This window comes from Panthera leo, chromosome B1 (assembly GCF_018350215.1).
Source record: "Panthera leo isolate Ple1 chromosome B1, P.leo_Ple1_pat1.1, whole genome shotgun sequence".
NCBI lineage: Eukaryota > Metazoa > Chordata > Mammalia > Carnivora > Felidae > Panthera > Panthera leo.
The window spans coordinates 93,775,629-93,847,717 of record NC_056682.1 but is presented as its reverse complement, the minus strand read 5'-3'; the positions used below and the strand labels follow the sequence as shown (position 1 = coordinate 93,847,717).

At 33.6% G+C, this 72,089-nt stretch overlaps 1 non-coding gene and 1 pseudogene across 1 annotated transcript; both read left to right on the top strand.

The window, feature by feature from the left end:
- Nucleotides 1-28,087: 28,087 nt before the first annotated feature.
- On the top strand, nucleotides 28,088-28,194 carry LOC122218786. The gene has a single exon (XR_006202115.1). It is a non-coding gene; the product is annotated as a U6 spliceosomal RNA (small nuclear RNA).
- Nucleotides 28,195-37,490: 9,296 nt separating this feature from the next.
- On the top strand, nucleotides 37,491-64,328 carry LOC122218434 (annotated as a pseudogene).
- Nucleotides 64,329-72,089: the final 7,761 nt, after the last annotated feature.

Below are 72,089 nucleotides of genomic sequence, written 5' to 3'. Positions count from 1 at the left end.
GGTGTCAGAATAGGCTCAGCCATGGACCTCAGAAAAAGCCAAACTTTGATTGGATTAGTTTGTGGAGCAATTGTTGCCCCAGACATTGCTGAAACAACTGAGCAATCTGCCCACCAATCAGTGGAGTTTAACAGCCAAATGTGATTCGTGGAAGAGAGAGAGAGATCCCTATCAATAACATACCACTGATATTCTGGAGGACACCAGAAGTATATCTAAGGCTGCACTAGCTTTCGGAGAACCATCAAAAGCTTAATATTGTGAGTATGGGACAAACAGATTTAATTAAACCAGTCCACCCAGTCACTAAAAATTATACAAGAAAAAAACAATAACAAGCCCTTGTGGGGAGTGCAGCAGACAGCAGTCCCTTCAGTTGTTACAATATACATTACAAAATGTTTATTTTCTAACAAAAAATTTAAGGCTTGCAAAAGAAACCAGTAAATATGACACACATATCAGAAAAAAAGAGCAGACAATACAGATTGCCTGTGTAAGTGACCAGATGTCATATTTAACAGAAAAATATTTTAAAATAGCCACTATAACCTCTAAACAATGAAAAGTGCAAGATCAGAGGACTTCACAAGAGAATTCTACCAAACATTTAATAAAGAATTAACACCAAATTCCTATGAAAATCTTCCCCCCACAAAAAAGGAATAGAACATGTCCTCAGTCGTTCAGTTAGATCTGTATTATCCTGATTGAAAGCCAAAGAGACCACAAGAACATCAATAACAGACAAAAATGCCAAACTTCAGAAAAATATTAGCAAACCAAATCCAACAGCATATTAAAAGGATTATTCAACATGACCAATAAGGATTTATCACAGGAATGTATGATTGATTCTACACAGGGAAATCAATCAATGTAATACATCACATTAATATAATATTATGTGTGTGTGTATGTGTGTATCCTAACTAATACAGAAAAACACATATATTGTATATCATAATTGATACAGAAAAAACATTTGACAAAATCCAACATTCTTTCATAATAAAAACACTCAGAAAACCAGGAATTGAAGGAACTTCCTCAGTATGATAAAAAGTACTTAATGGAAAACCCACAGCTAACATACTCAATAGTAAAAGAATGAAAATATTCCCCTAAAATAAGAAATAAGACATACATGGTGCTTTTACCACTGCTATTCAATATTGTACTGGAATTACAAGCCAGAGCAGTAAGGCAAGAAAAAGACATAAAAGTATCCAAACTGGTAAGAAAGAATTAAAACTACCTCTTAAGGAGCTGGAAAAAGAAGAGGGAACTAAAGTGCATAAAGAAGAAAAATAAAGATTAGAGTGGAAAATAAGGAAATAAAGAGCAAAATAATAGAGAAAAATCTCTGAAGCCAAAAAAATTGATTCCTTGGGAAAAAAATTGACAAGCTTTTAGCTCTATTGAAAGAGAAAAAGAGACTAGATTCAAATTACTAGAAATAGAAATAGGGATCGTTATTACTGACCTTAGAAGTAAAAATGGTCATACAAGAATATGAACAATTATATCCCCTCAAATTAGATGATTTAGATGAAATAGATACTGGAAATTACCAAAACTCAACTTAAGAAGAAACAGACACATTGAATAGAGTTAGAACACATGAAATAATTGAAACAGTAATCAAAAGTACCCTTAGTAAAAAGCTCAGGCCCAGAATCCTCACCAATAAATTCGAAAAGCACTCAAAGAAAATTGAATAGGGGAGCCTGCGTGGCTCAGTCAGTTAAGTGTCTGAGTCTTGATCTCAGCTCAGGATCATGATCTCAGGGTACCTGGGATTGAGCCCTTTGCTGGGCTCTGCGATGACAGTGAGAGCCTGCTTGGGATCTCCCTCTCTCTCTCTCTCTCTCTCTCTCTCTCAAAATAAACAACAAAGATGATTAAATACTAATTATTCACAACTCTTTTAAAAAAGTAGAAGAGGAAGGAACATTTCTAACTCATTTTTTGAGCCTGTTGTTACTCTCTCACCAAAACCAGAGACGTCACAAGAAAACTACAAACCAGTATATCTTATAAACATGACTTCAAAAATCTTCAACAAAATGCTGACAACCAAATCCAGCAATGTATAGGAAGGGGATAACTAAACAACATAAGATTTCTTCTTGAAGTGATGGGAATGTTCTGAAATTGGGATTCTGCTCACTGATGTCTGGAAACATACTAAAAATCACTTAATTATACGTTTTAAATAGGTGAATTATATTATTTTATTGGAATTGTAACACAGTAAAGCTATTTCACGAAACAGCTTACAGAGGAGGTGTTTTTTTTTTTTTTTTTTTTTTTTTTTTTTTTCTGTACATGATTTACTAGCCAGTCCAGCATGCTTTAAGCTCCCAACAACTATTTAGGCTTGTGCAAGTAAAACTGACAAAGTGTTCATGAGTCTGAAATTATATTTTAAACAATCGCAATACTTTTTTTCAACCACCATGACCCTCATGCCTCATTCTCTTCCTAATAGAAAATTTAAATGTTAGGAGGGACAGATGTGTGTGTCCTTTTGTGTGTTTGTACGTGTGTTTTCCCTAAACCTTGCTATTCCATTTTTTATTCTCACCTCTTCTTTCAGTCATACCAACAGAGAAGACATCCATTTCTGCTCCTTCAAGTTCTGAAGTTCCTTTTACTTTCCTTTATCCATCTGTGCCTTGTAAAAGTTATCTACAGTCTGTACAAGTGGTGTCAAATAAAAATATAATGGAACCAATATGTAAAATTGTATATTTAATAGATACATTAATAATTGGGTAAATTTTATTTTAATGATATATTTTATTGAATCCAGTAAACACCCAAATGAACATTTCAGAATATAATCAACAGAAAAAATTGCCAATTATGTACTTAATACTTTTCATATTAGATATTTCAAATTTCGTATTTTACACTTACAGCAGATACTAATTTGGACTAGGCATATTTCAAGTTTGTGAAAGCCAAATGCAACTAGTGCTTGCCAAATGGACAAAAGTTGAGAACAAGTCAGCTATCTGATATAATAACAAAGTAAGAAACAAATTGTCACTATTTGTTTGAGGAGAAACTACCTGTTTGGAATGGAAATGTTCATGTTAATTGTTTTTAGCCTGAAATTGTGTCATACCTTGATCTTCCTATGTGTATTCCTTCTGTAGCAAACACTCATGTACTCCTGAGAAAGTTGACACTTTGAGCAGATAAAGGAGAATGTCATGTATTTGAAAATACAAAAATAATTTTCAGATTAATAATTTCCACAATATCAATGTTAGTAATGAAATCACAGCTGTGGGTACTGCACTGTTTTAGCGTGACATTGTTTATGTATCTAGGAATTAAGTGGTAGAAATTTAGCAAATAAAATGAGCAGTAAGAAATAATTTTAGATTATACCATGCTAGGTCTCTGCGACCTTTGGCATTTTCTAATACTGGTAATCATTGAATATATTTTAACAATTTTCTGAAATTTGGAAATATTGTGTATGCATTTGTGTGTGTGTGTGTGTGTGTGTGTGTGTGTGTGTGTGTATAAAATCCAAGGCACAAACATGGACATTCATAGATTGTATGTACAGTTGGCCTGTCTTCTTCCTTATTAATCAATTAGTTTATATGCTTTATGTGAATTACTGAAGACAAAAGCAATATCATTTTCAAAGTCAAAGTCATTTAATTATTCTTAATAGGTCTAATTAAGTCAAAATTTTTTACCATCTGCCAAGATATTCATTATACAACCAAATCAAAGTACTCAAGATAGATAGATGTATGGTGTCTCTCAAATTAATTTTGAATAAAGACAGTCATCACATTATTACTGACATGCCACCCAAAGTCAGTGCTATATATTAACTAGCTTAGAGTGAAACATTAAACATTAAAGCAAATATTTTATATCAAACAGGAGAGAAAAGAAACCAAAAATCAAAGTTATTAGAACTTATTTGAAATCATCAAGATTGGGACTAGAGAACTACAGCAGAGTGCTAGGACACAGAATTTTCAAAACAAAAAAAGTTAAAATTGTGAGAGGAGGAGGAGATACAATAAATACAAGCTCATATGTGTATTTCTCTTTTCTTTTAATTTCCATATTTTATTTCACATACGAAAGGTAAAAGCAGACATCCAGGAGCTGGCCTAGCGCTCTGAGCTAGGCCTAAGGGCCTTCTTTTAAATGTTAACAATTTCATAGAACATCAACATCAATTAGGGACACCCTGTGACTGTGAGGAAGTAAGGCAAAGAGTTTGTCTATGCAATAGAAGCAATAAATTGCTGAAAGAAGCAATAAATATACTGTGCAAATTACAAAGGCACCAAATGTGCCACTACTCTGGCTGCTTTGACTGACTGCCGCTTCTTTACCAATTATGTGTTCAGTCTTACGCTAGTCTTCTCTCCTATTTAAGACTTAATTAAGGTAGCAAATGATAGAATTACTCCCGCTTTCTAACAGCTTTCGAATAAGAACAAAGCCCGGTTTTCTTGAACTCTCCTCCAAATCATCTAACAGATCCAAATCAAATTAGATTCCATTCCATACCTTCTTACTAGACACCCCACAGTTCCACAGTGTGATTTGTCTAGCTGCAAATAGTGATATAGTTGATTCTTGGAAAACACAGGTTTGAACGGTGTAGGTCCACTTATATGTGAATATTCTTCTAATAAACACTGCACAGTATGTAAATGTATTTCCTCTTCCTTATAATTTTCTTTTTTTAAATTGTTTCTTTTACAGAAAGAGAGCTTGGGAGCAGGGGAGAGGGGCAGAGGGATGAGAGAAAGAAAGAATCTTAAAGAGGTTCTGCGCAATGCAGGGCTCCATCCCATGACCCTGAAATCATGACCTGAGCGAAAACCTAGAGTCGGATGCTCAACTGAGCCACTCAGGCGCCCCCTTTATGATTTTCTTAATAACATTTTCTTTCTCTAGCTTACTTTATTGTAAGAATATAGAGTATAAAATACATAACAACAAAATTTATGTTGATTGACTGTTAATGTTACCTGTGAAGCTTCCAGTCAACAAAAGGCTTTTAGTAGTTAAGTTTTTGGGGAGTCAAAAGTTATACCTGGATTTTCAACTGCTCAGTAGTTGTTGCCCTTAACCCCTTTGTTGTTCAAAGGTCAACTGTACATCCAACTCATTCAACTACGAGTGGGGTCATAGTGATATTTTCCTGGAGTACATTGACAATTGCAAAAATGACAATACTACAGTTTATTTGCTTATTCTCTTCTTGATAGTTATTCAGATTAATTCTGACATTGATAATTAATATCAAAGTTATAATAAACATTATTGAACCTATCACCTTGAATATATGTGAGTTACTCTAAATATATACTTATAAATAATATTGGTAGGTTGCACATAGAAAATCCTAAACACAGTATGGTATTGCCAGATTTAGGTTCCATAGAATCAGCTACAGCACATAAAAACATGCTAGATTCAGCATATTTTCATCAATACTAGGTATATCCACTCTTTGTTTTATTTTTACTAGCAATCTCTTTTCATCTTTTATTTTCTAATATCCTCTCCAGGTCCTAATAGTAACAAAAGTGAAGGAGAGGGAGGAAAATCATAGAACAATCATTGTCAAAATCCTTGTCACATATTAAGCACCTAGTGTATGTTATATCTATTCTGAAGACTTTCCCTTTTTGCTTCATTTAATCCTCTCTGCAAGTACGTCTCCATTTTCCAGGTGAAGAAAACTAAGGTACAAAGAGATTACATAATTTGTCATGGTTACATAGGTAGTTATTACTGAACCTAGATCTGGCTCACTCCAAAGCTTCTTAACCACCATGACATTCTGTCTCTCAATAAATCTCAGTGAACTGCTTTTTAGTGTTCATGTAATATTCCCTGCTTCCTACCAAATGCAAACTGTGGAGAAATGAGCAGACACTTAAATTGTGTGACTTATCTTTAGTTGATTGAGTTAGTTCTTATGGTGAAAGAAATGAAGCAAAAAAAATCTTTAGATAATATGTGGAAATGAGGATTCTGGGTTTCAACCATGGCGATTTAGAATTTTCAAGTCCTGCTGCAAGAGGAAAAAGCTGGACACACAGAAATCTGGACACTTATTTTCTCTTTAGTGCCCCTGGTACCGATACAGATGATCTTTGGACTACACACTGAGAAAAACTGATTAGCCTCTTCCCATTATGTAGTCATGGGTCTGAATGCATTCTCTGTAGGACCCAAGTTGGATTCATTTTGCCATAAAAGACTATGTATATGTGTGTGCAAGGTGAAGAGGTGAAAAGAAAAGGAAAACCATAGAAAGATAGGTCATCAGGAGAAAGGAATATTTTACTGGAATGGACTGAATAATTAACCATGTATTTTTCCTTTAACTCAAAGACTGTATTCAACCTGCAGCATAGGTAAGCATAACTTCTTGATTCTAAGAATCTCAAAGACACCACCCAGCAATGGTCATTTCTGGTGCAGAGAGTGCAGTTCAACTTTAGCCAGTCCTCTCAAAATACTGTTTTTGATCACTGGGGAGATGATAGAATGGAACCACGAAAAGCCAGTACCACTCTAGTCAAAAAACGGCACAAAATGCCTTTCAAAGGGGACATCAAAAGTACTTACATGCAGTGGGGCACACAGGAAGCCTTCATGCTTTTCTCCTTCTGATACCATAGAAAAACTGCCTGGCTTTCCTTCTTCCATTCTTCATTAAGAACCACAATTACCTTTTTTTTTTTTTTTTTTTTTTTCAGATGTGGAACTAATAACATTCTGTGTTAAAGTCCCCATTTAGAGTGTAAGCTCAGGCAGACAAATATTTTGTTGTTATTTTTTTATACCAATATATTCTTGTTTGTTAGAATGGCCCCTGATGGATAGATGTTCAGTAAATCTTGGCAGATGTCGAGTGATGTAATAAATGTATGAATGAAAAAAAAAAAAAAAACCCCACCAACAACAAAGTTTTCTTTATAATCATTATTCTTTTATAAAGCCATTTTTTTCCCAATGGATTTTGTTGAAACTTACAGACTTCTAGTTTCTGTTCGGGTATGTAAAGAGTTTGGAAGTTGTCACTCTGTCCTAACTACAGATAAACTGAATGAACTAAAATTCAAAAAGAATATTATTTAGATGATCTATCAGAGAATTGTGGTCATAAGAATAACTACTATTCTCAAATTTGGAAAGACAGGTAGATATACAGAATTGCCAAGGGTAAACTTGCTGTATACTATGGACTTTGGGTGACAGTGAGGTGTGGATGTTGGTTCATAGATATTAACCACTTTAATGCAGGAAGGTGATGGAGGGAGAGACTGTGTGTGTGTGTGTGCGCGCGCATGCACATGCGTGTCTGCGTGTGTGTGTGTGTGTGGGGATTATATGGGAAATCTCTGCATGTTATGCCAAGTTTTGCTATGAACCTTAATCTCTCTACAAAATAAAGTCTGTATATGAAAAAAAAAAGAACCTTAGCTAAAACAAAACAAAACAAAACAAAACAAAAGAACACCTCTACACTGCCATAAGTTTATTAAATGTGCTTTTCCTTCTAAAATATTTAAAGATACACGTTTGGGATTTTATTTAATTTTTCAATGTATTTTAATGTATGGCATTAATCTAAATTTGTATTATTTTTTCTCATGCATAAGCATTTGTAACATCAGTACATAATGCCATTGCCAATATTTTCCCTTCAATGTAGGATCAAATATGCAATGTGATTGAAAAAAAACAAAAACAAAAAACTGTGCTTAGGTTAATTCAAAGCAACTATTTCAAAAGAAAGTAATTAAGTTATGGAACAAAACTTTGCATCATCATTAAATGGGAGTGCTTTTTTCTTTCTTAGTGGTATTTGAATGTTGCACTGTACAGTCAATGGTTTCTTGGATTTTATTAATCTTAAATATGGATAATATGTAAATATAAATATAATATTTATTGTCATAGTAATTTCTAAAATGTTCTCTGGAAGTTTTGTAATAATTACTTATTAAACCCAAAGAAATGAAAATATACCCATACAGTTAAAGATGCCCAAGTGTGGAGAGTATCATCCTCAAAGAAACATAAGGAACCTTCTTGGATGACATATTGTGTTGATGATTACAGGGGTATTCATGTACCAATATGCATTAGGCAAAACAGTTAAAATGAGTGAAATTTACTGCGTATCTTGATTATGCCTTAATAAAATTGATTTAAGTACTCTATTTCTTAGTAATGATTTTTTTCTCTATTTGGTCTTTTTCTGGTTTGGAGTTGTTCATTTTACTTCATATATCTGTTAATTATTACTATGCATATTTCTGAGCAATGTAGTAATTATATTCATTTTAATTATTTTTACAATTTTTAAGTTATTTACTTTATTGTTATATGCAGAATCTCTGTTGGCCCTTTAAATCTTTGCCATAAAATACATTTAACTGATATAAATACTGAGACACAGGTTTTATTTATGTTTTAGAATTTAGATATAATAACTTTTTCCCACCTTTTATCCTTATTCTTTCAATATTTATCTTTTAGAGGTGTCATTGAATGTAACCGATAGTTGGATATTTTTATTATCTGCTTACCTCACTATACATTTCTGATGATTAAAATGTGTGTGGAATATATCCCATTCACTCAAGCTTTTGTGTTCACTTTGCCATGTTTTTATTTTTTCTTCTTTTTCTTTGTTTTGGTTTGAGAAGTTTTTCAGAGCTATAGATTTTATTTTCTGTGATTACCTTTAAAATGTTAATAATCAGACTTCTAAAAAGCATATAGTGATTAACTATCTACATCCATTTGTATCCATATAAGTACCTTAGCACACTTAACTGTCCAATTCACTTATCCATATCTTGATATTGTCATTTAATATTTATATTTTACCTTTCAAAATTATAATTGTTTTTTATTTTTATTTTTACCAGATTATTAACAATTTTGATATTTTTTTTGAGGAAGGGGAGGGGCAGAGGGAGAGAGAATCCCAATCAGGCTCCAGACTCAATCTCACAACAATGAGATCGTGACCTGAACTGAAATCAAGAGTCTCAAGTATAACCGACTGATCCACCCAGGCACCCAGATATTTCTGATGTTTTAAAAATTGTGTTATTTTTGTTTCTTTTTTCCCTATACCTTCTCTTCAGTTATCTTTTTGCTGAATTATATTGTTAATATAACTTTTCATAAGAGTATGTGGGTGATAAATTTTCTTAGTCTTTGTATGCCTAAAATTTTTTTTAACTCAATCTTGGTGAGTAATTCATCTATATAAAAAATATAGACTGCCAGTGAATTTCCCTTACACATTTAAAGCATGACTTCATTGATTCCTATCATCTTTGTTGCTGAGAAGACTTATCACACTCAAATGTTATTTGTTTAAGGGGCATGCAATAAGCTATTTTTGATACTTAAAAATTTTCTTTACATCTTTGATATTTCATAGTTTTATCACACTTTGTATTAATGTAGATTTATGTTAACTCTTCTTTACATTTGGGGTGTACCTTTGATTTGAGACACATGTCTCCCTTCAATTCTGGGGAATTCTCAAACACCAACTCTTGCTATGTTGCTTCTTTGTCCATTTCTAGGTCTTCTTGTTTACTTAAATCTTATTAGATATTTTTAGAGCCTCTTCATTTATCTGTGTTGCTTTTTTTTTTTTGGCTGTTTTTTTAGTTTAGAAGTATTGTTCCAGGCTATATATTAGAATTAAGAAACTCCTTTGGTGATCATTATAGAATCTCTATTTCTTTCTTCAATTAAATGAGCATGCTTTTAATACAAAGATTTGTAACAGATTTATTTTTGAAATTTACATGTTTTCCTTAAACTGCCTCTTTAAAACATACTTAGGTTTTTACTTTTGTAAATGAAAATTCCTTTTGACCATTTAAGTGTAAAAAAACAATTTTGTTAGATATGACTGAAAATTATGTTTTGCTGCAGTAATCTTGTATTTAGATTATTCATTGTTTTGATGCCTGAGATTTCTTTACATGATTTAGAATTTTGGTTTGTGGGTTCATTTTGAATTGTGCATGTGTGTGTGCATATCTGTGTGGTGATAGCTTTTTCTTTTCCCGGTTCGTCTGTACTTAATTATTTTGCAATTCCTTTACTTGGTTTTTCAATCTTATTTCAGCACAAGAGGTATATGTTCCTTTCTCACTGAGAATTACAATGTAATACAGAAAATTTACTCAGTTCTTTATTTACAATTTTCTGTATAATTCCACCTCTTCATATTTAAAGATTTGTTTTTTTAATTTTTTAAAAAAATTTAATTATTAGTTATTTTAAGAGAGAGACAGAGAGAGACAGAGAGAGGAGCATGAGCAGGAAGGAGCAAAGAGAGACACAGAATCCAAAGCAAGCTCCAGGGTCTGAGCTGTCAGCAAGAGCCTGATGAGGGGCTTGAACTCACAAACCGTGAGGTCATGACCTGAGCCAAAGTTGGATGCTTAACTAACTGAGCCACCCAGGCACCCTTAAAGAGTTGTTTTAAATCCAAAGCCCAGCCCCAAGGTGAACATCTCTCTTGTGGCATGTTGTGTGTGTTTGTGTGTGTGTGTGTGTGTGTGTGTGTGTGTGCACATACGTATGTGTTTTAAACATTTTTTTCTATAATAGAATTGGGATTTGAGATATAGTATAGTCGCTGCCTATAAATGGTGAAGGTACATTTATTTAATCAATCATCATGTGGACTAATGTTAGTACTCTTTTCTTTGAAGATGTTGACTTCCCAGTTTCTTCCAGGATTATTTCTTCTCCATCCTTTATTAGCCACCTCAGATTTTTTAGAGGTCACCTTTTCACACTTTTACAATACTTAGTGCATACCTGTGTTAGGGTATTTATTCCAGTTTGGTAATAGAAAAACTATGTTGTCAGTGTAAAACTGTATTTATTTTCCATTGTCCTCTCCTGAGCAAAGTCCAAGAAACTCTGGAAGTGGGCTCAGGACTGGAAGAGAGGCAGGACTGTCTTGGGTATGTTGGTGGGGAGCATAGAGAACCAAACACAAGAAACTGTATGTTGGGTGAAGTGACCTAGAGAAGCCAAAAGATACTAGTCACCATAAATGAAAAAAATTTGAGTGGGTGGGAAGGAGTTGAGCAGCAAGTATAGAAAAGCAAGAAGCAAATATGAATTAGAGGGTATGTACTAAGACCAAGAAAGCTGAACAGAGTATAGAGAGAGTTGAATTGTTTACACATGTATCAGTATGTAGATAAGATCCCTTTGATAGACTTCTTTGTGCTTATGGATGTCAAAAAGCTTGTTAAAACTGAGCAAGTCCATGGCCTGTGAGAGTGGTGTGATAAAGATGAATTTTACATGCTTGTATGGAATGTTTGTATGCGACTCTTCTCAGTCCTGTGTTCAATGACATCACATTGACAACTTTATTTTTTATTTATTATTTTTAATGTTTTAAATGTATTTTTGAGAGAGAGAGACAGAGAGAGAGAGAACAGGGGAGGGGCAGAGATTGAGGGAGACACAGAATTTGAAGCAAGCTCCGGGCTCTGAACTGTCGGCACAGGTCCGGACATGGGGCTGGAACTCACCAACCGTGAAATCATGATCTGAGCCAAAGTCAGACTGTTAGCTGACTGGGCCACCCAGGCACCCCACATTGACAAGTTTAAATTGGCCATATTGGAAGTTTTGCAACATGGAAATTGACAAAGTAGACTACTTCAAATATACATTTCTTAAAAATTTGGCTCATATGTAGTTCACTTGTTTTAAATGCCATGACAATGAAATGAGAATTTAAAAGGTTAAACACTTTTAACAATTTAGCTAGCTAAGCATCAGTTACCTCCTTTAAAGGATAAATGTGTTTTCCAGTTTTTCACATACATAATCTCTTCCATTTATTTGCATTAACAACCGAGCACCTTCAAACACACTCATTATGACCCTTGTCTTCATCTCTAAGAATTAAAAAAGTCTCTCTGTAGATGTTATTATTCTTGGTTTGAGTGCACTGTATTACATCTGCTATTTTATCCTAGCTGTAGATTTAGCAAGGGTTCCCTAAATATCAACCATAACATTAATAACAATTTCATTATTGTAATAAATATAATGGAAGAATTTTTTGAACTTTATAACTGACCAGTCTGATGATTTATCCTCATCCGATGTTGTATGTCATTCCAAATAGAAAGTATTTTTACTATTCCTCATTGCTGTTAGAATAAAACACAAGTTTTATTACTGAAAAGGTTAAATTCGTTTTTAGAACAGTGTGATCAAACTATATTATGATTAAAAAGTCTACTTAATTAGATTGATCCAAAATGGACTTAAGATTAAATATGTTGTTAGGTTATTTCACATCATGAATAAATGCATAAATAAATTCATGTTATTTTATAATGTAAAGGATTATAATTTAAACTGATAATCATTTTACTAACCACTGATGCATTTTATTTATTTAAGGTTTATATTTTCTGAGCTTTTTCATTTGTTCCATACTTCTATTGACAGCTCTATCTGAGAATGGAAAGTAAAGTAAAGTACATATCTTCAACACAAAGTTTAAGGAATAAACAAATAACATGGGTAGATTGTTGATACTCTTTTTTAAAATATCAGGATAAATATGAATATTTAAGGAAAACTTACTCATTTTTCAGAGAAAAGTCAAGTGGGTTTGCTATAGATTCTATAGCTTAATCAATTATTATAGTAAGGTAAATATATTTAAAATTGATGCAATGTGACTAGTCTGTTTGAAACATGCCACAAATGAAATATTAAATTAATCTTATTTTATTAAAGAAATTTAGGGTATATTAATATATTTAAGTAGAACAACAATAAGGTAAAAGAGAAAGAAATGGCCCACGTGGGAGAAATGTAGTAAATGTTGGTTTTCTTTCTTGGTCTTTAAATAAACTTGAAGGCAAATGAGGTGCTAGGAATGATCTCTGCTTAAAAAAAACACAAAAAAACAAAAAAGAACGTTGTATATGTGGACATGGAGTGAGACTTGCTAATAGACGTTACAAAATGGAATGGATTTCCTCAAGTAGTAACAATTTCTCAAAACTAGTGATGTTTAGGCACAGGCTAATACAGTGACATTACAGTTATCAATTTAATTGACTTTTTCCTTTTTTTCTTATATGCCAATATGCAAAATGTATCATTATTTCCTATGTGTATGTATTGAAAATATTAATGAATTAAACATTATAGTGGATATCAAAATCAAGCCTACAGGTCAAGCAATCAACAGATAAATATATTTTCAAAGCTACTCTAGGCAAAGTACTAAATAATATTTCTCAGTATAATTTAGATCATGTACCTTTTAGTCATAAAGAAGGAGCATCATAGTGTTTCTTAAGATAAAAAAGTTATTTTAATCACAGTTAACATGTAATATGTAACATCTATTTTATGTAAATAATAAAACCTAAGGGGTATATGCACCCTGATGTTTACAGCAGCACTATCAACAAGAGCCAAACTATGGCAAGAGCCCAAATGTCCATTGACTTTATCCATGATGAATGGATAAAGATGTGGTGTGTATATATACCCAATGGAATACTACCTAGCCATCAAAAAGAATGGAATCTTGCCATTTACAATGACATGGATGGAGCAAGAGTGTATTATGCTAAGTGAAATAAGTCAGAGAAAAAAAATACCATATGATTTCACTCATATATGGAATTTAAGAAACAAAACAGATGGACATATGGGGTAGGGATGGAGAGAGAGAGGGAAATAAGCCATAAGAGACTCTTGAGGGCTGAGGGAGGGAGATGGGCAGGGGGTGAGTTAAATGAGTAATGGGTATTAAGGACGGCACTGGTTGTGATGAACGCTGGGTGTTATATGTGAGTGATGAATCACTAAATTCTACTACTGAAATCAATATTACACTATATGTTAACTAACTAGAATTTAAATAAAAATTGAAAAAAATAAATAAAATAATATAAAACCTAAAACACTTATGAAGTAATCATAAGTTGACAATTTTGAAAATGTAGGGAAAATCACTGTCATTCCAACACATGTTGGTGTAAACTGAAGTATGCTCAACTTGAATTAATTGTGGATTGCATGTCAAATTTACCTATGAGATTAACTGAACATTTTCTCTAGAGAAAAATGTCTTTAATATCTGGAGATTAAATGGTGTAATAGTGGTAGTAACATAGTCCTGAAAGAAAAATGTGCTGCTTCATTAGTACTTGCCCAAACACTCAAGTTCTCTATCTTTATCATCTTGTCCCAATAATGAAATTCTTCAAATAACAGCCTGTTTTTTTTTTCAAAATAATGTTTTATAACAAGAATATTAGTTTCTAAGTTTCCCCCAATTAAATTAATGAAAAAATAGAAGGTTAGAAATTTGCAAACTTTTCATAAATTGTGTTGAAAAAATTTTCTCATCCAAATAGCGGATCTGCATTGCCTGAAACTAGCAATTAGAAACGGACACCCTGTGAAAAACAAAATGTTTTATAATAAAGAGAATTCTATTGGATTCCATGTCCTCCTGCCAGCATTACCTAAGTAAGATATTACGGGTATAAATATGGGAAGTATCTGAAAGTCACAAATCTGTTACTTCATCTTCAAGTTCATTGTTGTAGTGAGACATAATAAAAGGAAGGGGGGAGGGAGAACACAGCATCAGGAATCTATCACAGAGCCCCATAATTTCTTTAACAATGCCTCCATAGCCCACAACGCAGAAAGAAGAATTGTAAAGGAGAATAGGATTAATTTGCTTTGAAATGTATTAAAGCAGGATAGAGGGTGGCATATTAAAATAGTTATGCAAATGGTGAACCATAAATCACAGTTCTATTTACTCTATGACAGTATACATATCACACATTATTCTTCAAGACATAATATAACAAATACTACAATATAAGCAGCATTGCACTGAAACATCCATCATCACTAATTCCTCTCTATTGGAATACCTCTGCATTTGCTGATGGTTGAAAATGGAGATCTGAAAGAAAACCCACTGTATTCTACCTACAAGTAACTCACTTAAAGTATAAATGTAAATACAAAGACTCTTGTAGGTTAAAAGGAAAGTGATTGAAAGCTGTAGGTCATGCTAACACTAATCAAAGGAAAGCCAGAACAAGGTCTTTTAGTTCCAGAAGTGTATCCTGTCCCTGTTACTCCATCTAAACCTGAAACATAAATGACAATGTGCTTTGTTAATGAGGCTGCTGGGAAATAGACATTCTCTTATAAAGTTAGTGGGAGTGCAAACTATGAGATCTGTAGGGAGGATGTGTTAGTTTCATTATACTTACAATATTAATATTAAAATTACAAATGGTTCACTCTCTGACTCAATTGAGAAATATTCTACATGTATGCTTTTTGCATTAAAGTCATTAATTGCAGCATTGTTTATAACAGCAAAAGCAATAATTAAATAAAATAATCTCAATGTGTTTGGGGAAAATAATGTTAAAATACATTGCTACTATAGCAAATAATATTATGATGTGCTACTCTAGTCAATAAAGAAGCTCTCTGTTTACTTATATGAACATAGACTCTAAGATATATTAAGTGAGAAATCAGAAGATGAGGTTTATGTATACAGTATACTACTTTGTGCATAAAAAGTGGAGGGTAAGCATACATTCACAAGTGGAAGAATTTTCTTTAAGACACTCTGGTATGACAGATAAGAAACAAATACAATTATCTGTGGGAATTGCAGATTGCCGGAGCACAGGGAGAGAAGTGTGCATTTCACTGTAGGATTCAATTATGCAAATTCATCATCCATAAAAAAAGGCTAAATGTAAAAATAATAAAGACAGAATATAAAAAATTAAAACAACACTTCCATTCTGATATAAAGAGATCCAGTCTCACTGGGAACCTATTTTCTTACTTTTGTCTGATTATTCAAAATCAGTTATTTTGTGTTTTCATTCATTCTCTTGCTATTTTATTTTTTGGAAAAAGTTAATTATTCCATGTAATGTAAGAAAAAATAAAATGAACGCTTTATTCATTTTGAGCCATATTATGAGTAAGACAAGAATCCCATATCATAAAATTTCCAGAAAATAATGCAGGGAAGAGCTGGTTGAAAATTCTTGGAACAAATTGAAAGGTCAAAAATGCATAGGCTTATCCTTGAGAACAGCTGGAATGCCAAGATTTTCACACCTAGAGGGTTTTTGTTTTTTTGTTTCTTTTTTTTTTTGTTTTTCCTCATGGTTTTGTTGCTGGGAAAAATGAAATAGTTAATGTGCAAAGACAGCTTTCATCAGATATGTGATGAACTGTGAATACCTTCTGGGCATGAGTAAAATGAATTTAGTTTTAAACTTTATGGCTTTGAAATAGTTATTTTAATCATATGTGAAGTTCTTTTAAATAGATTGATTTTTCCATTACTTATTTTAACATGGAATTGTCAATAAGCTTTTCACATAATACAGTTTCTACAGTTTTGAGACATGTGTAGATATATTAAGTCATATAAACTCAGTAATAATCACTCATGGACAATTTAGTGGCTACAGTACAATTTAAATGCACCCTGTCTGATTTTAAAAAAAAATTAATATAAAAAACTTGAGTGGAAAATTTTCCTTCCTAAAACCTAAGAGTTCATTTATCAATGGTCTCTGGACTTTAACTGAGAAAAGTAACCATGACTGGTGAGTAAACATTTTTACACTTTACTTACTTTCATTAGTATAATTTTAACACATGGAAATAGGTATTTTTAACCTCACTTAACACACATTAAAAGTGATTAAATAAAAGAGAAATAACTCAATTATAGCTGTGTCCAACTCAAAGTTTATTGACGGAAGTTTAAGCTCTGTGAAACCCTACCTTTTCACTGTCACACAGCTTTCCTCATTACATTCACATTACACATTGTTGCCATTGTAAGTACTCAGTGATACTACTGATTCCATGCTTTTTCTAGAGTTTGGATCGGTTTGCCCATAAGTGAGAATAGATGCACTCCATTTTCTTGCAAATGATTTTCTTTTGTCTTGGATCTAGAATCACATTTAAGAAAGATATTTGACTTGGAAATCATTTTATCACAAAATAAGAGTGACACCTTCCCAGCTATATTGTCTTATTGGCCAAACATTGTCCTTTTACTGGGTACTTGGTTATATGCAGTATGTTGTATGCACATAGCATAACTTGGTTTTATGTGAATGAGAATATCTTTGTAAGAAGCTAGAGCAAAGTTGGATAAGTGAGAGACAAAATTGCACGCAATTTTAATCATATCATTTAAACAGGTTTATAGAATCGTTAAAAGTATCGAGAAGAAAAAAATACAGTTACTTCTGATTATACCTACTGATTTGTGCGTTCAAGGGCAGAATTCTTTCTTATCAACTTTTACTACCATCACCAAGCTGGAATGAAAAGATAAACTTTTTTTTCTAATTTTTAATGTTTATTTATTTTTGAGATAGACAGAGAGTAGGGAGGAGAAGAGAGAGAGGGAGACACAGAATCCGAAGCAGGCTCCAGGCTCTGAGTTGTAGGCACAGAGCCCAACTTGGGGCTGCAACTCATCAACTATGAGATCATGACCTGAGCCAAAGTCGGCACTTAACTGACTGAGTCACCCAGGTGCCCCGAAAAGATAAACTTTAAAGGCTAATTTGGTATGAGAGAGACATTTAACATTTCATTGACAAAACCAAACAAAAACCTGTGGTATCGGTAATTTTGTGCATCATGTAAGGTATCCAGTATCAGAACAGACCAGGCATTATTGTTTTTCATCCAAAGGAAAACAAGTATGTGGCATCTCACCCACTGCTGTAATAGAGCAAAATTTTAATTAGGTAAAATATTATGACAACTTGTTCAAGAAGTACAATTCATATTAAAGACATTTATAGATGTGAGATAACCTAAATAGAATGAGAAGTCGTTCCTCCTTAATAAGTAAGTAATAGTTAAAATTTCTTCAAAGCAAATGGGAGCAAAGAAATCCTCCAGAGCATGTCACTGATAAAAAACTAAGTCGTTAAAAGCCAAGTTTGAAATATTTTTATGCAGACATAGAAGAATATTCTGGTAATATTAGCTGAAAGATATTACCAACCATTCCAGGGCAGAAGGACACATGAAAGAATAAGATGGTATGAGCAGAAAATGATCAGAAGAGAAAAATTCTCTTGATTTAAAGAAAAAAAAAAAAAAAAAAGAGGAGATAGCCCTGGGACAAGAGCAGAGACAATTGCCTCCCATTATTACTACAAGGATTTTCATCATATCCAAAATTATATTTTGGTGTGCATAATTATGCTGGTTAGAAAATATAATTCTCATTTTAAATTGTTAACATAATTATTGTCAAATAACCTTCTTTGTAGTTGTTACAAAGTATTGACTTAGATTATTCTTTCAGATTGGGACTGTTTTTCTTGGTCAACTGCTGTCAGGATTCCTAGACATAAAGGGCCTCAATTTTGTAAGAAACATCGTATACAGAGTATTGCTTCTATTTGGAAGTGTGCATTATTTTCCCTTAAATCTTATTAAATCTACATAGATATATTTGCATTTATAATTATCCACCTCACAGATACCTGGGTGGCTCAGTCGGTTAAGCAACCAGCTCTTGATTTCAGCTCAAGTCATGATCTCACAGTTCGTGAGATGGAGCTCCAAGGTGGGCTGCATGCTGACAGTGTGGAGCCTGCTTGGGATTCTTTCTCCCTCTCTCTCATCCCCAGCCCCAACTCTCTCAAAATAAACAAATATACATAAAAAAAATTTTTAGATATAATTATCCATCCCAGTTTTACAACATAATATTTCAGGTCATATGTTTCATTCTGTGAAATCGTAGATGTGTCAAAGTGTTCTATTTTTTTCCTCTATCCTTTTTTCCCTTAAGCTTATATTATTCTATTGTATTTAAGAAAAATATTAATAAATACATTTTTCATTCTGACCATAATTTGGCAATTAGAGGATTCCTTTGCCTGTTACTATCTAGTGCTAATGAATAACCTTGCCTCTGCTTATTAAGGGCCTTATTATAAGGACAAAGTTGGTGGCTAGTTACCTTTAATCTTACCAAAGGGTAAAGTGAGATAAAAGTTCTTAACTTTTATCAGGTAATATTTTCACATGATAAATACTGATGATAAAAGTGATTGAATGGACTGGGTTCCAAAGGTATAGAGACACTTTTGTTCACAGAGGTCTAATAATAAATAGATCACCTGTTTTTGAAAAAAATAATTAAAATGATATATGATGATGAGATTTAGGAATCTCCTTACACATTCCATAGATGTAAATGGCAATGGCCATCTAATTATAGACATGGCACTTAGGAGAATATAATGGCAATTTTAAAAAAGGGTGGCAGGGTATGTATCTTTACCCTTTTTGCTCTTATGGAATAAAATACTTCAAAAAATAATTCATTGCTCCTTTAAAAATTGAATCTTGGAAAAATAATTCCTGGACATACAGGTTATTCAATTTGGTTTCCAGTATGCTATGTAAGTACATCAGTCCCCAATTTTTTTTTTTCAGAACTACAGTTTTTAACAATTTCTTAAATCCATAACTTTAGTTGGGGGGTTCATTAGGGGTGATCAAATCTTAGAGAAAAACAAATGTAGTCATTTTGCCTGTAATGTGTTATCGTCATTATATCTTACATTATTTTCAAATACTCTTTATTCACAAGTTTCATTTTAAATTGTGATTATGGTCAGAAAAGTGAGAATGTAAGAACATAACATCTATAGTCTGTATTATTCTCCAATACTGACATCCCTAGTTATTTTTTCTGTTTACAAGTCAAAACACTATTTTCTTTCTGTGAGGATAGAAGTTTCAACTGTTGTGTAAATATCACGCTGTCTGTAGTTTGTTTGTTTTTTTCATTTTATCCCGTTAGTGTTTGAATGGGTGACTCATTTCTTTGTACAGTACTTAGAAAAAGACTGAAAATCATGAAAAATGCTTGAATAAGAAAATAATAACATGATGTTGTCCATGTTTAAAATGGATTAACCTTCTGTTATGGATGGTACAAAGAAGCATTTAAACAGAAAAAAGATATTAAGAATGATTTTATTTAATAACATTTATTTAAGCACTAATAATTGGTGTGCTCACTTAACACATATCATATATTTGTTAAATAGAGTGATGGATTATACAAAAATGCACAGTGTTTATTATTTTAGAAACAATAAAGTGAATCATTTAATATCTATTTAACTATTTAACCAGGATTTTACCACTATAAAGACAAATTTTCGCAGCCCTGATTGAGTCTATTTTTGTGTTAAGCTTTCTTCTTTTTTTCTATATAAAGATAAGGTTTTCTTTCATGTAGCAAGGAAATAATTTTATGATCATTAATAAAATTACTTATGCCAATAGCTATCTTCTTGCCAAATACATGCTTTTACACTAAAAGGGTGAATTTATATTAAAAGGGTGAATAGCAGCCCAAGCAAAAGTATTATTAGTATAGCGAATGATCTCTCCTTATCGTTATGATGATCTGGAGAATAAGGAAGGTTTGAGGAGTTGGAGTCTGAAGGCAGACTATCTACTATCAAACATGGCTGTACCATGTCCTTACCTTGGCCCTTAGCAAACAGCTTCAGTTCAATCAGCCTCTTTCTTCAACTATAAAATGGGGAGATTATCATAATGAAATTCCATAGGATGGTGGTAAAAATTTAGCGAGAAAATCAACACTTAAGGCTGTGCCTAATATATAGTGTCATACACGTGTTGGCTACTTTCAAGTGTATATGTGACCTGATAAATTTTGTTAGCCAGAGAAAAGGTGGCAGTCATTTTGCAGTATGTGAGTGGATCAAATCAATACCTTAAGCTCTTATGTAGCTATATGTCAGTTGTAACTCAGTAAAGCTGGGGAAAACACACAAGAAGTAAGTGTTGTCTAATATTAAAATTCAGGTGAGAGACCTTTTAGTTGTAATGGTGTCATTTACTTATATTTTCAGTATTAATTATTCATTCCTTTAGTCCCCTCCAGCTGCATTTCATTGTGTTTAAGGAAGTAGTAATCACTTCAATTATAGATAATTTCATTATAAAGAAGGTGGCCAAAGTGATAGAGCAGAAAAAATAAATGAGATTAAGGAGATAAAATTTAAGTATAAAGCAAAAGATAGTTTCTTCATCATATGATATAATTTGCAGTTTTTGACCTTCCATAATTGTAGCGTGGGGATAGATATATTATTTTAAAATTTTTTGGCATTTTCTCTGTCATTTTTGTTGAAGAATAAGAGAAGAGATTTTTCTGTTTCATTATTTCTTGTTTAATTTTTCAGAGTGGTTTACTAACTAAATAAATATAACAATATGCTTCAAAGTATATTCCATGGAATATCAATCTAAGAGAAATGTCCTGAAAAATAGATCCTGTGATCAAACAGCACATTACTCGATAAAGGATTTGAGAGGTTATGAGATAAAAACATTAGTTGTTTTACTAATCATATCCCTGTTTTGTAAATCATAAATCTGCTCGGCACAACACTTTTTAAAGATGTATAGACCAATGTGCTGTGGAACACTTTAAGGTTTCTATGTAATCTTAAAATGAAAATGTCTGATCTCACCCTAATAAACAAAAGAGCTAAGTAGAAACTCATTTGTTTCAGGTTCACAGGTTATGAGGTAAACATTTGATTTATTATTAATAAATTTCATTACTCTTGTATTTTACAACATTAAGTTCCAAAAATCTATTTGCTTTTCATATTATCTGTCTCCTAAAAAACTCAGTTGAATTTGTATTTACAGTAACAGCTGTTCAAAGCATCAACCAAGATTCTCCTTCTAATTAGTCAAGAGGGGTGTGGAAACAAGAAATTAATTAAAGGAAAATGATCAAGTAAAGTAAAAACTCATACTGAAAATAAAATTTGGTAAATATCTGCTCTCTTACTGATTTCTATAGAAGATGTTCCTTAACTGAGAGTGAAATTACCTAGAGATGTTTGGATATTGTTTACCAGGCTAGCTGTGATTTCCAGAAAACTGAGGCTTTAGCTCATGAGGCACCCAGGAAAATTTTAAACAAATTTGAACATGAGCCTGTATGAAATGAATAGTTTTAAGGGTAAAGATTTTTAACTTACTATGCTAATGAAACTTATTCCTTGCCTTGATGACTAAATATTATCTCTAGAAACCTAAACCATTGTAATAATGCTGTAGTGATGATACTATTTTAGCCCACTGTCGTATTTTGAGTGTTTCCCTTTAACTGAAATTTCCAGACTGTTTTATGTCTATTGTCTTCATGTTTAAAGTTCTACCCTTTTGTATTATACTTTCTCTACCATTTATTTACTCACTGAATCTCAGGCCTAAATGGACTATTCTATACCGAGACTTGTCCCTGTATTGTCTAGGACTAGAAGTCTTTAAACGTTTGCTAAGAATCTCTCATAATTTAGATGCTAATTAAAAATTCTCTACGATAGTTAATTAAAATTAAGATCTCAGATTATATATTGTATCTTCTCACAGATGGAAGTGGTATCACTATGTTTTTGGTAATATTTTTCTAGGAAGCAAAGGGGCTTAATTCCACCTCATTGCTAGTGAGTCCTGAGATCTGTGTAGGACCCTTGGCTCCAGCTGAGTCACAACTTCATACCTCAAGAAGAATAAGACAGAAGCACTGCTTAGCTTCTTCATTCAAAGCTTTGGCTCCATCCCTATGACCTCACAGTACTGGGAGACCATATCCCATGAGGATAATCCCATCTAGTGTCACATCTAGATTCTCCTTTCACCTTTCGGTTCTTCCTTCTGACTTCAGGCTCTCTGTCATGCCTACTAGAATCTCAAATCAGTCACAAGTAAACATTTGTATGTCCTCAGATTTCTGGAAACATTCCCTTTATTTCCTTTCCATATTGAGAGATTATTTCTCTCCAATGACACAACCCATTTTTACTATTTTTCTGAGAGCTGTGTTAATCTGATGAGTTTTTTTGACTTATAAACCCTTTCTCTCTCTCTTTTGATACACACACACACACACACACACACACAAACACACACACACACACACACACACACACTATATATATATATATATATATATATATATATATATATATATATGTATGTATATGCTATAGACAGACTTACTCTTCATTTCTACTTCCAAACCGTTCGTCCTCATACCTTCCTCAAAGCCACTGGTTACTTTCTTAGGTATTGCTATTTACTTTACAAACTGTTACCTCTCTTATTTACCTCTCTACCAAACTTATTCATTGAAAATATCATCAAAGAGTAATTTCTGACTTTCCACCATTTTGGTCATATGTATGTTTCAAATTTAGTGTTTCTGCAAAGGAGGGAGAGATGGGGATTTGTTGACAACTTTGAGTTATTAGTAAATATTTAGTGGAATACTCACTAAATGTTTATTAAATCCATTAGTGATTATTGTATCTTTTCTTCTCTTACTATCTAAGAATTATCCAGACTACTGTAAATAGCCAGTCTTCTTGATGTCTGGATCTCACACCATTGAGCCTACTCAAGAACATTTACTATTATAATTATTCTGTTTTTTACTGTTACTGCTTTTGCTTCTGCTGGATCATTTCAATTAGTATGCAGATATCACTTGTTTTGCTTTAAACAGATTAATTTCTAGTGTCCTTTTTTACTATCTTTTACATTTCCCTATTTGTTCATACAACACCCCCCACCAAAGAGTAATTGATACATGACATCTCCCTTATTTCCTCTTTGTTTTATTCCATTTGGTCACTCATTCTCATGACCCACAAAAATAATTCTCAGATTCACTAAGACCTCAACCTTGGCAAATGCAGTATTCATTTATCTTCCTTAAAATTGTCTGAACTCTCAATAATATTTAGCTTGGTGTATATTTCTTATATAATTGAAAGCCTTTTTTTTGGTTGTTCTAAGTTTCCATGAAAATTTAATTGCTTCCCTGTCTTTTCTTAGTCTCTTTCTTCTGCTATAGTTAGAAAGTGGAAAACTACACAGGATTCAGTGTTAAAGGTTCTAGCTAATCATTTTTTTTTACTTTAGGCAATCAGAAAAATCTCATAAATCTGCTGCCATATGTATCTTAATGGGTCTCAAGTCTAAATCTTCATCTCTGATCTAGCCCTGGGCTCCACACACACATGAAACTATCTGTTTAGCATCTTCGTTTTGAAGACTAACTGGCATCTCAAATGTAATTCAGACAAAATGTACCTCTCAGTTTCTGCTGTAATCTGCTCCTTCTCTAGTGCATAAGTAATAAAAACAGTCATTTAGTTCACTGAAAATTTTAACAACAAAATAGAAGATACTATTTATTTATCTCTTTCCCCATACTTGAAGCCAAACTATAAGCAATTTCTTTTGGTTCAACCTCAAAAATATTTTTTCCAATTTTAATCACATTTGCTGTCTTCATTTTACAACTTATTTTAAGCCACCATCATCTTTTGAACAGAGTGCATGTATATACATATACATATACATATACATATACATATACATACACATATACATGTATATGTGTGTGTGTGTGTGCGTTTATATAAAAACAGACTGTACATTTTATTTTTGACATAGCAGTTATAAGATCTTTCATTTATATAATAAACATTATCATAGGAAAGTCTTGCTTATTAACGTTTGATGGTTTCCATTTCAAGCAAAAACAAATCTAAATTTCCACCATGGCCTATAGAATGTTTTACAAGCTAACTTCTTCCCAACTCCCTGGCCTTATCCCCAGTCACTTTCCCTTATCTCACAAGGACCTGATGCAGTATCCTGACTTTTGGTTCATTTGCTTGTTTTTGTTTGTTTGTTTGTTTTGTTTGTTCTCTTAATATACGTGAGTTTTGAGCATGGTTTCTCAGGGCTTTTTATTTATTTACTGTGTATTCTAATCCTTATATAGTTCTTCTTCTTAGTATTAGTATTCACAGATAGTTCAGCTATCATGTCTTCAGAGATTCCATCCCTCCCAATCCAAATATTCTCTTTTTTTTAATTTATTTTTTTATTCCTTATTTATTTTTGAGAGAGAGAGAGAGAGAGAGAGAGGGAGAGAGAGACTGTGAGCGGGGGAGGAACAGAGAGAGATGGAGTCACAGAATCTGAGGCGGAATCCAAGCTCTGAGCTCAGCACAGAGCCCAACGCGGGGCCTGAACTAGCAAACTGCGAGATCATGACCTGAGCCGAAGTCGACGCTTAACTGACTGAGCCACCCAGGTGCCCCTAAACTATTCTCTATCTTATTGTTATCTTAGTATTTGTAATATTTACATCATAGTACATCACTATCTTTGTCATATCTTTGGATCTTTATCACGTTTATATATTTTGTGTGTTTTTTTCTCTCTTCCTTTCATTAGCATATAAGAAATCTACCACAATTTAGGTGTTCAGTAATATATATTTAATATATTCTGACATGTACCAGTAATAAATTGCTGAACAAGAAAATGGCAGTACTAACCATTAAGGAGTCTACAATCTAGCAGAAGAAAAAGACAATTAAATATGCAACTCAATTAAGGGTTTCAAATTTATCATAAAAGAAGTATTAGTTGTGATAGAGCATACGGGGCACAATGTAAATCATAGGTTCAGGAAGGTTTTATCCAATGTAATTGTGGTGAAAGGCAAAGTGTCTCACAAAACTGGCTCATATTGAGAGCATAGTATATGTTCAAAAACTCCACAAAGCAAAAGGTAGAAAATTTATCCAAGACAGTAAAACTTCATGTGGGTACAAATAGCATGATGTGGTAGAAGCTGAAGCTATTTAAGCAAGGGCATTCCAACCAAGTTTAAAATTAATTATAAGTAGAAATAACTTCAAGCATGGGTGCATCGTAATGACATTTATATTGTAGACTAATCATTCTGATTGACAATTGAAAATTTATTTTGAGTGAAGCAGGTTATGAAATAGAGACAATTAAGGGACTGGTAGTGGACACAGACAATGACTCTCATTCACATGAACTCTACTTTTGTTATTCTTTAAATTAAAAATTATATTTTATAATATATATATATATATATATATATATAATAAAATCTATGAGTTTTTATGTAGATTATGAGATTTCAGAGTTTTTTAAGGTGAATAAATGTGTATTTGTTCCACTATTTTAAATTGCCATATAATATTTCATAAAATGAATGGCTGTATTTTTCATATTATTATTGTGGTAAGAACACTTAACATGAGATCAACCCTTTTAACAAAACAAAGTGATGCTTTCATTTATAAGAAAGAACAAAAAGGTAAGAACAATTAAGAATAATACAATTTAGAAATCCACGGAATTTAAAGGTCACTCTAAATGTCTCTGAATAAATCCTAGAAATAATAATACTGGTGCTTTAATCTTCTAATTCAACATTCCTAGGTGTGTGTGTGTGTGTGTGTGTGTGTGTGTGTGTGTGTGTGTATCTGTGTATGAAATTGTTTGGACTGTTTATTGAAAGATCCATTATAATCAATTATTCCTAAGGATACATTATGTATACATATTGGGAATATTTATATTTAAGAAATCCCTTGGGAATTTATTCAAAAAAATTTTGAAGTATTCCTGCCAAAGCACATTCAAAATTAGCAAAAAGTACATCACAGCACTCTTTAAAAAGTAGAACTAGAAGATATTCTTAACCCATTCATGTAAATTCTTTAGATGATAAATTATGGGTCTAGATCTCATCGATGAATACCTTACTTTTAAGCAAGGCACCAGTATGCAAATCTATTACTAAAGAAAGAAAACGTTAGGCACCTGCCTTTATTCAAAAGTAAAAATTCTCTGTAAAAAAAAGAACAAAGGAAATGACCATAACAAAATTGAGGACGTATCACTTTCAAGGTCAATTTTGTAAATAGTCTGAAGTAGTAATTTGAGTTGTGACTTAATCACACAACACTCAAGAAGCCTCATGAATATATCACACGTTTTAGCCCTAAAATCAGATTTTAAAGCAATTAATAAAATACTGTTTTATTAACATAACAGTTGTTAATTATTCTTTTTAGCTTACCCATTTATTTCTAATTTCTACTTTAAATTGTTTTAAAAATCTTTAAGTCTTGAATATGATGTGAATTTTTTTAGTTTTATCTTCATATATCAATCTGAATTAATTTTTTCTTATAATAATTTTTTGAAATTTAATTTTATGTGTATTCACATAGGCTCATGTGGGCCTTAATTGACCTTACCTGGCCTATTCTGAATTAAATATCTAAGATTCTAAATAAAATGTTAAAATACTTTTATTATTTTTCTACTTTCCTTTGAGAAATCTTATTTGAATTAGTAGAATTAAACTCATTTGTCTTTGTCATTTTTGCAACGTGGTTATTTCAAAGCAGTACACTCCTAGAATTAAAACTAAATGTCCAGTACAAAGTACAGTATCATTGACAAACAAGTGTTTGCCACATGTTTTCTGGGAACATACTAAGTATGACTTTCATTAATGTGGTACTTAGCTTAATAGTTTTGAGAATTCTAACTCAGGTTATTTGGAGTGTCTAAAGAAAAAAATATATAATGCTATCTTTTCTCAGGTTCACTGAATTCATTTCTTTTTTAATTACAACAGATATTACTATTTCAAAATTCTTTACAAAAGATAAGACAATGTAAGTCTGAAAATTTTCTCAGTGTACAATAAGGTGTGGAGAACAAATCAGTCTTAGATTCAGAGTCTGATTAGCCCTAGTCTTGTCTTTCTTTTCTTTGATGAATTTACAGTCTATAAACACTTCTTTCTCAAGATTTCTTTGGCTATTTGGGGTCTTTTGTGGTTCTATACAAATTGTAAAATTATTTGTTCCAGTTTGGTGAAAAATAACAAAGGGATACATGAACCAATAAAAAAGCTCCCTCAGGCCAATGCTGAAACAATCTGAGTAATTAAATTAGGTAGTACTAGATTATAACTCAAAATATAAAATAAGTCCTCACTTTGGCAGCACATATACTAAAATTGGAAAGAGACAGACAAGACTAGTACAGCCCCTGTACAAGGATGACACCAAAAATTGTGAAGCAGTCCATATTAAAAATATTTATGCACAAATATAGATAATATGTATACATGAATATATATATATGTATATATATATATATATATACATATATATATATTCACATAGATACGACTGAATTCATAGTCACATGAATGATTGAATGAATAAATAAATAATTTGGGAAGAATGGATAAATCTGTGAAAAATGCTGTTGGTATTTTGACAAAAATTGCATTAAAGCTGTAGATTGCTTTGGGTAATATGGACATTTTTCTTGCTTTTTGAGGTACTCTTTTATTACTATGTACTTCCCTAAGACCACTTTTCCTTCATCCCAAAGATTTTGGACTGTGGTGTTTTCATTTTCATTTGGCTCACTGCGTTTTTTATTTCCTCTTTCCTTCCTTGATTGACCCATTCATTGCTTGGTAGCATGTTATTTAACCTCCACGTATTTGTGTTCTTTCCAGATTTTTTCTTGTGGTTGATTTCTAGTTTCATAGTATTGTGGTCAGAAAAGATTCATGGTATGACCAACTTTTTGAATTTTTTGAGACTTGTTTTGTGGTGTAATTTGCAATGTGTTCAGGGGAATGTTCCATGTGCACTTGAAAAGAATGTGCATTCTGCTGTTTTAGGATGGAATGTTCTGAATATATCCGTTAGATCCATCTGGTCTAATGTGTCATTCAAAGCCACTGTTTCCTTGTTGAGTTTTTGTTTGGATGATCTATCCATTGATGTAAGTAGGATGTTAAAGTCTCCTACTATTATTGTATTGCTATGACTTACTTCCTTTATGTTTGTTGTTAGCTGCTTCATTTGGGTGATTGCATGTTGGGTGCCTAAGTATTTCTAATTGTTAAATCTTCTTGTTGGAGTTTTCCTTTTATTATATAGTGTCTGTCACCTCTTGTTACAGTCTTTGTTTTAAAGTCTATTTTGTCTAATATAAGTATTGCTTCCCTGACTTTTTTTTACTTCTATTTGAATAAGTGCCTTTCCATGATGTCATTTTCAATCTGCATGTGTCTTTAGGTCTTATAGACAGCATATAGATAGATCTTGCTTTTTTAAACAATCCTTCACCTTGTTTCTTTTTTAAAAGTTTTATTTATTTGGTGGGAAGGGGGGAGAGAGAGAAGAGAAGGAGCAGAGAGTGAGAAGAGAGAGACTCCCAAGCAGACTCTGTGCTGTCAGTGTGGAGCCAGACACAGGACTCATTCTCATGAACTGTGAGATAATGACCTGAGCTGAAACCAAGAGTCAGACACTTAAGCAACTAGGTCACCCAGAAACCCCTACCCTGTTTTTTTCTTGATTGGAGCATTTAGTACACCTACATTCAAAGTAATTATTGAGAGGTATGCATTTATTGCCATTTTGTTACTTGTTTCATGGTTGGTTTTGTAGTTTTCCTCAGCTCCTTTCTTCTGTTACTCTCTTCTCTAATGATAAGTTGGCTTCTTTAGTTATATATTTGGATTCCTTTCTCTTTATTTTTTGCATATTTTTTGCATATTCCTTTCTCTTTATTTTTTGCATATCCATATATATTTGGATTCCTTTCTCTTTATTTTTTGCATATTTATTAATGGTTTTTGATTTGTGGTTACTTTTAGGTTTATATGTAACATGTGCATAGCACAGTCTATATTAAGTTGATGCTCACTTAAGTTTGAATACATTCTTTATTCACCACCCCCCCATGTTTTAAGTATGTGATGTTACACTTTATTTTATTTTGTGAATCCCTTGACTGATTTTTATAAATGTAGTTAATTTTTTTGCTTTTGTTCTTCCTAATTTTCTTACTCCTAGTTATGGTCTTTCCTTTCCACTCAAAGAGTACCCTTTAACGTTTCCTGTAGGACTGGTTAGGTGGTCATTAATTTATTTAACGTTTATTTGTCTGGAAAATTCTTTATTTCACATATTCTGAACTATAGCTTTGCTGTATAGAGTATTCTTGGCTGCAGAGTTTTTTTTTTCTTTCAGCACTTTGCATACAGCATGTTACTCCCTTCCGGCCTGCAAAGTTTCTGCTGAAAAATAAGCTAATAGCCTTATGGGGTTTCCTTTAAATGTAACTGTTTTGTTTTCTCTTGCTGTTTTTAAAATTCTCTCTTTATCAGTACTTTTTTCACTTTAATTAGTATGTGTCTTGGTGCAGACTTCCTTGGGCTGATTTTGTTGGGGACTCTCTGTGCCTCCTGGGTCTAGATTTCTGTTTCCTTTCCCAGATTCAGGAAGTTTTCAGCTATTATATATTGAAACACATTTTCTGCCCTCCTTTTTTTCTCTTCTCCTTCTGGGATCCTTTATAATGCAAATGTTATTGCCTTGATGGTGTCACTGAGTTCTCTTAGTCTATTTTCATATATATATATAATGTATATTATATATATAATGTATATTATATATAATGTATATTTTATATATATATATATATAATATATATTATATATAATTTTTTTCTCCTCCATCTCTCTTGTTCATATTTATTGCTTTCCAATACTCTGTCCTCTGGGTCATTGATCAGTTCTGATTACTCTAGTAGGCTATTTATTCCATCTAGTTTATTTATTTCTAATTTCAGTTATTGAGTTTTTGGTCTCCGATTTGTTTTTTTACCATCTCTTCATTTTGTCTAACTCTGTCTGTCTCTGTGTGTTAGGTAAATCAGCCATGTCTTCTGCTCTTACAAGTAGTGGCCTTGTGAAGAAGAGGTCCTGGAGTGCCCTACAGTGCAAAGTTCCCTGTTCACCAGAACCTGGCTTCAGGAGTGTCTCCTGTGTGTGTTGCATGTGCTTTACTATGGCTGAACAGTGTTTGCTTTCAGTCCAGTTGTCTTTAGCGGCTCTCTTTGCCTGCTTTGGTCATAGTTTGGTCCGTGTGTTGTCAATGGGCCAGTCTGAGGCTGCCTTGGGCTTGAATTGAGTAAGACCAAGTATTTGCCAGAGATGTGGTGGCACCAAACTTCAGGGCACTCTCCCTGTGTTGTCTCCTGAATGCTTTCATTGGTGGGTGGGGGCCCGTAGTCAGACCTAATGTCTGCCCCCACTGTTGGGACTGCACTTAGACTGGTGTTTGTGATTATCTTCTGTTCTCTCTGGGGCGGAGTGGTGCTGGCCCCTGTTGGGGCTGACAGTCTTGTGGGACTGCTCTGGCCAAGAGCATATTGGAGGGGTTGTAATGGAGGGGGCAGATCCACAGTAGAATGTGGGAAAAGGGCATACAGTGCCAGCAAGGTCCACACTGGTCTGCTGCAGCTGCCCAAGAAAGCTGCTGCCAGGCAGGGTTGGAGCAGGGGTGTCTGCAGAGGAATGGGGGAAGAGCTGGCTGTTAGCAAGTATGTAACAATTGTTGGCTGTACACTGGTTCCAACAGGTGTCTGTGTATCTAGGCTGGGTTGCAAGGGAGGGAAATGCTGCCTTTTAGTTCTTTTGTCCTTTCAAGTCCCCCAAAGACCCCCGCCCCTTCAGCACATGCTCTGAGATTAGTAAATAAATCTCCTTCCCATATACCCTCAGTGTTTTTCAAATTTCTGCATCTTGCTGTATCTCCATGAGTCTGTTTGCTGTGTTGTCTCTTTAAGTGTGGAAACTCAGTTTCCTATCACTCTTAGGCACTCCCAGAGCTGAGTCCACTAGTTTTTAAAGTGACAGGTGTCAGGCCCCACTGATTGTTAGACGCCTGTGGTTTTCAAAGCCAAATATTATGGGAATTATCTTCCCTGTGTGGAACTCCCATGCCTGAGTTGCCTGGTATAGGGTCTGGCTTTCTCCTCTCCTCTGGTGGATAGCCCCACAGTTCATTTGGCTCTAGATCACATCTCTGCCTTTCCTGGCCTCTTAGATGTGGACTTCTCTGTATTTAGCTGTGGAGAGTCTGTTCTGCAAGGCTTCAGTCGATTTCTAGGTTATTTACACTGATGTAGGTGTTATATAATTGTATCCATCCATGGGATGAAGAGAGTTTCATCTTCCTCAAAAGAAAGACTATTTAAGAGAGAGAGAGAGAGAGAGAGAGAGAGAGAGAGAGAGAGAAATCACAAATTAAGAAGGTCAAAGTGAAAATAAAATATATATTTTTTTAATTTTTTGTATTCTAATACATTTTTCCAATCTGTATGACTAGGATGTATAAAGTGTTTATATCTGTTGTATCTAGTATATTAATTAATTAAGATGTGTTTATCATTTTATACTAAACATATATGTATATTATATATGTATTGCTATTTGTCAACTATGCTATTATTAGGATCATTTAGGTTCAAAGAAAACAATAAATGCTTAGGTTAAATTGAATAGTATGTTGGGTTAAATGTCCTTATACATTTTAAAAGAATTATGAGCTACATTAAGAAAATTGTAAAATCATGAAGAGTCTGTTTCAAGCATTCTTTTATGGAAAAATAGGTAGCATATTAAGTAGAATTCACCAGTGATGCTTATGTGCATATGTTTGTATTAACTAGGAGAAATATTTACTCAAGTCCTTTGCTTTTTTGCTATTCCCAAATGTGTAGATTTGCCTTTTCAATTTATTGATTGTTTCCTTTGCTGTGCAGAAATTCTCTATTTGATATAGTTGTTGACAGTGATGTCCATGTCTTATCCAAGAAATCACTGCAAGACCAAAAGGCAACTTTAAAGTCTCCAGTTTTTTGATTAAGTAGTTGTATTCTTTTTGCTCACACCAACTTCCATCAGCCGTATCTTCAACCTTTTAAAGATATTTTCAATTATTTCTAATGAGTTAGATAACCCTTGTGAATAATTTGATAATGCTGCATTTCTGACTTATTCAATTATGCTCTAGATGACCTTAATAAAATATATAATACACAAGATACTCAGACTGCATTTAATTTTTTGAAAGGTTATTTCTTATCTCCAATATTGTCTTTTAGGTTCTAAATATTCTGTGATCTGATAATAAGAACAATTATATTAATAGTTCCAGGTAAAGTTGGTAGGAAATGGGAACAGATAAACAAAAAACCTGAGGGGTACTATGTTAGAGAGAGAGAGGGGTTTGAGGTAAGAGTAAAAATATATACATCAAGAAAGTGTGTGTATTTATATCTATATAAAAATTTAGATATGTATATATACAATGCATCCAGACTAGGAAACAGATTATACCCTGGTTTTTGTTGATCTGAACATTTATTGAAATGATACCTGTTTGAAATCAGTAAGTCGATTTGCAGTACACTAAGAGAGAGCTAGTTAGCTTCCCTCATTTTAATAGGAAATAAAGAAAACAGTATGAAATTGTCTGCAATCTGTAGAAGATGTAACTTATATTGCCAAATCAGAGGTACCAAATTTAAAAGAATTCACCTACATGATTTATGTTTGATAGTTTAAACATATTTACTGAAACTCAGAATGTCTTCATCACTGTGTTGGTCTGGGTGAAATCACCTATCACTTATTTATGTGTATTCTATATCAAATATGTTCCTAGACACTTTGCCTATTTTTTCTGTAATATGGCACCATAATCCTGAAAAGAGGCATTATTGTTATTTTATTTAAAATGTGAAGAGGGGCGCCTGGGTGGCGCAGTCGGTTAAGCCTCCGACTTCAGCCAGGTCACGATCTCGCGGTCCGTGAGTTCGAGCCCCGCGTCAGGCTCTGGGCCGATGGCTCGGAGCCTGGAGCCTGTTTCCGATTCTGTGTCTCCCTCTCTCTCTGCCCCTCCCCCGTTCATGCTCTGTCTCTCTCTGTCCCAAAAATAAATAAAAAAAAAAAATAAATAAAATAAAATGTGAAGAAATGCGGGGCGTCTGGGTGGCTCAGTTGGTTAAACGTCTGAATCTTGATTTCAGCTCAGGTCATGATCTCACTGTTTATGAGATCAGACCTCAACACTGGCTCCTCGATGACAGTGGTGGAGCCTGCTTGGGATTCTCTCTCTCTCTCTCTCTCTCTCTCTCTCTCTCTCTGCTCCTCCCCTGCTTGTGCTCTCTCTCTCAAAAAATAAATAAACATTTTTTAAAAATGTGAAGAAATAGGTTAAAATAAAAAATCTGTATTTTACACAGGTTATCACTACCTGTAATTTTAAGTATTAAATTGATATATATAATGATATTTTATTTATTGTATAAATTCTGATTATAGTGACACATTGTCAACATTTATCTCAAAGTTTTTATTAATGAGTTGTCTTTGAAATATGGTTTCTGAAACCATATTTAAAAAGTTCTTTTTTTTTAAAAAATGTGTCCTTAGTAGACTTGTGTTTAGCTGCTGGTTCTGTGCTGTGCTAGTTCTGTACTGAAGAAATGGATAAAGAGAATTGTTTTGATCATTTTTCATTTGGTGGAAATAATGGGAAAAATGGATATACTGTTTAACACTGCTATCTGAGAAAAAGATTTTTCTTTAAAGAATACTGCTAAATTATAATTTTGAATTGAAGAATTTATATTTTTACTCTTATTTGCAAGTTTTTAAAAATATGTTGTTCTTAACACATTTACAGTCTAGAAAACAACAAAGAAAGAAAGATCACCCAGCCCAATGCAAATTGTTACCTGTGATACATCAAGAGTTGTAAATCAGACTCCCTGTAAAAAGAGCTCTATTTCTTCACACTTGCAAAGACCATACACTCTACTTTGAGGTGTACATATTTCTATATGCAGTCACTAGATTATGGGCAGTGATGTCCAAGCTCTTTCCAATGGTTGCTTACTCCTTGATAGTGCTGCCTTGCCATTTTAGGCCAGTCCACCTCAGCCAAAATTGACTCCCTTCTTTTCTTTTCTCTGTATGACATCTTTGCAGGTTCTAAGTATAAACTTCCTCAGGAAATTGCTTTGGCCAAATTCTTGATATTCTTACAGAGAAATAGGTAAGTATCCTTCCAATCAGTAGATACATACTGTGCATGACATGCATCTCAGGTTTATTAGAAAGAATCACACAAAATTGCTTTACTATATTTTAGTGTCCATGAAAATTTATCAAAGTGGGATGTAATTAAATCCCAGAAATAGTAGATATATTGGCAGTTAGATTGGGAATTCTGGGCAAGTAATCTTTTCCACCTTGTATTATATGGACTGTCACTTTAAATACTGTATTGCAAATCTTTCGAACTTTTCCTTCTTTGCAAACAGAATGATTTAAAGCGTTTCAAAATAACAGGTGACCTAGCTTCTGCCTTTACCTAAACAAATATGTACTTTATAGAACAGAAAATAACAAATTTTTATTTTCCCATAAACTTTCCCAAGATGGTAGATTCGAAAGTTTGCAAGGAATTTGCACCAATTACACCAAAAAGTTTTTCACATTTAAATAAGACATCCCCGGCTGTATTTCTTGCTCATCGCATTGTTGATTGACTGCTTTAGAATGAATAAACTAACCTAGGGGATGTTGGCAATGGAAGGAATGTAGTTTGATTTGCATCATCTGAGATACAGCTAAGGATTTCTGAACATTAAGATCAGCTTGTAAACTAGGGCGAATAAGTAACTCAGAAAATAAATAGTAGTAACAATAATGTACTATGAAATTATTACTTAATATTGCCTATATCTCAGTACGGTGATTATATATTTTTATACTTAGCCATCATTTGCAAGCGTAATTTATCATATAATGGTAATCTATTTGGAAAAATTTATTTTAGAATACCTTAAGTTTATTTGGTCACAGAATCTTATAATTTCCTTAGTTTTCTTATTATTAGAGATATTATCAATATTTAAACATCACTTTTCTCAAGTAAGTAAAAATTAAACTCAATTTGATTGACTTTGATGAAGGGAGTCACAGTATTTTCCAGAAAAAAGGAAAATATAGAAGTTTACGTGTGAAAAGATTGAGATATACATGCGGAAAATAACACAATTCCTTCTCCCTTGGTCAAACTTTCCATAAAAGAGGTGAAAAAACAAGTGTTGATTAAGCATTTTTCAAATTGGGAAACAGAATAAACTCTTTAGAAACAGATTTGAGTTATGATGTGCAACTTCTGATAAAAAGTAAAAGTATTGTTGATAGTTTCATCAGTTTTTCTGTTCATTTTTATTCTAGCAAAACTTTCTCCTTTTACAGTTTTTCCTCATGAATAAACTTGTTCAAACTTTGGTTCCTTCAGTTTCTTGACATTATCATGACAAATTCCAAATAAATCTGTTTAAAAGCAAGAGTTTGCTTTTTTAAAATTCTTATTGTGGTTGAATGTGTAGTTAGAATAAAAAACAAAAGCACGGCTACACCTTTACTTCTATAAACTTTTTTTTTTTACTTCTATAAACATAAACTTCTATAAAGGTGACTTACCAATATAAAGTTATAATTATGGTTAACACCAAGGCACCCAATTCTCCAAATACTCATTTATTATTATGTAATATAATCTTTTATAGGAAGATCTGGTAGTTTAATCTACAAATTTAACCCAAAATATGTGTTCTCTGTTTGTTTTTATCACTTATATTTATTTAAAGAATTTACCACAGTGGAATAGGTTCAATTTTATAGGTTAGGCCTAGTGAATTAAAATCTTGCAGGTGAGGGATTTGAGCTCTAAGCCAGTATAATTTTCATTCATAATACATAAGTAAATTAGAATAACAATCTAGATCACTAAAACTAAGCATTTTAAATTAGTTCCTTTTAAACATGACTCCGCTTAGATAGTTGAACACAGGGAGTATCTATGAGTTGGGAGATACAATGTTAAATTAAAGGATAGTTTTAATAAATTGCCACTGAGACACTGTGGACAACCCATAAACATCACCTACAAAGTCCCTCTAAGTACTGAATTTCCAACACCTGATCCAAGTCTTATTAAATCTGCACTGAAGCAAGTATCTGGCAAGAAATAGTTTCTGTGGCTTCATTTTTCTCTTGCTCAGCCCATTTACAATGCCTGGGTTTATTCCCAGAGATTATACTTGATGCAGAGCTCACAGAAAAACCTGTCTGAAATGTATCTGCTACTGTATTTTCTTTTCCCGCTCCTTTTATCACCCATTTGGCAAGCAAAATTAAATATGCATCAAGTGCACCATACTCATAACTTTTATTAAAAAGCAGTCACATTTTTATAGAAGAAACAGTCTATAAAAAAGAAAGTTAGAATGCAATCTCCATGAGATCAGGGATTCTTGTGTATTTTTTCTCCATTGTACCCCAATTAGTCCTGTTTCATTGAGTATCTGTTGGATGAATTGATGAAGGGCTTTGCCTGCTCCATTCTTCATTTCTCTTTTCCATGACCTCACGGGAGATAACCAGGTATATAAAACAATCTTTTCTAGGTCAAATGTGACTGATGATGGGCACAATGGTTTTGGCTTCTCTTGAACAACAGTTTGGTTGCTTTGAGGTACCTGCCAGAGATTTGGATGTAAGTGAAAGTTAAAGGGTGGAATCAATCCCAGGGTGTATAATTTTCTGGTTAATGCTTTCACAAATTATCACAAATGCAGTGACATAAATGGCACATGTATTATTTTACAGTTCTAAAGGACAGAAATCTAAAAGGAATCTTAAGGAACTAAAATCAAAGTGTCCTCAGGGCTGTATTCTTTCTAGAGGTCTCTTTCTGGCTGAGAAACCAGAGAACCTCTTTCTGGCTGCTTCCGTTTCTGTTTTGTTTTTGTTTTTTTTTTTTTATTTTTTTTATGTTTATTTATTTTTGACAGAGAGAGAGACAGAGCATGAGAGGCGGAAGGGCAGAGAGAAAGGGAGACACAGAATCTGAAACAGGCTCTGGACTCTGAGCTGTCAGCACAGAGCCCTTCATGGGGTTCGGACTCACAGACTGTGAGATCGTGACCTGAGCCGAAGTCGGATGCTCAACCAACTGAGCCACCCAGGTGCCTCTGGCTGCTTCCATTTCTAGAGGCTATGACTTTCCTTGGCTCCAGGCCACATTACTCCACTCTTTGCTTCCAGAGTTTCCTCTATTATAGCCAATTTTCTCCCTGTTTCCATCTTTTTTTTTAATGTTAGTTTTTAAAATTTATATCCAAATTAGTTAGCATATAGTGCAACAATGATTTCAGGAGTAGATTCCTTAATGCCCCCTACCCATTTAGCCCATCCCCCCTCCCACAACCCCTCCAGTAACCCTCAGTTTACTCTCCATATTTATGGGTCTCTTCTGTTTTGTCCCCCTCCCTGTTTTTATGTTATTTTTGTTTCCCTTCCCTTATGTTCATCTGTTTTGTCTCTTAAAGTCCTCATATGAGTGAAGTCATATGATTTTTATCTTTCTCTGACTAATTTCACTTAGCATAATACCCTCCAGTTCCATCCACGTAGTTGCAAATGGCAAGATTTCATTCTTTTTGATTGCCGAGTAGTACTCCATTGTATATATGGACATTTGGGCTCTTTCCATGCTTTGGCTATTGTTGATAGTGTTGCTATAAACATTGGGGTGCATGTGTCCCTTCGAAACAGCACACCTGTATTCCTTGGATAAATGCCTAGTAGTGCAATTGCTGGGTTGTAGGGTAGTTCTATGTTTAGTTTTTTGAGGAACCTCCATACTCTTTTCCACACTGGCTGCACCAGCTTGCATTCCCACCAACAATGCAAAAGAGATCCTTTTTCCGCATCCTCGCCAACATCTGTTGTTGCCTGAGTTGTTAATGTTAGTCATTCTGACAGGTGTACGGTGGTATCTCATTGTGATTTTGATTTGTATTTCCCTTCTGTTTCCATTTTATAAGGACACTTATGATTATTTTAGGGCCCATCTTAAAGATCTAGTATAATCTCAAGATTCTTAATCACATTTGCAAAGTCCCTCTTGCTATGTAAGTTAACAGCCTCAGGTTATAAGAATTGAGACATGAGCATGTTGGGAAGTTCTTATTCAGACCACCACACAGGATGCATTCAGTAATCAACTGTGTCACCATTTGCCTGTGACAAACATTTATTGCTTTCATAATCTTTTTATGCTTCTTACTACTAAAAGAAATGTACTTTCCTCCTCAATTTTCCATTTCTCGCAAGTTTTCTATATCAGTAACAAAGTCTTACTAGTTTTGGTTTATTTATTGCTAGTTATTAGAGCCAGAGCCCTATTTCTTTTTTCTTTTTTCTTTTTTTTTTTTTTTTTTTGTTCAATTGCCTTTTCTTATTTTTCATTTTCATCTTCAAGTCCTATTTCATTACACACAGGAACCAACCCATCTTGACATTAAGGTATGCTAACAATTATAAACTAATATTTCTATCTTTTCCTTAGGTTGCTAAAAATACTAAGAATTTTTATTTTTCCTTTCTTTCTTTTTTTTAAATGTTTACTAATTTTTGAGAGAGCAAGAGACAGAGCGTGAGCAGGGTAGGGGCAGAGAGAGAGAGGGAGACAAAGAATCTGAAGCAGACTCCAGTCTTTGAGCTGTCAGCACAGAGCCCAATGCAGGGCTCAAACTCATGAACCACGAGATCATTACCTGTGTTGAAATTGGATGCTTAACCAACCGAGCCATGCAGGTTCCCCTGTTTCCCATTTTTCAAGGCTAAATGAAAAAAGTAATATTGAGAAATGAAGAGAAAGTTTTTATTACTTTTTGTCTTTTTAATACTGATGATCTAGTAGTCTTTACTTGTTCTATGTTGTTTTGTGGTCTGTTTACTAATAAGAAAGCATATATTGATTCACTAAGTACGTATCAGGTGTCTATTGTCACCTTGTCCAGTGAGAATTTTTCAATAATTTAAAAAAATATGAAAAAGGTATAGGAAAACTTTGGTTAAAGGAAACAGAAACTTATAATAATCATAGATGAAAAACATCATGAGAGTTTTTTTTTAATTACTTCTTTTGTAAACATCTATAGTTTAGCCTACATAATATCTGAAAATTTAGTTATGTGACTACAGTAAGTCAATTTAGGTAGGATAATACTAATTTATGACTAGAATTAAGAAAAACAACAAAGTGACTTTATACTTTCTTAAAATAATAAAATAACAGAAATTTTCATAAAACAAGTTGTGTTTTTTTCCATACTTTCATGAAGTCATTCCTTGGCCTTAGGCTTCTTTCTTCAAGTTTTTCCCTTTCTCTGTCTGTCTCTCCATCTCTCTCTCCTATGAGGGAAAGGATAGACCCTGATCAAAATGCTATGAAATTTCCTCATGATAGAACTGAAACAGGCTTTAGAGTTATTCTAGTAAAATAAACATGCCAGGATTCAATGATTCTACAACTTTCTCACAATTATACCATATTTATTAATAAGTGACTAAAAACTTGCAGATTTTTTCTCTTTTATTATGCCTTCAATGGATATAGAAAAAGTTACCCAAAAGTTACAGCCTAGTTCATTTTTTTTCCTGTAACATAGAGCCTTGGAAATTTCATAAAACATGGTGATTTTGAGTTTTTTTTTAAGTTTTATTTTTATTTATTTTGAGAAGGATAGAGAGCAGGTGAGGGAGGGGCAGAGATAGAAGGAGCCAGAATCCCAAGCAGGCTCCAAGCTATCTGCGCAGAGCCTGATGGGGGGCCCAAACTCACAAATCTCGAGATTTTGACCTGAGCCAAAATCACAAGTTGGACGACCAACTAACTGAACCACCCGGGCACCCTATTAAAAGTATATTTGTATGAGGTATATGTGCGAAGATGTGTATGAGTTTACATGTGTATGAATATTTTAAAATTAAGTTTCCTCCGTTCAAAATCAGTCCTAAAATTACAGATTCCTTTGTTCCTTTCCATTTTTTTTATTCCTTTAACAGAGTTACTTAAATATGGTTGAAGTTTATCTTCTTCAGTAAGAATCAAAATTATTTATTCTGGCATTTTCTGTTAATGTACAGTTTCTGCAATATCTTAATTTGTGTTTCTTTTGTAAGCTTTATTTGCTTTTGTAAAACATTTTGCTATGTTTATGTATTTTTGTATTTTTCAATTTAATGCTTTTGTGCATTAGCAAGATGAATTTACAGTGGAAAATACGTCAGAGAAATTATATAAGCATAAACATCATAATTCTAGGTAAATTATGAATGCCATGGTGCTTAAAGTAGTGGACAATTGCATCCGGTTGAACAATTAGGAAAACTTCAAATCAAAAGAAGCATTGAGTCCACTTTGAAGCTTAGTCATTTATTGACTTACCATTATCAGGGCATTGTGGGGCCAGGGCAATGTGTATTTCAAGAACAGATAACAATAAGTTTCATATATGATATGTTATATTATACACCATATATTACCTTATTACTCAAAGGATTTGACACACATTTAAAATATCAATATTGTGTGTTTCAAAATTCAAATAGAACTGGAAAAAAGGAGGGTTTATAATTTCATAACATTTTAAATATGATGTTGGAAATTATACTCTTCAAATTTTATACATGAAACAATTGTATACATTAAACCAGAAAATGATATATTTTCCTAGTTATGAAAGATAGAAATTCATTAATTCATTCATTCAATGCTATTTTATGAAATCTCAACTTGAATTTTGTTTCATTTCATTATAGTCAAATGTGCACAAGAAGAAACAATGAATTAAATCCTTGAAAAAAAGCTCTTTTATTCAGTGATTAGATATATAATTTGCTTCTGAAATATCTATTCACAAAAATCATGAGTTACTATAATTACACTTTGAGACTACACACATATGCCTGTGAGAAAAATTAACTGAATTAACTAAACTGTGCCATAAATTTATATTCAGTTTCAGAAATACATTAAGATTTATAAAATGGGTATTTGGTCTAATTCTGGGTAAGTTAACTTACAGCTACTACAGAAAGAAATGTTCTGTGATTAGTGACTCCGTGAGGAGTTTGCAACAAGTTTAACATAATGTCAATCCTTGCAATAACCAGTTATTTTTACCAACAAAAAAGAGTTTATTGGGGAATAGCAGAGGAATTTTAATTTGGGACATGAAAGCTATGGAAAATCAGAAGAGACAAAGGCAAGGTCAGCTTTTATTAGGTTTTAGGAGGAAATTGAGGAGGACTGTTTGGAACAAAATTTCACTGGAAAAGAACAAGAGTTTGGGATTGTGAAGATTTCTCATTGGCTGCCAGCAGTGGTTAGTGTGTTGTTGCTGGGGGAGAGAAAGGGATTTTGCTTATTTTTCTTAAAAGCAAGAGATAAAATCCCTATGTGATAAATGTCCCTTTTTTTGTCAAAATAATTCTTCCTTCTTCCTTCTGGTTATGCAGGCTGCAGTGAGTAGTATGTGCATGAGAACCCCCTTCAGATCTTCTCAATTTCATGATAAATGAAGTTTTCTTTCTTTCTTTTCACATTTTCCCCTTTTGATCAAGATCTTTCCTCAAAAGCATCATGGATCTAGGGTCATTTTACCACATTTAGTGGTTTTGTCTCTCAGTGCCAGAATGGACTTTTCCTGGCTGTCCTGTCCCATGTGCACGTGAGGAAAAGTGTACGGAATGGAAATTGTGAAGAGCACATTCTAGCGATAAGGAAGGTAGGAGGAAGAACGCTCAGGAGTGTTCCACCTAAAATCTGTGCCTTATCAATGTCGTAAGTGTTGGAGATCATCTCAAAGGCCTGAGCCAGCATCACCCAATTTGGTGCATTATTTCTGCAGCAACTTGATAGGCAACAAGTACAAAATTTAAAATTGATTAAACAGGGGTGCTTGGCTGGCTCAGTCATTACAGCATATGACACTTGATCTCAGGGTTGTGAGTTTGAGCCCCATGTTGTAGGTAGAGTTTACTTAAAAAAATTGAGGGGTGCCTGGGTGGCTCAGTCAGTTAAGTGTCCCACTCTTGGTTTCAGCTCAGGTCATGATCTTTCAGTTTCATGAGTTCAATAAGTAAATTAATAAAATAAAATTGATTATACAGGAACAGAATAATGACCCCAATTTGGGAAATAGTCCTAAATCAGAACCCCTAATCTGAAGGTTACCAGCTGCATAAATCAAGGGTCCAAGTACTATTATGTGGCATTCACTTTAGCCAGTGTGGTCATTCTCTGATTTTATGCAGTTAGGTTTCTACTTACCCAGAGAAATTTATCCATGTGCAACAGGTGGTATTTACTAACACATGAATGATTTCTTACTCAGCAAGTAGATAATCTTGAGCTATCTGACTATGCAAAGTTACTTTAGCCAATGAGTCCAGTGATAGTTGTCAAGCTGTTATTGCTTTGGCTGTGGAATGGGCTAGCTTTCCTAATATTAGGGAAAGATTTTTCCTTATGCATTTACTTGCATTTACTCTAATGCATGGGAGAAAGGCTGTCCCTAGGGAAGCAAATCCAGAGTTATGTATGCCTCCTGAAAGTTCCTGTTTAAGATGGCTACGGATGTTCAATAGAGTGGACCAAAGGGAGCTTCTGATTTTCTATGGATATTAACAGAGACAGGTCCCAATAAGCATGGACCTCTGCTTTGTCAGCTATCTTAACATTCTCATGCCCTTGGGAAATGCTGTCCACCTCAAACAGAAATGAAACCAGGTGGAGTGTAAGGATTCCAGCCAAGGTCTGGTTATTGATAGATTCATTAGCTGGGATTTCCTGACTGACCCTTTCAAGCCATGGGTCCAAGGAATTGAGATAACATTCTGAAAGCCTATCCCTTCCTAAGGAGATCTTTTCTTAAAACCTTGCAAAGAGGTATAATCCATTTGTACTTCCCTTGGGTTCAGTGAAACAGATCATATTTAGATAAAGAAAAGAATGTGGAGGGATAAGGGTCATACAGCAAAAGTGGAGGTGTTTAGTTGAGCTAGCATGGTTATAACTGGGAAAAGGTTGAAACAAGGTATGGGAACACCAAGTTGTAAAAACCTAATCTGATAGGAAACACCCATAGGCTCGCAAGTATAACTGGCAGCGACATTTGGGACTAAAGAGACATTAGCTACAGGTTAAGAACACAGAGTCTCTGACACTGAATGAACAGAACAGAGTTTCTGGTGACAGATCCAACAGTCAGAGATGTTTCCCCCTTTTGCAATAAATAGACTGAGAAATTTAGATAAAAGCATTGTCTCTCCAAGAGAAAAAGGGAAAACAAACAGACAAACAAAGTAAGAAGCAGCAGCAGCAAGAAAGCAAAAAGACAGTCCTGGTCTGCTCAGATTGGGAAAGTTGTCTCCTTTTGCTGTTGTATGCTTCGGTTCCTGGAAATCTTTACTTTCAGGTCACTAGTTGGTGTGCAGGACCAGTCTGGGTTTGGTACTTTCTTTAGATATAACATGTAAATCCAAGAGTTTATTCCTTGGAGTTTGTTAGCACAAGGGTTGGTTAACAGTAACTGATAGGGGTCTTTCCAACGGGGTCACAGAAAAGTTTATCTGGAGATGTCTTTTCCAGTAGATGAAGTCTCAGAGTTGCAAAGAATGATGTTTAAGGTCTCTCTTTCAGAGGATCACATTGACAATATTGCTGTATTCGGTTAACAGAAACAATTAGGTTTTTACAATATTGAAGTATATGTCCTTTTTATAGGCTGTGTATTAAGAGAAGCAGGAACAAGGTTCATTGGGCATCCTATTACAAGAAGGGAGTTTTACAGAACTTATGCAAATGGACACATTGTCATGAAAAATAAGAATATTTGATAAGAGTTTCAGAATTTGGGAGAAATTTGGTAAGAAGAAAGAGTAAATGCTTCAAACTTTGTTGTAAAGATACACTTTACCAAATCTCAGTTAAGTTAAAGACAACTTAAAGGAGAAGAAGAAAAGGGGTCTTTTTAATCTGGAAAACAAAACTTTGTAACAATCAGTTTTCCATTAGGGCTTTGGAAATTCTTACTAGTTCAGGGTTATGATCTTAAATGTATCAAAACCTGTGTTCTAGAGTATTCATCAAAGTCTTTTTCATGAATCTGTTTGAAGATGAGGCACTTAAAACAATCGCCTTCAGGGCTTCCCAACTCCATTTTAAATGAGGTTTCTTTTATTTATTTTCACAATAGGAGTAACTAGAGCCAAAAAGACAGACCCCAAAATAAAAATGGATAAATCAAAACAGAGCCTATAAACTTACTCTTCTTCCCCAGGTTTTTATTATTTCAATATAAGAAAAGTCGTAGAGGAGAGAAATCAGAGAAATTAGGTTTTCTTTTACTTTTTCTATTTTTCCTCTTCTTCTCTTCCTTTTTCTTCTGAATAACACTTGAAGATCATTTGGATTTGGATTTTGGAAAGACAGAGCTAGAAAAAAAAATCTGACTCCACCAAAAGTTGCAGTATCTGAGTAATTTACCAATAAACCAAATATATCACTTAGAAGTAATTAATATGTAATTGAAAGGAATCTATTTAATTTTTAAACTTAGTATTCTCTTGCCTTTATTCTGGTAAGTGCATCCCTTTTGGGAGGCAACAGCTTTGCCAAAAATGGTTCTTATGAAGCTGCCAATCATATTATCTCATCCAACAAAACCCAGAATTTGACATGGGAGCTAAACTAAGCAACTGTTTTTCTTGAGTATTATTTTCCCAAAGAAAGGACATTTAAAAAATATAATTTATGTTAGTAATGAATGGTTTATTTTACTTAACACTACACAAGTTTGCAAAATATTATATTATCAAGTAAATACTTGTAATTTCTATTGTTCATTAAAACAAAAATGTGGGGCGCCTGGGCGGCTCAGTCAGTTGAGCATCTGACTCTTGATTTCAGCTAAGGTCATGATCCCAGGATCTTGGGATTGAGCCCCATCTTGGGCTCCATAATGAGAGTGGAACCTGCTTGAGATTCTCACTCACTTCTTTTGCCCTTCTCCCCATCTTGTGCACTCTCTCTCTAAAATAATAAAAAAAAGTTTACATATGACATTGAAATATTTATAGCATTCTAACCATAATCTTGCAAGATAGTGAAGTTGTCTCTATTTTATAGGTATGGAAATGAAAAAAATTTTCTAGAAGGAAAATTGGTTTTCTATCAAGCTCATTTTATGCTGGGGAAAATTTATCTAGTTCAAATTGTCTCTTTATATATAGAAATATACTTTCCTAGACTGTTATAATGTACATGGTTTTGTAAATTTTACAGTTGTATAAAGACAAAACAATATAATTCAGTTATCCTCACTCCTAGTTCACTCATCCTCACTCCTAATTTATCTTTGAACACAAATACATCAAAATATGTATACATTATACTGTTATAATCAATGGCCCTTCCATCAAATAAATAATTGATTAATTAAAGAATTGCTTACTTTTTACAGGAACTCTGCTAAATTTTGAGACAAAATGATCACTGCTACAGATCTCTAATTGAATTTATAGTCAGTCATCCAGGATATACAATCAATTTAATAAAAAAATAGAATACCATGTGATGATTTCTGTGGTATCAAAATAAGGATGTTATGTAAGAAAAGGAGAATAAAGTCCAGTTGAAGAGAATGAAGAAGATAGAGAACTAAAATACATATAGTAGTTATTCCTATAAAAGAACAGTTCAGAAGAAGAAAATACATTTTCTACATAGGGGAGTAGCAGTTCTAAAATCCTACACACACACACACACACACACACACACACAACACACACAAGCAGATATACTTGAAAACTTTTTTGGGTTAGAAACTCTTCATAGTTAAGTGAGAACCATATAATGGAAGTGTTGAAAGTGATATAAGGGCTTTACTCTAAGTATATTGGGAAAACACTAAAAGATCTTAATAAAGTAAATGGAATAATCAGATATATATATTTAACAATCACTCAGACTGTAAATTGGAGGATGGCTTGAGAGGAAGGAGAAAAGTCTAACAGAGGAAAAATGTTGAGCAAAATGAATATAGAGAATCATATAATGGATAGAAACATATATAAATATAAATACAGGAAAGATTAATATGGTGTGTTACTGTCAAAAATTTTTGCTAGGTAGCTTAAAAATATAAATGAAATAAACACATTTTGTGGATAAAGTCATGTACCAAACTGAATAAATAAGGAATGGAAAGACTGAAGCTTCACGTGGTACACAGAATGATGCCTTAATTCTAAACATGTCTACATCTTAATTCTCAAGTATAACAAAATATGTGTGAGATCTATGTGAGGAAAACTACAAACTCAGAAGAACAGAATCAAAGAACAATTAAATATATGAAGAGATATTCCATATTCATCGATAGGAATACAATATTAGCATGATATCAATTCTTCACATTTGATCTATAGATTCAATGCAATACCAACAAAAATCCCAGCAATCTATTTTGTGGGTGATTAAAAGCTAATTCAAAAGCTTACAGGACAGGCAAAAATTCCGGAATAGCCAACACAATATTGAAGAAGACAAACATTGGTGGACTGACACTACCCAACTTTAATACTTATTATAAAGCTATAGTAGTCAAGACAGCAGGATATTGGTGAAAGAACAGACAAATAGATCAATGGAACAGAATAGAGAGCCCAGAAACAAATCCACATTAATATAGTCAACTGAACTTTGATAAAGAAGCAAAGACAATACAAGGAACCAAAGACAGTCTTCTCAACAAATGGTGCAGCAACAACTGGAGATCCACATGCAACAACAGCAAAAAAGTGAACCTAGACACAGATCTTACACCCTTAACAAACATCAACTCCAAATGGATCACAGACATCAATGTAAAACACAAAGCTATAAAACTCTAGAAGAAAACATAGGACAAAACCTAAATGACACTGGATATAATGATGACTATCTAGATAAAACACAAAAGATATGATAATGAGAAAAAATAATTAATAAATGAACTTCATTAAAATTAAAACTTTTGCTCTACAAATACAATATGAAGAGACTAAGACAAGCCACATTAAAGGAAAAATATTTGCAAAAAATGTATATGCTAAAGGATTGTGATAAAGGACTATTACCCAAAATATACAAAAAAATCTTAAAACTGAAGAATTAGAAAACAATTCTGAAGAATTAAAAAATGGGCAAGGACCTTAACAGACACTCTCCAAAGGTACACAGAAGGCAAATAAGCATATGGAAAGATGCTTCACATCATATGTCCTCAGAAAATGCAAATGAAAACAACAGTAAAATACTACCACACACCTGTTAGAATGGCTACATTCAAAACCATGACAATACCAAATGCTGGTGAGAATGTGGAGTAACAGAAGCTCTCATTCACTACTGTTGGGAACGCAAAATAGCACACCACTTTGAAAGGCAGTCTGGCAGTTACTGACAAAACCAAACATATTCTTACCATATGATCCAGAACTCATGCTTTCTGATATCTATCCAAAGGAATTACAAACTTATTATCCATACCAAAACCTGCATACAGGGGCTCCTGGTTGGCTCAGTTGGTTGGGCGTCCGACTTCGATGCAGGTCATGATCTCGTGGTTCATGACTTCTGGCCCCGTGTCGGGCTCTGTGCTGACAGCTCGGAGCCTGGAACCTGCTTCGGATTCTGTGTCTTTCTCTCTCTCCAGCCCTCCCCTGCTCATTCTCTCTCTCTCTCTCTCTCTCTCTGTCTCAAAAATAAGCAAAACATTCAAAACAATTTTTTAAAAAACCTGCATACAGATATTTATAGCAGTTTTATTCACGATTTCTAGAACTTAGAAACAACAAAGATGTCCTTTAGTAAGTGGATAAATGAATAAACTGTGGTACATCCAGTCAGTGGAATATTATTAGGCACTAAAAAGAAACAATCTATCCAATCATGAAAAGACATGGAGCAACTTTAAATGCATGTTACTAAGTGAAAGAAGCCAATCAAAAAGACTACATACAGTATGATTCTAAATATATTACATTCTGGAAAAGGAAAAACTAAGAATACATGAAAAGCATCAGTGGTGGATAGGGGTTGGAGAGTAGGGTGGGATAAGTAGGCAGACCACGAAGGCCTTTTGGGGGAGTGAAATTACTCTGTATGATACTATAATGGTGGATGTATGCCTTTATACATATTTCTTTTTTTTTAATTTTTTTTAACGTTTATTTACTTTTGAGACAGAGAGAGACAGAGCATGAACGGGGGAGGGTCAGAGAGAGAGGGAGACACAGAATATGAAACAGGCTCCAGGCTCTGAGCGGTCAGCACAGAGCCTGACGCGGGGCTCGAACTCACGGACGGTGAGATCATGACCTGAGCCGAAGTCGGCCGCTCAACCGACTGAGCCACCCAGGCGCCCCAGTATTTCAAAACTAATTGGCAACATGAGTTTTGCATAAGATTGTGTAACACCAAGAGTGAACTATAATATAAATTGTGGACTTTGGATGAAAATGATGAGCCAGTGTAGTTTCATGAGTTGTAAGAAACGTATCACTTTGAAGAAGGATATTGATAATGCAGGAGGCTATGCATGTGTAATTTAGAGGGTAGGCAGGAAATCTCGATACCTTTCCCTCAATTTTTCTGTGAACCTAAAATTGCTCTAAAAATGTAAAGTTCTGGGGGAATAAAAAAGAGCATGGCAGAAGTGATGCTGCATTACTTCCAAGGTTACATCATAAACATAGGGCTTCCACATGGCCTTTTCTGTCCTAGAGTGCTTGTCTTTAGAAATACATATCATGCTGCAGGGAAACCCAAACTACCTCTTGAACTGATTTCACAATTCAAGGCTCGTAAACAAAGAAACTATGGTCCTAGTTTGACAGTAACAATCAACAACTAGACAAGTGAGTTCATGAGCCATCACATGATTGCAGTACCCAAACTCTGATTCTTCAACCTCAGGCCATAGAGATCACAGAGCTTATACAAGGAATCCCCACTCTGCCTTTTTCAATATTCTGATTGATAAGAACAATATGGGTATTTAGTGACAATAAATTTTAGGATAACTTAGTACAGTGCCTGAAGTATGTCATCTTTGTATTGATAATCATCATTATCAAGTTTTTACTTCTCTAATGACCTACGTTAGATTCTGTCCAACAGTAGAATAATTGCCTCACGTAAAACCTCAACATGCTTGTCACTTTCCTGGATCATTTCACAAAACTGGTAAAAATTCCAACCTTGGATTCAACTTTGACTAGCCACATGTATACCTATGCAACTGAAGATATCTGGAAACCAAAAAATAAAACTCAGCTATGCTCGCTGGTCCATTCTTTAAATCAGTGATGACCAAGTCAGGTGGGCCTTTTATATTTGTTCAGAGCATTTAAAAAGAGGTCATTTTAGGGACACCTGGATGGTTCAGTTAGTTAAGGGTCCAACTCTTGTTTTCCGCTCAGGTCATGATCTCACAGTTCGTGGGATCCAGCCCTGCGTAGGGTTCTGTTCTGTCAGCACAGATCCTGCATGGGATTCTCAACCCTCTCTCTCTGTCTACCCCTGCCCCCACTTGCTCATGCTCTCTCTCTCAAAATAAATAAATAGGCATCAAAAATAATTTCAGATGAGGTCCTTTCATTACATTACATGGAATAAATAATATGTGTGTCTTATTCCATCTAGTACAGTTGACATTACAACTTATGTTTAGATCTTATGTGAATTTGCTGTCCTCCAGTAGGCTGTACTTTCTTATCCATTCTTTTTCATAACTCTTTTTGTGGAAATTATATTTGATTACATTCTGTTTTATAAAATGTATCTTAATTTTATAGTATTAATATTAACAACTTTAGAGCATCACCCTATGGTTTCTTTGTTTTTTTTTCTCTTTAAACACATTAAAATAAAATTAAAGTGAGGCACTCAATTTATAAATTTTTGTGCAGTTTCATTAAAAGAAAATAATATTACAGAAATGAAAATAGAAGGGTTATATAATTTCACTTATGAAAAAATAAAGGCTCATAGGACAATATTATATATCATATAATAAAATATTGTGGTAAATTATAAGTGCAATTTTGATCAATGAAACTTCTGCCTCTGTGCAGCATGTTAACTCTAATCTATTTGAGAATATTATTCAGTGATAATTACAGTTCTTCATTAGAATAAAATAAAATAATGAATCTTAATAATGCAGTAAAAGTAAATAACCTACATGATTTAGTTATATAACAAAATATTAAGATATGTAAATGATTATATTATATAAATTTTGAACCATAATATTTCCTCATGTAAGTGCCATATCACACTAACATAAGTACTGGATCTATATATTTGACTGGGGGTTTTCACTTATATCAGAAAATGTGTATATATATATTCAGAAGTCAATATTTAATCTTCACTCTGTTTGTATTTCATTCTCTATAGTAAACCATATGGACTAGACTCATTTATGTTTCTAATTAGAAGACAAATTTTCTGAAACTCTGTATAATAAATTATTACAATAGAGACATCTCACTTGTACAGGTGGGATGCCAGGAAAAGACAAATAGTCTAAAGTAAAAAATGATAAAGGGAGCCCACAGAGATATACATCAGACAAGTCAAAAGCTTCTTGGTTCAGTGAAGGCTCCTGGCAAAATCATTTAACACATAGTTTTAAAGTATTATATATAAAAAAAACTTACTCTGCTTTATATAGAAACTGTGGTCTAGTGATATATTATATATTGTTTGATTGATTTCTTTTAAAATTAGCAGTATATTAGGCTGAAATGGAGAGCCAATAGAAGTGTTAACATAATTTATTCAGGCTGCAAATGTTAAGTAGTTTTATTCATTGCAGGAATAAATCTATCCCTCTGTTTGAAAGTATCAATTAAGTTGATGGCTAAAATTCATTAAAATAGATGTATAGCATGCTATTCAAGACAAGCAAATGCTCCATCTATCACTGATAAGTAAATGATTGTAAGGGAAAAAATGATATGGAAAAGATGGCACTTTAGCTTTCAATTTACAACAAATTAGAACCAAAGTATATGGTTAATTTACACTGTAAATACTAAGTACAAAGTCCCCATAAACATTCCTTGAATTTTCAAACATGTTTCCTTAACTTTACTGTTTTAATTAGCAAATCTATAGAATCTTACTTTGTATAAGTACATTTGAAGCAGAAATTACTAAAAAGGAGGCAAAAAATTCAAATGGTCTTATTTTCAGCTAAAACAATACAGAAGAAACCATGTATTTATTTCTTGTGAAATGATGTGTTTTAAATAATAGTTTAAATGTGTTTTGATAGTTTTCAATGTATTCATAAGGCTGGAGAAAAAGTATCATGACAAGAGATTTCACTACGATTATCATTATTTTATACATTAAATTAAATTCAGAAAAGGTAACTATTAGTCCATAATCACTAGCTACCATTCTGAGTCAAGATTGCAACTCAAATCTACATTCCAAAACATGTGCACTTTCCCAAATGTCCAGTCATCTCATGTAAAACAATTTTGGATAATTGGTAAGATTCACAATTCAGTTGAAGCCATCAGAAAAAGAAAAGATTTACCACCCTCCCACACATACTCATCTTCATCATTACTAGGAAAAAGCATATTTCACTGTCATTTAAAAATACAAATCATAATGTTATTTCACTATAAAACTTTAATTTACATAAATATTTTCTGTTAATTCTTTTTGTGTGTTTTTAAATAAAAAGGTTTGACTATGATGCTATCAAAATTTTATTCCCTTACAGCAAGTGGTGATTCTTTTTTTTAATTTACATCACAGATTTGTGAGAAATAAAAATGGCACTGATAAGAAAAATTGTATTTCTAAGCCCATATTTCTCTTTTTATTTCCTTTCCTTCTTTTTTTCCTCTTCTTTATTTGTCCCTTCAAGTTCTTCTTCTCGTTCTCATTCTTCTTTGCAAACTTCTCAAGAACAAAGAAGTGTTTCAAATCAGGAATATATGCAATTGCCATATAATGGGAATTGGAGGTTATTGATTCCAGGAGACTTTAAAATAGCATTGTTTGAGGTATGATTTTTGGGTTCATATTTTAATATTTTAGAGACAAGATATTTATTACTACCCAAAAAACTCACACTTCTACTGTTTTGTTGTTACACCACTCACTTAAAAATATCTTTCTAACACACCAAAATATCACTTTCCATTACCTCTGTCTGTTGACAATGTGTGCAGTTCTCTCTACAAGATTGACACCAAATAGGTGTGATATTGTATTACGATTCAAAATATTTGCTGCTCCTCTTGGGGAAGGATTATACTGCTGCACCTTATCAATGTCAATGTTGGCAGCGTAATTTGCAGTGACTCTTTCTGCAGAATGATAATCCTTCCATCACTGCCAATTATCTCAGACTTAGTAATTGTGCTTTGTGATGATCCATCTAGAAAGAGAACTGTACCTCCTTGGAGTTTGAAATCAAGAGAGGTCATGTAAATCATTTTAGCCAATAAAATTTGTGTCAAGGGAATATGTGTCACTTCTAAAGCTTTAAGCTCACAGTTAACTTTATCTCTTTTATCTCTCTTACCTAAACTTATCTCTCTTTTTGTAGTAGGGGTGCATTCATTTCACAATGGACATTTAGCATGAGATAGAAAAATAATTTCTTTTCATAGACCATTAAGTCTTAGAGTTGCTTATTAACACAACGTAGAATATTATATCCATACTAACAAATGTTGTAACTGAACTTTATTAAAATCAATTTGGAACAAAATAAAAATTAGCTTAGTGTGGCACCACATTTTTTGTGATGAAGAAGTGATGGAACTTGCTTTATTGTGAAGGTCAGATTATTTTTTTATGATAGTCTGCATAGGATGAGAAATAAAATTTTTGATTTAAGAAATTTATCTAGAAATTCCTTTTGATGGCATTGTGATTGAATTTTTGTTCATATTGTAATCATTTATGTTGCTACTATAAGGTCAGAGATGATGGCTCTGTAAATACATATCATTTAAATCACATTGATTTTGAAGAGTGTATTAGCCAGGGTTATCCAGAGAGACAAAATTAATATACATTTTTTGATACATAATTATATTACATTATATATTATATTATATTATATTATATTATATTATATTATATTATATATATGTATTATGTACAACCCTTATGTGTGTATATGTTGACTCTTGAACAACAAGTGTTTGGACTGCACAGGTCCACTTATACAGCACAGTGCTATCAATGCATTTTCTCTTTTTTATGATTTTCTTAATAACATTTTCTTTCCTCTAGCTAACTTTATTGTAAGAATACAGTATATAATACATATAACGTACCAAATATGTGTTCATCAGCTGTTTATTGGGAAGGTTTGATGTCAACAGTAGACTATTGGTAGTTAAGTTTGGGGGGAGTCAAAAGTCATATATGGATTTTGACCATAATGGGGGTTCAGTGCCCTTAAACTCTACATGTTTCAAAGGTCAGCTCGCTCTCTCTCTCTCTCTCTCTCTCTCGCATCTATCTATCATCTATCTATCTATCTATCCATCTATCTATCTATCATCTATCACCATCTATCTATATCTATCATCTATCCATTTACTTTAAGGATTTGGCTTACATTACTTTGCTGCCTAGCAAATCTAAAATCAGCAGTGTGGCTGAATGCTGGAGACTCAGGAGAGCTGGTGGTGCAATGAAATCTGAGGTCAGTCATCTGGAGAATTTCTTCATGTGCTCCTCAAAGACTCAAATTATTATTATTTTTTCTATTCAAGCCTACAATTGATTGGATGAGGTCACATTTCTGAGAGCAATCTGCCTTACTCAAAATTCACAGATTTAAATTTTGACCTCATCAAAAAACACCCTTTAAGTTGACACATAAAATTAACTATCATGAAGATATATTTATATTTATTCACCTAGATTAGTAGATAGGTAGACTGTTGTAAAGTTGGTAAATAATTACCTTGTGATTCATAAAAATGAAGGATGATTTTAGTTTTTATTTGGAAAAAATTTTAATTTGCTATTATCTTGTCACTCAAAATCCTAAGCTTATACAAAATGTATTGTCTATTAAGTATTTTTGATACTACTATATATACATAAATAAATATGACTTTAATCACATGAATTTTTAACTCAACATGCATTTTTTTTTGTTTTGAGAATGAGTTTCAGACCTTTAAATAGAAATTTGTTAATAAATGTTTGAAAATCCTAGTAAATAATATAGAAAAAAAGGTTAATCTCAAAAAGGAAACTCATTTTGCCTTAGGTAGCACACTCTATAATATTTATATTTAAGGCAATTAAAAATCCTCTTGGCTAATTATAAAAAATTAATTTTGAATCGTAACCGTTATGTTGTTATCTCCTTATAAACCATTTAAATTCAGCTGCAAGCTGTGGCACTTCCCAGGTCTCTTTGATGAACATAACTCAAAAATTTTGTTGTTGTTTTCCCCCCAAGGAAAGGAAGTCATTTAAAAAATAACAGTATAAGACAGTTTGAAAATGATCTAGTTCCATTCACTCATTTTACCAGAATTAGCAGTTATTATTATTATTATTTTAAATCTAGAAATGTAGAGACAAGTCTGTTGTATCCATTTTATCATTTCATTTTTCCCCAAAAGAACCACAAATGCTCAGCTATTCTTCTCAGTTTATTTTCTAAATTTCAAAATCCATCAAATATTAAGTAAGCATATACTATAAGAAATACACTTTACGAAGCATGGTGGAGAGGAATTATGTGTAGGAAGAGTGGTGAAGAAGTCATTGCCACTCTCTCCCCACTCTGAAATATGATAGAAGCTTTTTTTTTCTTAAATATGCAGCAAAAGTATTCAGATTATTTAAATTAGGATTAGTAATATCTTGTTCATTGGAATAAGAAACAAATTATTTTGAGAGTTTATTGTTGATGTAATTTGAAGAGCTATAATTTTTATCTTTACTATCTCTATGGAGAAATAGATTTCATTGTTGTTTATATTTCTCTTACATATTTGCAAATACGTGAAAAACTTCATTAAATTAGCAAAATGTGTTTCTAATACCTCTGTGCCTCAAAATGTTATGTGGTGATTTGAATTTTTAAAAAATGAATTAGCAAAACGTCTCCTTTTTTTTTTTTTTTCCTTTCCTAGTAGATAGATCCAACCTAAGCACAGTTAAAGAATAATGTTTTAGGCCAGTGAGAAATTTTAATTATTTCTTTGGAGTTCTGAGCAAACTTTTTTTTAATTATCTGGACTCCACTCCTGTTCTATCACATTATAGAATTCAATTTATATTGAGACTTACATCTTAGGACTTTGTGTTGTTTTCAAAAGAGTATTTATTTAATAAATATCTTTAAAATACATTCTACATCTACAAAGTGCTAATGATAAATACCCTATATCTCAGTTTTATCTAAAACAGGGGAACAGAGCATGATGGAACACTCATTTGTAAAAGCAAATATGTCTTTCCCCATGAGAAGGCTACAAGTTTATTGACAGTCAATTTATAATATGTTGTCATAATCCTCTTTACACAGTTTTCTCCAAACAGGATTTAACACCGCTGGATGAAATTAATTTACTGACTTCTGTGGTGTAAGATTGATTCTGTTGATAGATAATCAGATATTTATTTAGCTTCCACTGCGGTTTAAAAGAAGTTGCCTCAGTAGATGCAGGTAAGATAAGATTGAAAGTATAAAAGGAACTAAAGATCTAATTTACTTTAAAAAAAAAAAAGGATCTACTTTAGTGACTTAAATTTCTTTCAATATTTCTCTATATAAGAGTTTTATCAGGTTTGCAAATAGAGTAATCATGTTATCATGTATACAATGGTACATCTGAGAGCAAAAAGAGTCTTGTTGATAAATAATATTTTAAAACAGACATAAATATGCACGTTCCTGGGAAAACTGGACATAAATTCAACTTATCTATAAATGACTTAAAGAGAAGAGCCATTTACTTAACCATGATATCCTCAGGACCCAATCTGGCACATAATGGGCACTTAATAAATATCACTTGAAATAAATGATAGGTGAATTTTTCAAAAAATAATCATTATTTCTTCTTTATAATAATTTATTCATTACAACCTCTATCTATTACACCTGTAACTCAAATTCTATTAACTCTAACATTTTAGGGAATAGTCCGTATATTAATTATTTTAGGTCAATTTATATTCTGTGAAATAATCTTGACTGCATTATATTAGTATTCACTTTCACCCTTTACTGAAATCAGTTTGTATATCAACAAAATATATGCACATTGGCCTCAAATTTCCAGATGTAATTGTCAACTTACTGACAGATTTGGAATAGTGCAAAGTTTGGTAACTTAACCTTGAAGTGCCAATGTCAATAATTGGTCTCAGTGCAGAGCCCAATATGGGGCTTGATCCCACAAACCACGAGGTCATGACCTGAGCTGAAATCAAGAGTCACATGTTTAACAGACTGAACCACCCAGGCACCCCATTGTCTCCAATTTTAAAAGCCTTAGTATTATTGCTTGCTTTCAACTCTGAGAAATTAATGTTTTTTTTTTTCAATAAAAATATATAATAAGCCAATTGATAGGACCATACTGGAGATGTAGTCTTCACTGGGGAAGAAAAGCACTGCCATTTGTGATGAGCACTGGGTGTGATATGTAAGTGATGAATCACTTACAGGGATTCTACTCCTGAAAACGGTATTGCACTGTATATTAACTAACATTTAAATAAAAAATTGAACAAAATAAATAAAAGCACTGTCCGGTAACCAAATTTAGAATCAATATTTATAATTAATATGAAGAAATAGCATCTTAATTATTCTTTTTTAAAAAATTTTCCTCCCAAGTTTTTTAAGCTTATTTATTTATTTTGAGAGAGTGAGCACAGAGGAGAGGCGTTGAGAGAGACAAAGGGAGAGAGAGAGAGAGAGAATGAGAATCCCACGTAGGCTGTATGCTGAGCACAGAGCCAATGCAGGACCCTATCTCACGAACCGTGAGATCATGACCTGAGCCAAAGTCAAGATTCAGTCAACCGAATGAACCACCCAGGCACCCCTAAAGGTTGGCGTGTTTGTGTGTGTGTTTTATGCTTTCATTCTCTTGATTAAAACTGGTTGAAAATAGTTCCGTGTTCACTGATTTCAAGTATATAGAACTGAGCTATAATTTATTTTCATTATTCATAGAAAATATGATTTTGAGTCTTCAGTGAATATATCAGTATCTGATTAGTCATCAAAACATTTCACTAGCTAATAAGATTTGTGGTGGTGGTGGTCGGGGTGGATATAGTGGTAGTCGTGGTATCAGTTTCGGTTTTATGCTTAATTGTTTGCTGTTTTTGCTTTTTGCTTTTGTTTTGTTTTTATTCCTACACCTTTAAAAATAATTCATCATCACTTTATATTTTATCCATTAAGAATAATTGATGACACAGGAGACATAATTGAAATCTCCTAAAGGAAATACTTTGGAAAGAGTATAAAGTAGTATGTCTTGACTTGTATAAGACCTCTCATGTGGCCGATATTTAGCAAATACCTGCTAAAAATGGTTGAATTATAATGCTTTCTACCATATTTGGAGAGACAATTGATTAAAGTATGTTTAAAATTTTATGCTTAATCACAATTTTAAAAATATACCAGGGTCTGAAGTTTTTTCATAAACAAAAGATTGTTTTACTCTTATCTAGATTAGGTATGTATACATTTCTAGTATGATGACTGCTTGATTAGCTTGGCTTTCCCAGAGCAGAACCTGAGACAAAAATTTTTGTTTCAGTTAGCAGGCCGGGGACTGAGGGGAAGGCGACCAGGAAGGAGGGAATACAAATGTAGGATTTGTTCTTGAGTTAGCAATTACCATAGGAGACCAGTTCTTATTTTTCTTGGTTCTTCTGAGAAATTGTATCAAAAACATCTCAAAATTTTTTGTGATGAAAACTAAAAGTAGAAACATCTATTCCTTAGATTCCTTTACAGTTAACTGTGAGTTGTTCCCTTGTGTTAAGGACACTACATTTTCATTTTGCGCATTTAAGAGGGCCAAGGGAGTGCACTCCGCTTTAGGAACCACAATGTGATGTTAGAGAAGCTTTGTGAGGAAGAAATGATGGTGTGTACTTGAATCTCTATAAACAAAACAAATAAAATCTTGCACAGAAAAAAATGCACTTTATCTGGGGTTGTAATCAGGATTGAGGCTGAGAAGATGTGAGGCAGTTAACAGCAAAGATTTAACACAGTCTATCCTTTGAACTGTTCACATATGCATCTGCTGTCCATTGAATCCAAGCAATCACCACACACTCAAGGTGGCAACAAGCTACAATCTCCATGTAGCAATTCAATGCAGGGGGATAACAAGCTGAAGCTCTTGCTATGGCAACTGGCCCTGAAGACATTGTTGATATTATCTTCCTCTTCCTCATCAGTTCCCTTTAGAGACAATAAACATTTTAGTTAGACCACGGGGATGGCCAAGACTTTCTCCCTGAGGTCAGGGAGCCTGAGTTACCTCAGGGTAACTTGCTTTTGTTCGGCTTTGATTTCTTCAATTGCCTATTCACAATCTTTATCAGATGTGGAAGTCCAAAAATAACCTATTAATCTTCTCTTCTATTGTTTAGTAATCTACTTTAGTTTCTCATAGCTATGAGGAAAAATTAAATGTACCACTAGATCCTTCCTTTTTTAATCAATTTTTAACATTTATTTATTTTTGAGAGACAGAGACAGAGCACAAGCAGGTGAGGGGGAGAGAGAGTGAGATACAGAATCCAAAGCAGGCTCCAGGCTCCAAGCTGTCACCACAGACCCTGATGCAGGGCTTGAACTCATGAACTGCGAGATCATGACCTGAGCTGAAGTCGGACGCTTAACCGACTGAGCCACCCAGGTACCCTCCTTCTTTTATTTTCTTCATATTTACTAGTATGAGGAGACTGATGTGATCAGGTATAACTTACAACTTCAAGTTTAGTAAAATCTTAATCTCTCTGCTGGTGGAAATTTCCCTCCAAGGAACTATGACCTCTAATCCAGCACAGCCAGTGTTTATCAGGATAGGAAGTAAAATTTGTATAATTGAGTCAAAGGGAATGATTGATTTCCATTAATTCCTTAAACCATAGCTTTGGGAAACCTAGCACCACATACTACTTTTTCAATATGTATACTGCATCAGCCATAGTGGATGGTTGGCGGCCAGTGCCTCAGTGGTAAGATGAGCTTAAAACTACATATATATAATACATATACTATATATATTGTGTTCTAGAGGATATTATCCCTCCTATGCAGGATGCTAGTACCTTCGGTAGTCTTTTAGGGGTCTTTAATCATTTCATTGGACCAGAACAGTTCAGTCTATGAAATATGGTGTGACCAATAAATTCCATGGTGTTTCACCTAAAGACATCTAGATGTGAGACAATTTTGTGAAGAATTTCATGGCAATAAATAACAATTCTGCAAATCTTCTGTTGGCGGTACAGACAGAGGCCCTGCATACAAAAAAGGAGAAAAGACAAATCCATTTAGTTAATTTTTAAAAAGGAATCCAAGGATAGCCGTATGTTGGGAATCTTATCTTTCTATGAAAATTAAATGATCAAGTATATTTCCTGCTGATCTGCATGCTAGGAAAATGTTCCTTCACTATTATTCTTTAGATCCACCCTGAATATGGCTTCAGTGTGGCAGCAATTTATCTTCAGCTTATTCTAACATGGGAACCTGATTCATCTGTCAACTGGATATGAGTTTTTTCATCATTCACCAGTTGCATGGTGAAACTCCATGAGGTTGGGCATCAGTGTAACAGAGTTGGGTGATGGGGTAGACTAGGCCACTCGTTCATAGTATTTACTTGTGCCTTCTTTACACATGAAGTTCTTATCTCAAAAGTATCATTTACATCATATTGGATCCTTATATCTGAGAATATTGCTTTTTTTATGGTCTGCTCCTTTCATATACTCCTGAGGCTGGCCACTTGATCAGAAGCTCTATGTCTATTAGAGTTTGGTAACAAGTAAGGTTCTGCTTTGAAAATGTTGAATAGTTCCTGTTACATAAGACACAGACTTTCTCTCAGCCACAGCAGTCCGCACTGTGAGTCTTCTATTGCAATCTGTGTTAGACTCTATATAACAACCTCATCTATAGTCGATATAGCTCTAACATCACTGGATTGGCTGGCTGACATAGCCCATGCAAGAGTGCAATTTTAACCATGACCTTGACCTGCTATAGAGCCCTCTAGTGCATTATGTACAACTCAAAACTTGCAACATTTTGATTCACCTAAATAGGTCCAAAGAGTTATTAGTTTTTATATTACTCATTTATTCCCAGTCTGTGCCTCTGTTCTGTCTAGTCTCTATTTTATGGATTTTTTTTCTAATTCTATTTTTTTTTTTTACCTGTAGATGTATCACAGGGCTCAATTCTTACTTCACTCTTACTTTCACTCTCAGTTCTTAATTCATACTCATGCCTTTTATCACCATCGCCATCATGATTTTCACTTGCTCAAGCTTGTGAGCTACATATTCAACAACCAATTGGATATTTCCTTCTAGTTGTTTAACAGAAAAGTGAACAAAAGTATTTTAAAAAAACATATATCATATTACATTATACTTTTCTCACTCCAGAATAGAATGCAGAGTTCTGGTAGTGGATATCTATATCTATCTATCTATCTATCTATCTATCTATCTATCTAATCTATCTATATTTAAAAGGGCATTTGTTAAGTGCTTAAGAAAAGAAAGACCAAGGTAAACTCAATCACTTCATATATAAAATATATTGTGTATGGCAGGAGAAGCTACTCTTTCTTTAGCATGTTTGTTTGTGAATTATGTTTATTAAAGCAGTCGGTTGTTTTTAATGTCTTTGTTCAACATGGCCAATCTTTTTCTTTCCTTTTTTTTTTTTTTTGTTCTATTTTTGCAGCTTGGTAATTCTGCGTGCCATTATTCCTGCCAAGCAGGTTATAGCATTGTCATATTGCTAGAGGTCATAATTCAATATATATTTTAAATGTTTACGCTTTCTCTCTTTGTTAGTTACCCCCATTTCACCTTTTGTATATAATGTTTTACAGGAATGCTTTTGGATTTTATTTGTATTTATTCCCTGTAAATCTTCAGCCTAGTAGGCAAGTGAACTAATAACCGTCTCTTTATTGCCTGAAGACTGGCTGGCTTCCAGTACCTCATTGTTAGCTGATCTGTTTAGTCTTTTCATGTTATTTGTTTAATAGTATAATTTTTAAAAGACCCGCTGAACACCACTGTTTTTGATGTTTCTCCTAATAGAACTACTACATGGGTACAATAAGATGTTTCAAAGGTCAGAAACAAAAGCATGAGAATAAGCCAATTGAAAATAAAAGTGTGTTGTTAAGACGAAGTTGTAATTCTGAAGAAATACATAATTTTGGTCAGAGCTAAATAAATAAAAGATGTATATCCATTTTCTGTTATTTGAGACAGTTTTTTTAAATCCTTGTCCATATATTTAAGTCCTTTTCATATGAAATACTATTGTATTTTTTCCTTACTTATGTTTCTGGTATTTTACTCAGTTTTCACAGAGTGAACATTATGAGCTTATATCATTTTTACCTGCTAGAATCCATTTGTATTGAAAGAAAACAGTTAAGTGTTATAAATATTTTATTTGGGATAATCTTATTTAACAGATGAGAAATTTTCATCCATATGGTTTATTCCAACTTATTTTTTATTTTAATATGTCTGTTTTTTGATAGAAACAGCTAACTGTTGCACATAATATTCCAACTAATATATTTAAAAAGCCCTCAGGATTTATATCCTTATGGTTGTTCTCTATTCTATGTGCTTAACTTTTACTAAGTTATTTAAAAATTACATTAAAAACAATACTGTTATTTAACACAGTTGACAGGATCATCTTTGGCACATAAAAATTGGTTAGAGTTCAGTATTCTGTGAAATGCATGCAATATTACTCCCACATTACTAGAATAAAAAAGTATAAAATTAAAGTCTTGCATAAGCTCTTGGAGTATAAAAAGGTTTAGATATAAGAGGCTCAAATGATAATTACCAAAGCACAAAACAGTTCATTAATTACATAGAAATAATAAAATTTGTAAAATGATGAAATCTGGAAAGTGATGAAGGAGAAAAGGGGGAAAGTTTGCTTTTATCTCTTTTTCTTAGGTATACATTATAGAAGGAAAAGAAAATGTAAGAACTTGGGAAATGATTTCCGTCTCTTATTGTAGTCACTTGACTTCTATGGCCCTGTTGCAAGATGAATGCTGATGACTAAATCCATGTGGGCTATAACATCATTAAAAGCTCACTCTTGGCAGCTTTAGAATCATGGTGGAGCAAAAGTGGAGAAAAAAAAGATCTCTTTGGTTCCAGACACTCTCCTGAAAAAGAGGAAGGCTTATCAGGCCCTTAAAGCCACTCAAGCAAAGCAGGCACTTTTGGACAAGAAAGAGCAGAAGAGAGGAAAAGAGCTCAAGTTTAAATGACTGGAATGGTTCCTACATGATTCCTGGAGGCAGCAACATGACAGGATGTGACTTAGATGACCAGAAATAAACCTCATGGCTTGGAAGTGCCAGATAAACATTCCTTGGCCTTTGTTGTACACATCAAAGGATTAAGAGTGAGTTCACTGGTGTAGAGGACCATTGCAAAGCCTCACCTGCAGATTTTCAGTGGTATCTTTGCCAGAGTGACCCCACCAGACCATAAAAATGCTGCATATAGTGGAAACTTATGTGAACTAGGGATTTCCAAATCTGAACTCTTTCTGGGAACTCATCTTGAAATGTGGACAAGCCAAGATCAAGAATAAAATCATCCCTGGGTTGCCTGGTTGGCTCAGTCACTTAGATGTCTCTTGATTTTGGCTCAGGTCATTATCTCATGGTGTTCCTGAGATTGAGCCCTGTGTGGGAGTCCATGCTGTCAGCTTGGGATTCTTTCTCTCTCTGCCTTTACCCCCGCTTACTCATGTGCATGTGCATACTCTCTCTCTCTCTCTGTCTCAAAAATAAATAAATAAACTTAAAAAAATAATAAAACCATCTATTTGACAGACAACACAGTGATTGAGGAGTACCTGGGAAAGTATGGTGCTATTTCTTAGAAGACCTCTTTCATGAAATTGCCTTTATGGGGAAGAAATTCCAGGTGACCTCTGAGTTCTTATGTACTTTCTATCTCTCAGTGGCCTGTCATGCTACCAGGAATAGAGTGGGCTTCCTCATGGAAGTGGGCTTAGCTGCCTAACAAGGTGAACGCATCAATCAGCTCTCTAGGCAGCTGAATTAAACCCAGAATATCTGAAAGCACAGCACATTGGAGGCATGTGTTTTATCTTTTAGAATTGTTATTTTCTGCTTTATCTTCAGAAACTAGAGTGAGGGGCCAAAGAAAAGATGATGATGCTCCAGGCAGGCACTTCTCATCACAGCCCAGTTCCAAGGAAAAGTTCCAGTGTGTTTTCTGTGTTGAATTCAGCAAAGGACTCATGCCATGGAAGAGGGAGTCCTGCTATGTCACATCTCCAGCCTGGGGATTAACATTGGTAAATGAATTCCTAAGCATGAATACAAGACAGCAGTGGACCAAGCTCAAGAGCGTACTTGAAACTGGGGGTCCCCAGGACCTTGTTTTGGAAGGAACTTGAAATACAATTACAAAGAAGAACACGAAGACACCACTCTGTTGTCTCTGCTGTGAATCCATGTTCTAACTTTTCAGTGACAGATTTGCGAGTTCACAGATTTGGCTGGCACTGAAGTACATCTGGTGGCTTCCTTATCCTAGCCTGTCATTGGCTTAGTCCTTTTCTGTAGCTCAGGATTTTACTTATTCTTGAGTCTATGAAAAGGGAAGGACCCTTTCCCAGGAAAATAGACACACTCAAATTTTTGTGTGGAAGTTCATACATAGACCTTCTTAGGGACTCATGCACCTTATGTGAGGAAGTCCGGCACTATATGGACTGATCACCTGGGCCCTAACCTTGTTAGTCTCCTCTGGTTTCATGTCCTGTGCAAGACCAAAGCTTACCAATACAGTTTATTTCCCTTGGAGCCAGTTCGGTGTTTCCTACTAGAAACAGAGTGGTAGATTCCTGAGCCCCCTGAACCTACCTCAGGGTAGGTTTATTTCTGCTGGGCTTCAGAATGGTAGTTTCTTGGTTTGGCATAGATGAAATTAGTACTATTAGGTCTGTTAGTCCCCAGGCAGTCTTAATTGGACCCTCTCCTTGCATAGTCTAGACTCCAAAAGTATTATTGCTCTCTAACCTGTGGGTAACAATGTAGTAGACCAACACTAGGGCTCCTTGAGACATTGGACCTAAAAAAAGGATCTGATACTGCTTGTGTTTATCGTCAGCGTCCAACTCCTAGGTGGGCCTTCCTCTGATCTTTTCACTTTGTTTCCTCAATTGACATCTGAGTAGTTGCTGAGGGTGTGCCAGGCATAGGGTAAGACTTGAAAACATGCTTAAATATTGTGCCCCTTGATCCCTTAAGATAAGCTTTACTGCACCTTTGGCTCATGGGGCCCTCAAATATAGCTGTGAGGTTGAGTTAGAAGTATAACAATGCTGGGGGCACCTGACTGGCTCCGTTGGAGGAGCATGTGACTCTTGATCTTGGGGTTGTGAGTTTGAGCCCCATGTTGGGAGGTAGAGATTCCTTAAATAAATATAAAAAAAATTAAGTATAACAATGCCTTAAAATGTGCCCATGAGGGAATTAATTAGGTTGGTTGGCCCAAGAGTTAACTTGCTAGGAATAGATGTTAGAACCTACACTTATACTTTAAAGCCTTGTGAAATCAAATTACTTAAAAACGATGTATCAACAAGCAACGGGAAAAGAGCATTTGTGAGTGTGAAAGCCCAGAGTTTCTGTCTCAGATCTGTTTTATACTAAATACAGGAATACCGTTTCCATTCTTGTCTGCAAAAATGGGGCTAATGTAATCTAGCGTGTATGCCTCACTCACTCAGTTGTTCAAAGGGATAAGCAAAATAAGTTTTTAACTTAGAATTCTAAGTAAATAAGTGTTATAATTTTTTAAAAGGTCACTCTTATTTTTAGTTTTTGTTCCACATTTAATATTTCTTCAATAATAATGCAACTGTTGACTGGTTTGCCTAAAAATTAGTCATCTCTATTAAAATGTTGCCTGCCAATATCCCTGTCATGTAAGTACTATTGAACAAATATTTTTACAGTTTATCATATAGTTTAACAGTAGAAAATATTATTGAATAAATAAGTATCAGAATCCTATGATATGAAAATTTAGGTGAAAATATTGTTTGCACAATTTCATCAATATATTTTATAAACTATAAAATATAAATAAGTTTATAACATTAAGAAGTATAAATTAAAATATTTATTTTTTAGTTACTTAGTATTGGAAATCTCAAGTTAACAGTGACAAACCGCAATATGCTATGTGAACAAATGCTTCAGAATTATCAGTACACATAGGACAACTAAGCTGTACAATGAATATGTAAGGATTTTAGTTCATTGGTGGCTACAGGCACAACTGTACTACTTGACTAATGATGTTTCTCTCTAAAATGTTCTCTTTAAAACAGTGAGTTATATTTGTCTATTAATATCTTTCTGTATCTGATAAGTGAGTGAATGACAGAGGGAGATGGAGAGAGAAGCAAAAGTATATCAATTTATGAAATGTTATAGACAAAACACTAGGTACAAATGTTGGTGAATAGGGTGATAATTGTGGAGCCGATATTCTACATATAAACACGGATTGTGTACAATTTGTACACATATATACAAATGTATGTGCACTTCATAATATAAATATATATATGTGTCTATATATAATATGTAAAATATTCATGCTATCATAATTTACAATTTCATTCAACAATCAATGACCTTAATAAAGTAGAGTTTTCTGGGACCTTGTACTTTTAGACATCTGTCAACACTGTTTAGACATTAATTGCATCAATATATGAAATCCAAATGGTTGGATTTTTTAAAAATCTGATTCTGAAATTAAAATTCACCTTTTAAACAGAATCCAGGGAATTTGGCAGGGGCTTGGCAGCAGAAGGGGCCATTATCTTATTACACATGTATGACTGGCCTTGCCTACAAAGTATGTATTTATTCAAGTTTTTCATCAGTTGAGTTGTTTACATTAGACAAATCACTGTGAGTTTAATTTTAGCTTTCATTTGAATTCCTGATTGCTACTGCTTGCCACATGCCTGGTTAGTTGTGCAACTAAAACTATGAAATTCCACATGTATATGAAGAATTTATAGGACACTTCGAACCTGAATAAGTTTATGTGACATATTCATATAAAGGGTATCAAAGTGTGTGTAACTGCTTCCTCTCTGAGGTAACATCTTGCAAATCTAGCTGCCTCGGCCTCCCTGGATTTTAATTTCTGACTCCTTAAATCCACAAAATTGCCCAGTTCTACTTACATTTCCAATTTTTACACTAATGTCTAGAAATTGCTTCTAACCTGAGGACATAATGCTTCCTTATATGTTTGCCTTTATATAGGGATCATAGCCCTGCATGCATGTTGAGAAATATTTGAAAATAGTTTGTTTGCATATTTTACAAATGTCTTATTTGTTTGTTTAGAGTGGGGGGATAACTCTAGTTTACATGTGGAAAGAAATGGAATTTTAATAATGTAGTTTTTAGGCTAAAAAACAATATCATAAGTAACTACAAGATTATATATAGATTTGTATCCCCCAAAGAGAGATAGATGATAGATAGATAGATGATAGATAGATGATAGATAGATAGATAGATAGATAGATAGATAGATAGATATACAATCTTGGTAACTGTGATACATGTTATTTATCTATTATGTTATTCTATTTATCAATTTATCTAAAGAAAATGGAGTGAATGGCTATCTCTTTATACAGAGACAATGGGAGAGACTGAATATGTCCATTTAGAACAGGATTCTTCAGGAGCACCTGGGTGGCTCAGTCAGTTGGGTGGCAGACTTCAACTCAGGTCATTATCCCATAGTTCATGAGTTTGAGCTCTGTGTAGGGCTCTGTGCTGACAGATCAGAGCCTGGATCCTGTTTAAGATTCTGTGTCTCCCTCTCTCTCTGCCCCTTCCCTGCTCACGCTCTGTCCCTCTCTCTCAAAAATAAATAAACATTTAAAAAAGTTAAAAAAAACCAACAGGATTCTTCAAAGGTACCTATAGTGTTTTCTTTCTTAACTGGGTTTTGAATGGGTCAGTTTTGCTGTAACTTAATATTTTATACCTCACATACATTTTTATAAATTCATATCTAGTAAAAGTAATTTAGCAATACAAAATTACCAAGCAGCCTATTGTTTTTACCAAAGCTCAGTATACTGTGAAGAGTTTATCCTTGAGGTATTTTTAACATAAACTCTCCAAATGAAATAAGGAATTTTTGACATAGTGAGTAAGAACTTAAAAATGTTTAGAAGACACATGGAAGGAAATGCCTTGTTCTAGAAAGGAAGTATAGCTCAATGATGTTTGCACTCTCGTATCTAATAAAAGTATATCCAGTTCTGATTCTTTGATATTTTTAGCTCTATGTTTTTGGAAAGCTTGCATAACCTCTCTAAATCTTAGGTCCACAGTGTACAATATGTATAACAAGTACACCAATTTCAAAATATAATCGTGAGTAAAAATTAAGTAATTCATTTATGATGGGTTAATAAAGTTTGCCACAGAATAAACTTTTAATAAAATATTTACTATTATAATTATTATAATTCTGCTCAACACTGCTAGTTATTGACATCATGTCTATAATATTGTTAAACCTTTTTTGGGGGGTTAGGAAATTGTTTCTATTAAATTCAGTATGAACATGATTTCAGTTAAAAGCAAATCTCAAGGAGATGGCATAATCTTTTTCTGTTCTGATGTTGGTGTATTATATGTGGTAACATTTTAAATTCTTGTTAGTATTGACAATATTTCTAGAATAGACAGCAAGCTTAAAAGCGATGCATTACCATTTTGACTCTGAAAGCACAAAGAAGATTAATGTGTTATGAATTTAATATTACTCGTGAGACCCACCTGCATGATTTTCTATCTTGGATTCACCAAGAAATCCCTGGTGATTGTGAATAGTTGCACCTGTGCTACCAAACTAGTGTCCATTTCCTCTGAAGTGGTTTCCAGGACGTTATCACAGATGTAGAATATAATGAATGTAGAAGCCTTGTCTGCTTTTAGAATCATTAAAATCTATTCGTGGTTTTGAGGCAAAGAAAGATGTAGTTCTGGTGAGGTAAATGTATAATTTGAAAGTTTGTAGTTTGAAAGCACCCATAGACAATAAGTAAGTAATGCGGCTGTGTTTAAATGTACTTTATTTATGAAAATAGTAGACTAGATTTGGTACGCAGGCTGGAGTTTGCCATTCCCTCTTCTAAGGTCTTTACAGATGCGGATTCATTTAAACATCATGAAGTTAATATGACATGTTTTTTGTTTTGTTTTGTTTTGTTTTGTTTGTTTGTTTGTTTTTGAGAGAGAGAGAGAAAGAGAGAGCTTGAGTGGGGGAGGGGGAGAGAATCTTAAGCAGGCTTCAGACCCAGAGCAGAGCCTTACACTGGGCTCGATCTCACACAAGATCAAGATCTGAGGCCAACTCAAGAGTCACAAAAACAACTGAGTTACCCAGGTGCCCCTAAAGTGACAAATTTAAGACACAAACTCAGTTTATTTGGATGCAAGGTCTGTGCTATATTCCTTTTCCTGATGGCACCTGTTCGGTCCACTTCTCTGCCTAATTCTCCCTCTAGTCTATATTATTTTCATTAATCCCCCTGTAAGGACTGTATGTACAATTGTAGATGTCTTTTCCTCTTCTACACGTGGTTCTCTGCATCTTTGAAAACATTTATCCTTCCTATAGCTCTTACATTTCTTCATCATAGTGTTTCTTTCATTTTAATATTTCCTGAGGTTTTATGACAAGTGAGCATTTACAATTTAAAAAATAGTCAAATTGATTTTCTTCATAAGTGGTTATTTCTATATTAATGCCTGAAAAAAATTTAACAATGGATTCTCTCTCTGTCAAGTACCCATTTGTCTTATTAAAAATCTGTAATAATAAATAAATAAGAATAAAAGTTTTAGAACATCAACTGCAATGGAGACTGACATTGTGACAAATACTTACTTGATGAAGGAATATTTCCCTATGCTAAAATGTTATTCTTTAATTCTTAAAAATTTGATAATGGAACCAATGTAACTGAAAAGTTTATATAAAAGTGTTAGAGTTGAAAACTGTGCTTATGGAAAAATAAGTGAATTTTTCCCATCAGCATACAGTTATTGATTAATGGCTAAACATACTCATAAGCAGATTTATGAGAGACTATCTGATTTATACATATGAAATCATTAGTTCATATGATACCTATTAGGACCAAAACAACTTTTAAAACAGATGAATACATATCTCTGCAATGTACTTCAAAATTCTGAAAATGGCATGTGCCCATCCTTTAAAAATCACCCATAATCAATTTTGGAAGCTATTAATAATATTTTGCAACAAGATGAGGACTGTTTTTCGGTGTTAACTCCCTAAAATACATTTAAATACACATGTAGAAAAATTTAAGTATCTTCCAATTTTACTTCTGAATTATTGGCTGTTAAGAAAGTTTCACTTATTTGTGTTGGGAATGAATTTCTGGTTTTATATTGCTAAATTCTGTATGTATCGTTAAATTCCTTAAATATTTTTTTCTCTTAAAACCTCTGTCTAAATACATGATCAACACAGATGCTTATACTTTGTCTCATTTATTTCCAATAAAACTTGCCTTTTATATCCACTTATTTATTCATATGTTCATGAAGAGATTATTACTAGAATATTGGTAGGAGAATATAAGCTCCACAGGGACCGAAAATATGTTAATTATGCTATGTAACCAATGCCTAGAACAATGCCAGGAATGTTGTAGGCATTGAAGAAATGAATGAATGAAGCAGCTTGACCCTCTTACTCTTATTTTCTAAAACTATATAATTATCTTATATTTAGTTAATTCGAAACCACCTAAATTACAATCATTAGAACACTGTCTAGTAACTTAAATTCACTTTAACAGATTCCGTGGCTTTTGAAACTTAATTAAACCATTTATTAAAAAAAAATCTATGTACTAAATATAGTGTTTTCTTTTACAGACTCAATAATGTACAAAATGCAAACCTGTGTTTTTAGACATTTAGAATCTGTAGGTTTGCAAGACTAAAAGTTCCAGTTCACTTCTACAAGCCCTGCTTCGGGTAAAGCACAAACCCTGGGTGATCCCCACTTCTCTCTCTCTCTCTCTCTCTCTGTCGCTTATGGGATCTCTCTCTCTCCCTCTTTGCCCCTTGCTCACTTGCACCCTCTCTCTCTCTCAAAAAAAAAAAAAAAAAGCCTTCCAGGTCACTTCTGATACGTAGGTCTTTCTTATTAACCAAGCATCTGACTTTTTGATTTCAGCTCAGATCATGAGGTCATGATCTCACAGTCGTGAGATGGAACCCCACATCAGGCTCTGTGCAGTGCATGAAGCCTGCTTAAGATTCTCTCTCCCCCACTGCCCCTCTCCTCTACTTTCTCTCTCTCTCTTTAAAATAAAATTTAAAAAAATAAATAATAAAAAATAATAAAATAAGAACCAAAAGATTAGAAGTAAGAATAGAAGCAGGGTTTTTCCTTTTCTCTATCACTGTGAATGACTGTCTTGAAATACTGAACCGCTCATCCTCACAACCCTTGACTGTGACAGATAAGACATCCTCACTCCTATCAAGCAAATACTTTCACTAAGTGATAGCTTACTGGGAATAGGAAGGAATTCATTGAAGTAGAGGCTACGAATATCACCTGACACTGAGTGTTATCCTTGGCCTCACTGCCAATACCACCCGTAGAAACTGGCTTTTATTTCAACCCCAGCAGGACAACCAAGCTCTGGTGATGCCAAAAGTAACATCCTCAGTTGTTTTTCTCAATTCT